This window comes from Leptidea sinapis, chromosome 5 (genome assembly GCF_905404315.1).
Source record: "Leptidea sinapis chromosome 5, ilLepSina1.1, whole genome shotgun sequence".
Taxonomy (NCBI): Eukaryota; Metazoa; Arthropoda; class Insecta; order Lepidoptera; family Pieridae; genus Leptidea; species Leptidea sinapis.
The window spans coordinates 16,553,642-16,625,730 of NC_066269.1; the positions used below are offsets into that span (position 1 = coordinate 16,553,642).

The 72,089-nt window shown below is 34.1% G+C and overlaps 1 protein-coding gene across 1 annotated transcript; it reads left to right on the forward strand.

Moving 5' to 3' along the window:
* Positions 1–7,269: 7,269 nt before the first annotated feature.
* Positions 7,270–56,886, forward strand: LOC126964741 (uncharacterized). Its single transcript, XM_050808014.1, has 11 exons — positions 7,270–7,275; positions 9,332–9,653; positions 14,625–14,900; positions 19,872–20,147; positions 25,119–25,394; positions 30,366–30,641; positions 35,612–35,887; positions 40,859–41,134; positions 46,106–46,381; positions 51,353–51,628; positions 56,600–56,886. Exons 1-11 carry the CDS (start codon positions 7,270–7,272, stop codon positions 56,884–56,886), a joined length of 2,823 nt encoding a protein of 940 aa, XP_050663971.1.
* The last annotated feature ends 15,203 nt before the right edge of the window (positions 56,887–72,089 follow it).

Consider the following 72,089-nt stretch of genomic DNA (forward strand, 5'->3'; position numbering starts at 1 on the left):
TTTATCACACCCGAAATCAATATTTAAAAGTCGTAACAGTGATACTAAAATCAGCTACACGCGCAGTAACAATTTGTTATTTTTAAAGTGATAACGCTCACTTCTGAGATTAATTACACAAATTTAATTTGAAAACAAAATTTATGATCGATGTGGGACTCGAAACCGCTACCTCTCGCGTTTCGTGTTAGCGCTCTTTCCATTGAGCCAACCTTTCGAGTGACGTATCGTTCATAAATCTTGTATGTCTTGTTCAACGCTCAGGCTGTGGCTTCATCTATAGGATCTACTCCAAGTTGAAAACCTGCTCAACCCCAATATTTGTATATAAGGAAATTGACTTAAAATGTCGCCCTTGCAAATCTAAGTAATTTATTATTTAATTAAAATTCAATAACATCTTAAGTTAATTTCCGTGCAATAACTCAAGCGCAGTAACTATCCAACCTGAAAACTACGTTTGTTTTACATTATTATTATTATTATTGCCTCTAGTTTTTTTATACTTATTGTATCTTGTTTATGTACTGTAATAATGTATACGTATTTTAAGTATTCGATATAGCCATTATTTAAGAATACTTTTAAAGAAGTTCAATTAGTTATATCGTGTTTGGTTTAAGTCGCGTTTATGAAAATATCCATAGACTGACAAAATGCTAGCGTATAGAGAGAAGAACTCCTCTAACGGAGATATGGCAAAATAGAAGAGGAAAGCAATTCTATTGTTTCTGTAATCGATTTTGGTAGACAAGTCGTAAACAGTCAGCCAAGCTTGGAATTAGCTTGTAGGTATTTTGAATACACACATACACAAAAAAATACAACACAATTGCTTAGTGCATTCACGGAGAAAATTTACGAACAACTAGATAACAAAAAAACATGTAATGGTTGTATTTCTGGACTACAGCAGCGCTTTCGACACTTTGAGGCATCAAACATTATTAAATTGCCTACAAAACTGTGGTATACGGGGTAATATGCTTCAATGGTGTAATAGCTATTTAGAAAACAGAAAATACGTTGTAAAAGTTAATGATACGTACAGTGACACAATATCTGTCTCTGAGGGCACAGCTCAGGGCTCGGTAATCGGACCATTACATTTTCTTACTTACGTAAATTGCATACCAAACTTAATAGAAAACTGTGAATTATTCCAATTCGCTGACGACACATGTGTACTAGCTTACGGCAATAATCCCAAAGATGCTATCACCAATCTTCAAATAGACTTAGATAAAATAATTAAATGGTCACACGATGTGGGATTACTATTAAACGCCAAAAAGACAAAATTAATGTTCATAAGTACAAGTCACAATAGAATAAAATACGAGCCCCGATTAATAGCACACAGCCACGATTGCTTACACACTAACATGCTTAACACAATTACACATACCAGTTGCAAACGCGAAGCCATTGAGGTTGTAAGGAAACAAAATTATCTGGGCCTTGTCATTGACAAAAGGCTGAATTGGAAAGACCACATTAATATAGTGTGTGACAAATTAAGAGCCTTACTTGCATAGTTCGCTGTGATAAAGGATAGGGTTCCGTATCAGATTCGAATACTACTGTATAAATCTTTGGCTGAATCAATTATAGGTTATGGGTTGTCAAGCTATAGAAGAACCTATAAAAGTCACCTTGACAAAATTTATACGTTGCAATTGAGGATCTTAAAAACAATTGTACCGCCTAATATTAAAAAAAAAATCTCCAATAATTACCATAAACTATTTGAATATTGCAAAATCCTACCTTGTCACGAAAAAATAAAAATGACACTACTAAAGGAAGAGTACTATAATGAGAGCCTCAAAGTATTTAAAAAGAAAGACGACAGCAATATATTATGTACTCGTAGTATGGCAGACTCTAAATTACTCTTACCAAGATTTTCAAATATTTATGTTAAGAACAGGCTCAAGTATTTGGTTCCTAACCTGATAAATGAACTGCCCAAAGTTGTAAAGCAGGACCTGACAGTAAAAAACCTGAAATATAAATTAAATTAAATACTTTCTGTCAAAACTAATCACTCTGTAGATAAAGCAACAATACTTGTAGTGTTAGTATTGAGGGTATTTGTAAGTTATTTTGTTTGTAATGTTGTTCATAAAATTTCTGAGCACCTAAATGTTTATGCCTTTGTTTTGTTTTGTTTTTCTTCTGTATAATGAATATTTGTATGTACTTTTAAGTTGTTTCATTTTCTTTAAAAATAAGTAATTTAATTTAAGTAGTTAATTAAGTATTAAACTTTAAATTTAAATAATATTATATGTCTTCCGACGACCTTATTGTACACGGTAAAACTCAAATGAGTTTATGTATGTACAATAATTGTGTTACCTATAATATGTTATTTGTTAATAAGAAATAAATAAATAAATAAATAAATAAATAAATAAATAAATAAATAAATAAATAAATAAATAAATAAATAAATAAATAAATAAATAAATAAATAAATAAATATTTAAACTAGCTAGCCAAAGACAAATCAAAATTGGTCACACATTATCGAGCTGTCAAATGGTCTATACGCTAATATATTCTAAGTCTTTTAAAATATCAAACGTAACAGATAAAATATACAGACAAATTGTCAGCAAATTTTAATACTTAATAACCGTTCAATTTTAAATAAAGATTGATGGTCTTCGAAGTTTTAGTATTTAAAAATACATTTTTCATCGGTTTGCCGACCACTCTAGATTAACTTGTAAAACGAAGGAATTGAAATCTTTAGAAGTTCAAGTCTGTTCAATTAAACGACATCCATATTCATTAGAGATATAAGACTTCCTTAATATTCTTTTAATTTCAAATTGGACATCGATTAACGAGCTCAGAGTCCCTTCAATGTAGGTTTTCTCAGATAATTTATACATCTAGATAGAGCCTTTTGGTGTTAGGCAACGCAGGAAAAAAGGCCTGGTTTATTAGTTTAGTGTGCATTTTCATGAAAATAAAGGCCTAGACGACGCCATACCTATTACAATGCAGCGCCGCTCAAGATTATTGGAAAACCCAAAAATTCTGAGCGGCACTTCAAATGCGCTCGTCACCTTGAGACATAAGATGTCAAGTCTCATTTGCCCAGTAATTTCACTAGCTACGGCGCCCTTCAGACCGAAACACAATAATGTTTGCACATTACTGCTTCACGGCAGAAATAGGCGCCGTTACGGTACCCATAATCCAGCCGGCATCCTGTACAAAGAAGCCTCCCACTGGTAAGTTTACGGATAGATTAAACCACTTATAACTGGCAACATGAATTTAATATCGTTTGGTTATGAGCTCTTTTTGTATGTCGTTCCCATAAACAAAAATCTAATTGTAATGAATATATCAAAATATACATTTTTACTGTCTGCTATTTATGGGTATCCTTAGAAGAATGATGAATAGTTTAGGCTTTTTGTTAGATAGAGGGAGTGGAAACTCTCTGAGTTGGAAAGATCGCTCGCACGGAACGCGAGATGTCGCGGGTTCGAGTCCCGCATGATTCATAAAATTTTGTTTTCAGTTTTATTTGTGTAATTAATGGCAGAAGTGAGGGTTATCACTTTAAAGACATAACAAATTGTTGAAGTTTAGTGCCATTTATATCCCATGAGATTGAATATTTTAAAATTGATTTTATTAAAATACGTGATACTCATGTTAGTATCAATAATATTATAGAGTATTTTTTTAAATACTCTATATTTTGAAGATCAATATAAAAATTCAGAAACCCAGTAACGGTGATTTAAGTGGAATTTTACATTTACCGTGCCGTTTATATGACTATATTATGATGTGCTGACATGAATGAATGCATGTTGTAAAATAACATTAAGCAAACGATCTCTGAAAGATCATTGTTTTCTTATTAGATAATTTATACGTCTAGATAGACTGTGACGGCCGTCAAAACGTCAAAAAGTTTGATGTTAACAGTAAATCTCTATTTTGAGCAATGCACGCACACTAACACAGAGTGACATACAAATCGCGAGTGTAATACGAAGCTTGTCACGCACACTAAAATAATAATCCTGGCCTGCTTTCATCGGTTGTCTATCAGCAAGAGGCTCAACTGGACGCATATAAATAATTATCTAAGATTTTCTTATAAATAAATATTCAAAAGTCCACGCCTGAGGAATTGGTGGAAATGGATTCCAACCCTGATAAGTATATTTTGTTGTCCCTATTAAATCCTATTTCGGAATCTATTTAACGTATGAATCATCAGAAGGAGGCAATCTAATGAAGCGTATCAAGTTATATTTTACATAAAAAGAAATTAATTGATAACCAAAATGGTTTTAGTAAGACTTCTAATAATTTAACTCTAATGTCTAAGGCTGCGTTGAATTATATTAGCTGTTACAGTTAAGGTTTAAGTCAAATTTAACATTTACAGTAACGCTGACTTTAACATGCGGAATGTGTTGCACCAATACGATGGTACTTGTCATTATTAAGTTAAAGTTAAATAATGAAATATCAAGTCAATAAAAAAAGTAAAAAAGCCTTTATTTCTACTACTTTTCAATTTTTACAGAAAAATCACTTAAAACTAATTTAGATATTAAATTAACTCTAAATTAATATTAATTAGTACTAAATTAACTATACCAAGTAAATTAAGTAGTAGTTGCCTTTACGACTAAGGCCTCCCCTAAGCCTTTCAATACGCTCTATCTAGGTAGCGGTAGTAGGTCAATATGGAATATTTAATTATTGAATCTTTCGGCAGGTCACTATTTAGCAATTTAAATATTAACAATAGCTTTAAACGTTGAAGCATGAACGGTTACGGTAACAGATAAAGTTATGACGTCATCTTAAATTTGTCAAATGGTGCAACTCATTTTTACCCAACCAGTACTGTAATATGTTTGTTATTGATAAATTTAGTTGGTGCAACCCTGTCTAAATAAATAGTAGTTAAAAAACTAAAAAACATGCTTTAGATAGAAAGCCAAACTAAAAATAGAAAGTTTATTTTGAAATTTAATATTTACATAAATTCCTGCCAATACGACAGATGAAAATTATCTAAATTAACAAAAATTTAAATTGAAAAATGGAATAATTTTATCAAATTAGTGTATTGTCGTCGGTCCTTAATAAATCTACGAAGTTTGAACGAAATCTGACCGTTTAAAGTGGGTCTAAATCGTGCCTAAATGAGTCGGTTACAAACAAACATACATACAAGTGAAGTTAATAAGAAGTGTGTAATTGAGTCGCCCCAAAGTACCACATTTATATAAAAACTCAAATGTGACATAAAACATTAGGAACCCGAGTTGCAAGCTCTCAGCTGGAATAACATATTATAAATTGTTGACTTATTTCCTGGAACTTTTCGCGGCGCGGATGAATACATGACCTGGGTTTTATTATTCCACTCATTTGGTTGGTCATTAGATCACACTAATGTATATTTTTGAGACACTTTGTGTTTTGTAATTGTATTATTTTACTATGAGAAAAATGTAATGATTGCATAATCATCATGATTGAGAGATAAATAGAAATAAGTGGTGACCACAGACAATGCGATTTTAATTCAATCAAAAAATTCAAATCACTGAAATGATTATTGTGCTTGTAGATGATAGAAATTTTGGAAATATATTTAAATAATTATTTAATGAACCATCATATTTTGGGACCATGTGTTCCACAGGTTCAATTAGATTAAATGTTTACTAAGTTTTATAAGATGGTTGCCTATGGTTGTCAAACATGAACCCTTACCGAAAAATTATCAAATAAAATCAATTGTCTGGAGAAACTGTCATAACCATAGTGTTAACACCAGGAACAGACATAAACTTATAATGCCTACTACTCGGCTAAGTTGAGTAAGTAAGTCTTTTGTGGGGTGATGTATACGCTTTTGCAACAAGATCCCAGAAAATGTTCAAAACAAAAGTATTACGATATTCAAAAGAATTGTTCAAAAACGTTTGTGTAGTAAAGGTTACTAAAACGTAAATGACTTTCTTAATGATAACACAGATAGGGTAATGTAATGTAATAATGGTGCGACCACCGTCAGGCTATTAAATATAAAGTTAATTTGTACGATATCACTTAAAAATTTTTATGAAAACAAAGCCCTCTGAGTTTTTTGCGCCCATTCTTCTCAGGTCTGGGGCATTTTTTGGAATGTAGTTTTTGACTTTCAATAAATAATTTTATATCCAATTTTGAATAAAAGTAATTGAATTTGACTTTCTAACAGCATAGAAAGAAGCGTAGTTGGAGTTAATAGAATAGATAAAGTAAAATTGAAATATATAAAAGTATGACGAAATTTAAAGATGAAAATTCAATATGCAGATCACTGAAATGGCGATGAAAAGAGAAAAACATGAAAAATGGACTAAAATATTAACACACTGATACCGAAGAGATTGTAGTCGTGAGTGGAGTAGAAGAAAAATGCAACAAACTAAACGTTGGGAAGATTAGTAAAAGAGTCGCTGGGCCTAAATGGATCCAAATAGCGAAAGACAGAGAGGCTATTTATTTATGTTTTTTGAGAACTCCATATTATGTGTTACGCTCATCACCTTGAGACATAAGATGTCAAGTCTCATTTGCCCAGTAATTTCACTAGCTACGGCGCCCTTCAGACCGAAACACAGTACTTCTTCACTGCAGAAATAGGCGCCGTTGTGGTACCCATAATCTAGCCGGCATGCTATGCAAAGGAGCCTCCCACTGGTAAATATTTTTATGCCAGGACAAAATTTACCTGAAATTACCGATAAGAATGCCATTTGCTTCTCGATTCGTCCTTCACATTTAAATAAATAAATATATATTTTAAGTTCCCCTTGTACCTACAGCATCGAGTTATTCATAATCACTTTAACATTAACTTAAACAGAAAACATTCATTCAAATTAACACCTTCTTTCGTGACAGTATCTTCGAAGTAAATGAACGAAAACTCTGCCTAATAGACGTGTAGGCAGAGTTTTGCTTCGGACAATTTTTGACCGTGGTTGTGAGTCAAATACTTAATGTACGTCAATGGTTTTCCCAGGTCTAGAATATCCTTAATAAGCGGTTGTACAGTCCCGTGTAAATATTTACATGCATTTAGACAATTTAGCTGTTATTTTTAGTTTAAAGACATTTATTCTCATAAGATTTAACCTAAAATCACTTACATAAGAATTTTACATATATATATGACTAAGCATGCAAAACAAGCAAAGTGAACACTTACAAAAAATGAAGGTACATAAAAAATTGCTCAACATAACAACATCAATATATTATTTTTTTATACAGAATAAGAAGGACTGGATGACGATTTATTTAACAGTTGAAGTAAACTAAAATTATGCCTACGGTTTAAACAATAGTACAAATAAAAAACTAAAAGAAAATAAGCACATGTTTATATGTGTGATTGTGCATTCGAGCATTTTTTAACCACATTAATTATTTTATTCCTAACAAATTTAATCTTAAAAACTACTTATAACTATAAAATTAACATTATTTATTAGATAGATTTACTTATAATGAACTATAATTATTACAATTATTATACAGTTTTGTTTATAATAATATATTTTTTTTAGTTATTTTTTTAAATGCTGAACTTTTAATGTATTGTATTGTATTGTGACAGCAATCAATCATCAGCACTTGTCAGATGTTACTTTTACTTTGGCTGTTGGCAGTTAATACGTAGCAGAAAAACAATTGCATTTTTTGATATAAATTATAATTTGACAGTTGACATAAGATGCAACAAACAGTTTCCATTGCGCCCATTGATTCATCATACAAGTACAAACTTATAATTATATGTTTTTAGTCAAGTATTCATTTCTCGTTACGTTAATTTACTAGCGAAAATAACTTTTGTTTTAAAAAGTAGCGTGACGTCACCAAATGGCCCAACGAAAGACCAGCGTTGGCTTTCACACCAGCAAACATGCTAAGTTGGGACCATTTTTGTAACATATAGGACTACCTATAAAATTAAGGCGCCTTTTTCTTTTTTATTAAGAATACTAATTCTTTCAGATTTTGTTTGTTCATTGTTTGTCTCCTTTATAAGTTTTATTTTAAGTTAGCTGTATATTTATGGGTACTATATGTCTCAAATTAACATTTTTCATTCATTTCATTTCAATCTTATTCAATAAGACACACTCGAGCTATTCGCAATCCTTGAGTAGAGTATAGCCTCGAACTTAGTATTAGTTATAGAACCCGCCTTCTTGAGACGAGGAAGTCTCACTCAGTTTAAACTTCGGTATTTGTCGCTAAACAATGCTTCACCTAATTCCGATACGTTTACGTACGGTTACACACTGAACGCTTCAACGGATAGTATTCAAACTAACTCGTATACCACACTGTTAGTTAGTGTTAACTGTAGGTTAAATAGATGTTGTTTCCTAGACATCGTGAATTGTCTTGTAAATCTTTTATGGTTAAACATTAGTTTTGTTATTATTTGTTCATATTTCATTTGCTGTCTAAGAACTATTTGATAAAATAATCCATTTAAAATTAATTCAACAATGTCATCGTTTCATATAATAGATATAAAGCAAGGGGGAAGGCCTGGCAGTTAGCCTGGATATAGGCCTTTGATCGTGTAAGGCACAAGGCGCTCCTCTCTTTCTGCTTTAATATCTTTTTAATTTTTTAATGTGTATAGTGAATAATATTTATTTTATAAGAAAATAAATTTATGTGAAAACATGTATTCCTCGGATAATATAATAGTATAATAATCAAAGAGTATGTAAATACTTCGTAATAAGAGGCGGGATTGGCTGAGTAAAAATTAAAATTTAGTTTAGTATGAAACGTGCAGTGATTTGACATAAGTTTAAATAAAGCGAACACTTGCTTAAAACGCAGTGGATTTCGGCTATCTCCATATTTTACAAGATCACAGCCGTCATCTGTTAATCTATCAATGACTGTACGTTTCATACAATCGAATGAATCGCTTTTTTCTTAGAGAGTTTCGCCTAGGCTGACAAATTATGTAATAATATAACTACGGATTACTACTCAAGATAAATGTACATAGTCTATTACTACGATCAATTTTTTTTTTATTTTTTTAATATATCTTGTACGGTTCAATATAATTAGAATCAAACTAACCTACGTTGACGTAATGGTAGAATTTAAATTTGTTTATCCAATAATATTAGCAACTTAGCTTACATATAAGGTATGTGTGCACACAAACTAGAAATCCTGTCTCTCGGTTTCTCACCTTGCCTATGATAATCAGTTTGTTTTAATTACTGCGAAGGCGTCGGGCAATGTGGCCAAAATACCCCAAGATCCTTTGACAGCAGATTGTGGACAATCTGTGGCCAAAATATCCCAAGATCCGTTGATAGCAGATTGTGGACAATCTATGGCCAAAATATCCCAAGATCTTTTGATGGCAGATTGTGGACAATCTATGGCCAAAACACCCCAAGATCCTTTGATAGCAAATTGTGGACAATCTATGGGCAAAATACCCCTAGATCCTTTGATAGCAGATTGTGGACAATCTGTGGCCAAAACACCCCAAGATCCTTTGATTGCAGATTGTGGACAATATAGTGCCAATGCGATAGCAGATTGTAATGTATAGTGGTGAATATTTTTTTAAATACTTATTTGTTATGCAATTATTAAAATGTTGTGCATTAATCGTATCGTTAAATGTGAACGCCAAGGCTAACCAGTTCCTCGATAACACGAACTTAGTGAGAAGACTCAAAAGAACTAAACTTTTTGAGTTAGTATAATGAAAAGCTAAAGTAATATAGTGCAGTTAATAGTGAAACTAACATGTACTATTTTTTTTAATGAAAATAAGAGGGCGAGACGTTCAGCTGATGGTAATTGATCGCCCTGCCCATTAAAATGCAATGCCGCTCAGGATTCTTGAAAAACCCAAAAATTCTGAGCGGCAATGCAATTGCTCGTCACCTTGAGACATAAGATGCTAAGTCTCATTTGCCCAGTAATATCACTAGCTATGGCGCACTTCAGACCGAAACACAGTAATGTTTACACATTACTGCTTCACGCTAGAAAGACGGCTGAAAAGAAAAATTCAAATCACTGAAATGATTATTGTGCTTGTAGATGATAGAAATTTTGGAAATATATTTAAATAATTATTTAATGAACCATCATATTTTGGGACCATGTGTTCCACAGGTTCAATTAGATTAAATGTTTACTAAGTTTTATAAGATGGTTGCCTATGGTTGTCAAACATGAACCCTTACCGAAAAATTATCAAATAAAATCAATTGTCTGGAGAAACTGTCATAACCATAGTGTTAACACCAGGAACAGACATAAACTTATAATGCCTACTACTCGGCTAAGTTGAGTAAGTAAGTCTTTTGTGGGGTGATGTATACGCTTTTGCAACAAGATCCCAGAAAATGTTCAAAACAAAAGTATTACGATATTCAAAAGAATTGTTCAAAAACGTTTGTGTAGTAAAGGTTACTAAAACGTAAATGACTTTCTTAATGATAACACAGATAGGGTAATGTAATGTAATAATGGTGCGACCACCGTCAGGCTATTAAATATAAAGTTAATTTGTACGATATCACTTAAAAATTTTTATGAAAACAAAGCCCTCTGAGTTTTTTGCGCCCATTCTTCTCAGGTCTGGGGCATTTTTTGGAATGTAGTTTTTGACTTTCAATAAATAATTTTATATCCAATTTTGAATAAAAGTAATTGAATTTGACTTTCTAACAGCATAGAAAGAAGCGTAGTTGGAGTTAATAGAATAGATAAAGTAAAATTGAAATATATAAAAGTATGACGAAATTTAAAGATGAAAATTCAATATGCAGATCACTGAAATGGCGATGAAAAGAGAAAAACATGAAAAATGGACTAAAATATTAACACACTGATACCGAAGAGATTGTAGTCGTGAGTGGAGTAGAAGAAAAATGCAACAAACTAAACGTTGGGAAGATTAGTAAAAGAGTCGCTGGGCCTAAATGAATCCAAATAGCGAAAGACAGAGAGGCTATTTATTTATGTTTTTTGAGAACTCCATATTATGTGTTACCACAACGGCGCCTATTTCTGCAGTGAAGAAGTACTGTGTTTCGGTCTGAAGGGCGCCGTAGCTAGTGAAATTACTGGGCAAATGAGACTTGACATCTTATGTCTCAAGGTGATGAGCGTAGCGCCGCTCAGAATTTTTGGAAATTTCAACAATCTTGAGCGGTACTGCATTGTAATGGCCAGAGCGTATCAATTACCATCAGCTGAAGGTCCTGGTCGCCTCGTCTCTCATTTTCATAAAAAAAATGCGTTAAACCTTACTGAACAATATTTGTACATACACTAGTTGATATCATTGTATATTATGTTTCTACCTCTTTCAGACCATTTTTTATTTGCTTTACAAAACGTTGAGCCTAAATTGTTCGTAACATTTCTACAATAAACAACTTGACCGTCAACTGCAGAACCGTTTTGGTAAATTGATTGTACTCTACGTCGACAATGTAACGGTCCTTCAAATTGAATGAAACTTTGGTCACTTTATAGTCACCACAAATAATATTTCATTTTGTTATTGTTGTATACCTTCAGTGTAATTTTTTCTAATTGTTTTGCATGTAAATCATCGAAAGTAATTTGATGGATTTTTACTCTAAGAATATTGATTTCAGCAATTTCAAACGAGCTGTCTTCTTGTAAAGAATTACTTAGGCGCTATTTTTTTATGACAGTAGGGCAAGGCGTTCAGCTGATGGTAAGTGAAACGACCTGCCCATTACAATGCACTAGTGCTCAGGATTCTTGAAACACCCAATAATTCTGAGCGGCACTACAAACCGAAATACAATAATGCTTACACAATTCTGCTTCACGGCAGAAAAAGGCGCCGTTGTGGTACCCATAATCTAGCCGGCATGCTATGCAAAGGAGCCTCCCACTGGTAAATATTTTTATGCCAGGACAAAATTTACCTGAAATTACCGATAAGAATGCCATTTGCTTCTCGATTCGTCCTTCACATTTAAATAAATAAATATATATTTTAAGTTCCCCTTGTACCTACAGCATCGAGTTATTCATAATCACTTTAACATTAACTTAAACAGAAAACATTCATTCAAATTAACACCTTCTTTCGTGACAGTATCTTCGAAGTAAATGAACGAAAACTCTGCCTAATAGACGTGTAGGCAGAGTTTTGCTTCGGACAATTTTTGACCGTGGTTGTGAGTCAAATACTTAATGTACGTCAATGGTTTTCCCAGGTCTAGAATATCCTTAATAAGCGGTTGTACAGTCCCGTGTAAATATTTACATGCATTTAGACAATTTAGCTGTTATTTTTAGTTTAAAGACATTTATTCTCATAAGATTTAACCTAAAATCACTTACATAAGAATTTTACATATATATATGACTAAGCATGCAAAACAAGCAAAGTGAACACTTACAAAAAATGAAGGTACATAAAAAATTGCTCAACATAACAACATCAATATATTATTTTTTTATACAGAATAAGAAGGACTGGATGACGATTTATTTAACAGTTGAAGTAAACTAAAATTATGCCTACGGTTTAAACAATAGTACAAATAAAAAACTAAAAGAAAATAAGCACATGTTTATATGTGTGATTGTGCATTCGAGCATTTTTTAACCACATTAATTATTTTATTCCTAACAAATTTAATCTTAAAAACTACTTATAACTATAAAATTAACATTATTTATTAGATTTACTTATAATGAACTATAATTATTACAATTATTATACAGTTTTGTTTATAATAATATATTTTTTTTAGTTATTTTTTTAAATGCTGAACTTTTAATGTATTGTATTGTATTGTGACAGCAATCAATCATCAGCACTTGTCAGATGTTACTTTTACTTTGGCTGTTGGCAGTTAATACGTAGCAGAAAAACAATTGCATTTTTTGATATAAATTATAATTTGACAGTTGACATAAGATGCAACAAACAGTTTCCATTGCGCCCATTGATTCATCATACAAGTACAAACTTATAATTATATGTTTTTAGTCAAGTATTCATTTCTCGTTACGTTAATTTACTAGCGAAAATAACTTTTGTTTTAAAAAGTAGCGTGACGTCACCAAATGGCCCAACGAAAGACCAGCGTTGGCTTTCACACCAGCAAACATGCTAAGTTGGGACCATTTTTGTAACATATAGGACTACCTATAAAATTAAGGCGCCTTTTTCTTTTTTATTAAGAATACTAATTCTTTCAGATTTTGTTTGTTCATTGTTTGTCTCCTTTATAAGTTTTATTTTAAGTTAGCTGTATATTTATGGGTACTATATGTCTCAAATTAACATTTTTCATTCATTTCATTTCAATCTTATTCAATAAGACACACTCGAGCTATTCGCAATCCTTGAGTAGAGTATAGCCTCGAACTTAGTATTAGTTATAGAACCCGCCTTCTTGAGACGAGGAAGTCTCACTCAGTTTAAACTTCGGTATTTGTCGCTAAACAATGCTTCACCTAATTCCGATACGTTTACGTACGGTTACACACTGAACGCTTCAACGGATAGTATTCAAACTAACTCGTATACCACACTGTTAGTTAGTGTTAACTGTAGGTTAAATAGATGTTGTTTCCTAGACATCGTGAATTGTCTTGTAAATCTTTTATGGTTAAACATTAGTTTTGTTATTATTTGTTCATATTTCATTTGCTGTCTAAGAACTATTTGATAAAATAATCCATTTAAAATTAATTCAACAATGTCATCGTTTCATATAATAGATATAAAGCAAGGGGGAAGGCCTGGCAGTTAGCCTGGATATAGGCCTTTGATCGTGTAAGGCACAAGGCGCTCCTCTCTTTCTGCTTTAATATCTTTTTAATTTTTTAATGTGTATAGTGAATAATATTTATTTTATAAGAAAATAAATTTATGTGAAAACATGTATTCCTCGGATAATATAATAGTATAATAATCAAAGAGTATGTAAATACTTCGTAATAAGAGGCGGGATTGGCTGAGTAAAAATTAAAATTTAGTTTAGTATGAAACGTGCAGTGATTTGAAATAAGTTTAAATAAAGCGAACACTTGCTTAAAACGCAGTGGATTTCGGCTATCTCCATATTTTACAAGATCACAGCCGTCATCTGTTAATCTATCAATGACTGTACGTTTCATACAATCGAGTGAATCGCTTTTTTCTTAGAGAGTTTCGCCTAGGCTGACAAATTATGTAATAATATAACTACGGATTACTACTCAAGATAAATGTACATAGTCTATTACTACGATCAATTTTTTTTTTATTTTTTTAATATATCTTGTACGGTTCAATATAATTAGAATCAAACTAACCTACGTTGACGTAATGGTAGAATTTAAATTTGTTTATCCAATAATATTAGCAACTTAGCTTACATATAAGGTATGTGTGCACACAAACTAGAAATCCTGTCTCTCGGTTTCTCACCTTGCCTATGATAATCAGTTTGTTTTAATTACTGCGAAGGCGTCGGGCAATGTGGCCAAAATACCCCAAGATCCTTTGACAGCAGATTGTGGACAATCTGTGGCCAAAATATCCCAAGATCCGTTGATAGCAGATTGTGGACAATCTATGGCCAAAATATCCCAAGATCTTTTGATGGCAGATTGTGGACAATCTATGGCCAAAACACCCCAAGATCCTTTGATAGCAAATTGTGGACAATCTATGGGCAAAATACCCCTAGATCCTTTGATAGCAGATTGTGGACAATCTGTGGCCAAAACACCCCAAGATCCTTTGATTGCAGATTGTGGACAATATAGTGCCAATGCGATAGCAGATTGTAATGTATAGTGGTGAATATTTTTTTAAATACTTATTTGTTATGCAATTATTAAAATGTTGTGCATTAATCGTATCGTTAAATGTGAACGCCAAGGCTAACCAGTTCCTCGATAACACGAACTTAGTGAGAAGACTCAAAAGAACTAAACTTTTTGAGTTAGTATAATGAAAAGCTAAAGTAATATAGTGCAGTTAATAGTGAAACTAACATGTACTATTTTTTTTAATGAAAATAAGAGGGCGAGACGTTCAGCTGATGGTAATTGATCGCCCTGCCCATTAAAATGCAATGCCGCTCAGGATTCTTGAAAAACCCAAAAATTCTGAGCGGCAATGCAATTGCTCGTCACCTTGAGACATAAGATGCTAAGTCTCATTTGCCCAGTAATATCACTAGCTATGGCGCACTTCAGACCGAAACACAGTAATGTTTACACATTACTGCTTCACGCTAGAAAGACGGCTGAAAAGAAAAATTCAAATCACTGAAATGATTATTGTGCTTGTAGATGATAGAAATTTTGGAAATATATTTAAATAATTATTTAATGAACCATCATATTTTAGGACCATGTGTTCCACAGGTTCAATTAGATTAAATGTTTACTAAGTTTTATAAGATGGTTGCCTATGGTTGTCAAACATGAACCCTTACCGAAAAATTATCAAATAAAATCAATTGTCTGGAGAAACTGTCATAACCATAGTGTTAACACCAGGAACAGACATAAACTTATAATGCCTACTACTCGGCTAAGTTGAGTAAGTAAGTCTTTTGTGGGGTGATGTATACGCTTTTGCAACAAGATCCCAGAAAATGTTCAAAACAAAAGTATTACGATATTCAAAAGAATTGTTCAAAAACGTTTGTGTAGTAAAGGTTACTAAAACGTAAATGACTTTCTTAATGATAACACAGATAGGGTAATGTAATGTAATAATGGTGCGACCACCGTCAGGCTATTAAATATAAAGTTAATTTGTACGATATCACTTAAAAATTTTTATGAAAACAAAGCCCTCTGAGTTTTTTGCGCCCATTCTTCTCAGGTCTGGGGCATTTTTTGGAATGTAGTTTTTGACTTTCAATAAATAATTTTATATCCAATTTTGAATAAAAGTAATTGAATTTGACTTTCTAACAGCATAGAAAGAAGCGTAGTTGGAGTTAAGAGAATAGATAAAGTAAAATTGAAATATATAAAAGTATGACGAAATTTAAAGATGAAAATTCAATATGCAGATCACTGAAATGGCGATGAAAAGAGAAAAACATGAAAAATGGACTAAAATATTAACACACTGATACCGAAGAGATTGTAGTCGTGAGTGGAGTAGAAGAAAAATGCAACAAACTAAACGTTGGGAAGATTAGTAAAAGAGTCGCTGGGCCTAAATGGATCCAAATAGCGAAAGACAGAGAGGCTATTTATTTATGTTTTTTGAGAACTCCATATTATGTGTTACCACAACGGCGCCTATTTCTGCAGTGAAGAAGTACTGTGTTTCGGTCTGAAGGGCGCCGTAGCTAGTGAAATTACTGGGCAAATGAGACTTGACATCTTATGTCTCAAGGTGATGAGCGTAGCGCCGCTCAGAATTTTTGGAAATTTCAACAATCTTGAGCGGTACTGCATTGTAATGGCCAGAGCGTATCAATTACCATCAGCTGAAGGTCCTGGTCGCCTCGTCTCTCATTTTCATAAAAAAAATGCGTTAAACCTTACTGAACAATATTTGTACATACACTAGTTGATATCATTGTATATTATGTTTCTACCTCTTTCAGACCATTTTTTATTTGCTTTACAAAACGTTGAGCCTAAATTGTTCGTAACATTTCTACAATAAACAACTTGACCGTCAACTGCAGAACCGTTTTGGTAAATTGATTGTACTCTACGTCGACAATGTAACGGTCCTTCAAATTGAATGAAACTTTGGTCACTTTATAGTCACCACAAATAATATTTCATTTTGTTATTGTTGTATACCTTCAGTGTAATTTTTTCTAATTGTTTTGCATGTAAATCATCGAAAGTAATTTGATGGATTTTTACTCTAAGAATATTGATTTCAGCAATTTCAAACGAGCTGTCTTCTTGTAAAGAATTACTTAGGCGCTATTTTTTTATGACAGTAGGGCAAGGCGTTCAGCTGATGGTAAGTGAAACGACCTGCCCATTACAATGCACTAGTGCTCAGGATTCTTGAAACACCCAATAATTCTGAGCGGCACTACAAACCGAAATACAATAATGCTTACACAATTCTGCTTCACGGCAGAAAAAGGCGCCGTTGTGGTACCCATAATCTAGCCGGCATGCTATGCAAAGGAGCCTCCCACTGGTAAATATTTTTATGCCAGGACAAAATTTACCTGAAATTACCGATAAGAATGCCATTTGCTTCTCGATTCGTCCTTCACATTTAAATAAATAAATATATATTTTAAGTTCCCCTTGTACCTACAGCATCGAGTTATTCATAATCACTTTAACATTAACTTAAACAGAAAACATTCATTCAAATTAACACCTTCTTTCGTGACAGTATCTTCGAAGTAAATGAACGAAAACTCTGCCTAATAGACGTGTAGGCAGAGTTTTGCTTCGGACAATTTTTGACCGTGGTTGTGAGTCAAATACTTAATGTACGTCAATGGTTTTCCCAGGTCTAGAATATCCTTAATAAGCGGTTGTACAGTCCCGTGTAAATATTTACATGCATTTAGACAATTTAGCTGTTATTTTTAGTTTAAAGACATTTATTCTCATAAGATTTAACCTAAAATCACTTACATAAGAATTTTACATATATATATGACTAAGCATGCAAAACAAGCAAAGTGAACACTTACAAAAAATGAAGGTACATAAAAAATTGCTCAACATAACAACATCAATATATTATTTTTTTATACAGAATAAGAAGGACTGGGTGACGATTTATTTAACAGTTGAAGTAAACTAAAATTATGCCTACGGTTTAAACAATAGTACAAATAAAAAACTAAAAGAAAATAAGCACATGTTTATATGTGTGATTGTGCATTCGAGCATTTTTTAACCACATTAATTATTTTATTCCTAACAAATTTAATCTTAAAAACTACTTATAACTATAAAATTAACATTATTTATTAGATTTACTTATAATGAACTATAATTATTACAATTATTATACAGTTTTGTTTATAATAATATATTTTTTTTAGTTATTTTTTTAAATGCTGAACTTTTAATGTATTGTATTGTATTGTGACAGCAATCAATCATCAGCACTTGTCAGATGTTACTTTTACTTTGGCTGTTGGCAGTTAATACGTAGCAGAAAAACAATTGCATTTTTTGATATAAATTATAATTTGACAGTTGACATAAGATGCAACAAACAGTTTCCATTGCGCCCATTGATTCATCATACAAGTACAAACTTATAATTATATGTTTTTAGTCAAGTATTCATTTCTCGTTACGTTAATTTACTAGCTAAAATAACTTTTGTTTTAAAAAGTAGCGTGACGTCACCAAATGGCCCAACGAAAGACCAGCGTTGGCTTTCACACCAGCAAACATGCTAAGTTGGGACCATTTTTGTAACATATAGGACTACCTATAAAATTAAGGCGCCTTTTTCTTTTTTATTAAGAATACTAATTCTTTCAGATTTTGTTTGTTCATTGTTTGTCTCCTTTATAAGTTTTATTTTAAGTTAGCTGTATATTTATGGGTACTATATGTCTCAAATTAACATTTTTCATTCATTTCATTTCAATCTTATTCAATAAGACACACTCGAGCTATTCGCAATCCTTGAGTAGAGTATAGCCTCGAACTTAGTATTAGTTATAGAACCCGCCTTCTTGAGACGAGGAAGTCTCACTCAGTTTAAACTTCGGTATTTGTCGCTAAACAATGCTTCACCTAATTCCGATACGTTTACGTACGGTTACACACTGAACGCTTCAACGGATAGTATTCAAACTAACTCGTATACCACACTGTTAGTTAGTGTTAACTGTAGGTTAAATAGATGTTGTTTCCTAGACATCGTGAATTGTCTTGTAAATCTTTTATGGTTAAACATTAGTTTTGTTATTATTTGTTCATATTTCATTTGCTGTCTAAGAACTATTTGATAAAATAATCCATTTAAAATTAATTCAACAATGTCATCGTTTCATATAATAGATATAAAGCAAGGGGGAAGGCCTGGCAGTTAGCCTGGATATAGGCCTTTGATCGTGTAAGGCACAAGGCGCTCCTCTCTTTCTGCTTTAATATCTTTTTAATTTTTTAATGTGTATAGTGAATAATATTTATTTTATAAGAAAATAAATTTATGTGAAAACATGTATTCCTCGGATAATATAATAGTATAATAATCAAAGAGTATGTAAATACTTCGTAATAAGAGGCGGGATTGGCTGAGTAAAAATTAAAATTTAGTTTAGTATGAAACGTGCAGTGATTTGACATAAGTTTAAATAAAGCGAACACTTGCTTAAAACGCAGTGGATTTCGGCTATCTCCATATTTTACAAGATCACAGCCGTCATCTGTTAATCTATCAATGACTGTACGTTTCATACAATCGAGTGAATCGCTTTTTTCTTAGAGAGTTTCGCCTAGGCTGACAAATTATGTAATAATATAACTACGGATTACTACTCAAGATAAATGTACATAGTCTATTACTACGATCAATTTTTTTTTTATTTTTTTAATATATCTTGTACGGTTCAATATAATTAGAATCAAACTAACCTACGTTGACGTAATGGTAGAATTTAAATTTGTTTATCCAATAATATTAGCAACTTAGCTTACATATAAGGTATGTGTGCACACAAACTAGAAATCCTGTCTCTCGGTTTCTCACCTTGCCTATGATAATCAGTTTGTTTTAATTACTGCGAAGGCGTCGGGCAATGTGGCCAAAATACCCCAAGATCCTTTGACAGCAGATTGTGGACAATCTGTGGCCAAAATATCCCAAGATCCGTTGATAGCAGATTGTGGACAATCTATGGCCAAAATATCCCAAGATCTTTTGATGGCAGATTGTGGACAATCTATGGCCAAAACACCCCAAGATCCTTTGATAGCAAATTGTGGACAATCTATGGGCAAAATACCCCTAGATCCTTTGATAGCAGATTGTGGACAATCTGTGGCCAAAACACCCCAAGATCCTTTGATTGCAGATTGTGGACAATATAGTGCCAATGCGATAGCAGATTGTAATGTATAGTGGTGAATATTTTTTTAAATACTTATTTGTTATGCAATTATTAAAATGTTGTGCATTAATCGTATCGTTAAATGTGAACGCCAAGGCTAACCAGTTCCTCGATAACACGAACTTAGTGAGAAGACTCAAAAGAACTAAACTTTTTGAGTTAGTATAATGAAAAGCTAAAGTAATATAGTGCAGTTAATAGTGAAACTAACATGTACTATTTTTTTTAATGAAAATAAGAGGGCGAGACGTTCAGCTGATGGTAATTGATCGCCCTGCCCATTAAAATGCAATGCCGCTCAGGATTCTTGAAAAACCCAAAAATTCTGAGCGGCAATGCAATTGCTCGTCACCTTGAGACATAAGATGCTAAGTCTCATTTGCCCAGTAATATCACTAGCTATGGCGCACTTCAGACCGAAACACAGTAATGTTTACACATTACTGCTTCACGCTAGAAAGACGGCTGAAAAGAAAAATTCAAATCACTGAAATGATTATTGTGCTTGTAGATGATAGAAATTTTGGAAATATATTTAAATAATTATTTAATGAACCATCATATTTTGGGACCATGTGTTCCACAGGTTCAATTAGATTAAATGTTTACTAAGTTTTATAAGATGGTTGCCTATGGTTGTCAAACATGAACCCTTACCGAAAAATTATCAAATAAAATCAATTGTCTGGAGAAACTGTCATAACCATAGTGTTAACACCAGGAACAGACATAAACTTATAATGCCTACTACTCGGCTAAGTTGAGTAAGTAAGTCTTTTGTGGGGTGATGTATACGCTTTTGCAACAAGATCCCAGATAATGTTCAAAACAAAAGTATTACGATATTCAAAAGAATTGTTCAAAAACGTTTGTGTAGTAAAGGTTACTAAAACGTAAATGACTTTCTTAATGATAACACAGATAGGGTAATGTAATGTAATAATGGTGCGACCACCGTCAGGCTATTAAATATAAAGTTAATTTGTACGATATCACTTAAAAATTTTTATGAAAACAAAGCCCTCTGAGTTTTTTGCGCCCATTCTTCTCAGGTCTGGGGCATTTTTTGGAATGTAGTTTTTGACTTTCAATAAATAATTTTATATCCAATTTTGAATAAAAGTAATTGAATTTGACTTTCTAACAGCATAGAAAGAAGCGTAGTTGGAGTTAATAGAATAGATAAAGTAAAATTGAAATATATAAAAGTATGACGAAATTTAAAGATGAAAATTCAATATGCAGATCACTGAAATGGCGATGAAAAGAGAAAAACATGAAAAATTGACTAAAATATTAACACACTGATACCGAAGAGATTGTAGTCGTGAGTGGAGTAGAAGAAAAATGCAACAAACTAAACGTTGGGAAGATTAGTAAAAGAGTCGCTGGGCCTAAATGGATCCAAATAGCGAAAGACAGAGAGGCTATTTATTTATGTTTTTTGAGAACTCCATATTATGTGTTACCACAACGGCGCCTATTTCTGCAGTGAAGAAGTACTGTGTTTCGGTCTGAAGGGCGCCGTAGCTAGTGAAATTACTGGGCAAATGAGACTTGACATCTTATGTCTCAAGGTGATGAGCGTAGCGCCGCTCAGAATTTTTGGAAATTTCAACAATCTTGAGCGGTACTGCATTGTAATGGCCAGAGCGTATCAATTACCATCAGCTGAAGGTCCTGGTCGCCTCGTCTCTCATTTTCATAAAAAAAATGCGTTAAACCTTACTGAACAATATTTGTACATACACTAGTTGATATCATTGTATATTATGTTTCTACCTCTTTCAGACCATTTTTTATTTGCTTTACAAAACGTTGAGCCTAAATTGTTCGTAACATTTCTACAATAAACAACTTGACCGTCAACTGCAGAACCGTTTTGGTAAATTGATTGTACTCTACGTCGACAATGTAACGGTCCTTCAAATTGAATGAAACTTTGGTCACTTTATAGTCACCACAAATAATATTTCATTTTGTTATTGTTGTATACCTTCAGTGTAATTTTTTCTAATTGTTTTGCATGTAAATCATCGAAAGTAATTTGATGGATTTTTACTCTAAGAATATTGATTTCAGCAATTTCAAACGAGCTGTCTTCTTGTAAAGAATTACTTAGGCGCTATTTTTTTATGACAGTAGGGCAAGGCGTTCAGCTGATGGTAAGTGAAACGACCTGCCCATTACAATGCACTAGTGCTCAGGATTCTTGAAACACCCAATAATTCTGAGCGGCACTACAAACCGAAATACAATAATGCTTACACAATTCTGCTTCACGGCAGAAAAAGGCGCCGTTGTGGTACCCATAATCTAGCCGGCATGCTATGCAAAGGAGCCTCCCACTGGTAAATATTTTTATGCCAGGACAAAATTTACCTGAAATTACCGATAAGAATGCCATTTGCTTCTCGATTCGTCCTTCACATTTAAATAAATAAATATATATTTTAAATTCCCCTTGTACCTACAGCATCGAGTTATTCATAATCACTTTAACATTAACTTAAACAGAAAACATTCATTCAAATTAACACCTTCTTTCGTGACAGTATCTTCGAAGTAAATGAACGAAAACTCTGCCTAATAGACGTGTAGGCAGAGTTTTGCTTCGGACAATTTTTGACCGTGGTTGTGAGTCAAATACTTAATGTACGTCAATGGTTTTCCCAGGTCTAGAATATCCTTAATAAGCGGTTGTACAGTCCCGTGTAAATATTTACATGCATTTAGACAATTTAGCTGTTATTTTTAGTTTAAAGACATTTATTCTCATAAGATTTAACCTAAAATCACTTACATAAGAATTTTACATATATATATGACTAAGCATGCAAAACAAGCAAAGTGAACACTTACAAAAAATGAAGGTACATAAAAAATTGCTCAACATAACAACATCAATATATTATTTTTTTATACAGAATAAGAAGGACTGGATGACGATTTATTTAACAGTTGAAGTAAACTAAAATTATGCCTACGGTTTAAACAATAGTACAAATAAAAAACTAAAAGAAAATAAGCACATGTTTATATGTGTGATTGTGCATTCGAGCATTTTTTAACCACATTAATTATTTTATTCCTAACAAATTTAATCTTAAAAACTACTTATAACTATAAAATTAACATTATTTATTAGATTTACTTATAATGAACTATAATTATTACAATTATTATACAGTTTTGTTTATAATAATATATTTTTTTTAGTTATTTTTTTAAATGCTGAACTTTTAATGTATTGTATTGTATTGTGACAGCAATCAATCATCAGCACTTGTCAGATGTTACTTTTACTTTGGCTGTTGGCAGTTAATACGTAGCAGAAAAACAATTGCATTTTTTGATATAAATTATAATTTGACAGTTGACATAAGATGCAACAAACAGTTTCCATTGCGCCCATTGATTCATCATACAAGTACAAACTTATAATTATATGTTTTTAGTCAAGTATTCATTTCTCGTTACGTTAATTTACTAGCTAAAATAACTTTTGTTTTAAAAAGTAGCGTGACGTCACCAAATGGCCCAACGAAAGACCAGCGTTGGCTTTCACACCAGCAAACATGCTAAGTTGGGACCATTTTTGTAACATATAGGACTACCTATAAAATTAAGGCGCCTTTTTCTTTTTTATTAAGAATACTAATTCTTTCAGATTTTGTTTGTTCATTGTTTGTCTCCTTTATAAGTTTTATTTTAAGTTAGCTGTATATTTATGGGTACTATATGTCTCAAATTAACATTTTTCATTCATTTCATTTCAATCTTATTCAATAAGACACACTCGAGCTATTCGCAATCCTTGAGTAGAGTATAGCCTCGAACTTAGTATTAGTTATAGAACCCGCCTTCTTGAGACGAGGAAGTCTCACTCAGTTTAAACTTCGGTATTTGTCGCTAAACAATGCTTCACCTAATTCCGATACGTTTACGTACGGTTACACACTGAACGCTTCAACGGATAGTATTCAAACTAACTCGTATACCACACTGTTAGTTAGTGTTAACTGTAGGTTAAATAGATGTTGTTTCCTAGACATCGTGAATTGTCTTGTAAATCTTTTATGGTTAAACATTAGTTTTGTTATTATTTGTTCATATTTCATTTGCTGTCTAAGAACTATTTGATAAAATAATCCATTTAAAATTAATTCAACAATGTCATCGTTTCATATAATAGATATAAAGCAAGGGGGAAGGCCTGGCAGTTAGCCTGGATATAGGCCTTTGATCGTGTAAGGCACAAGGCGCTCCTCTCTTTCTGCTTTAATATCTTTTTAATTTTTTAATGTGTATAGTGAATAATATTTATTTTATAAGAAAATAAATTTATGTGAAAACATGTATTCCTCGGATAATATAATAGTATAATAATCAAAGAGTATGTAAATACTTCGTAATAAGAGGCGGGATTGGCTGAGTAAAAATTAAAATTTAGTTTAGTATGAAACGTGCAGTGATTTGACATAAGTTTAAATAAAGCGAACACTTGCTTAAAACGCAGTGGATTTCGGCTATCTCCATATTTTACAAGATCACAGCCGTCATCTGTTAATCTATCAATGACTGTACGTTTCATACAATCGAGTGAATCGCTTTTTTCTTAGAGAGTTTCGCCTAGGCTGACAAATTATGTAATAATATAACTACGGATTACTACTCAAGATAAATGTACATAGTCTATTACTACGATCAATTTTTTTTTTATTTTTTTAATATATCTTGTACGGTTCAATATAATTAGAATCAAACTAACCTACGTTGACGTAATGGTAGAATTTAAATTTGTTTATCCAATAATATTAGCAACTTAGCTTACATATAAGGTATGTGTGCACACAAACTAGAAATCCTGTCTCTCGGTTTCTCACCTTGCCTATGATAATCAGTTTGTTTTAATTACTGCGAAGGCGTCGGGCAATGTGGCCAAAATACCCCAAGATCCTTTGACAGCAGATTGTGGACAATCTGTGGCCAAAATATCCCAAGATCCGTTGATAGCAGATTGTGGACAATCTATGGCCAAAATATCCCAAGATCTTTTGATGGCAGATTGTGGACAATCTATGGCCAAAACACCCCAAGATCCTTTGATAGCAAATTGTGGACAATCTATGGGCAAAATACCCCTAGATCCTTTGATAGCAGATTGTGGACAATCTGTGGCCAAAACACCCCAAGATCCTTTGATTGCAGATTGTGGACAATATAGTGCCAATGCGATAGCAGATTGTAATGTATAGTGGTGAATATTTTTTTAAATACTTATTTGTTATGCAATTATTAAAATGTTGTGCATTAATCGTATCGTTAAATGTGAACGCCAAGGCTAACCAGTTCCTCGATAACACGAACTTAGTGAGAAGACTCAAAAGAACTAAACTTTTTGAGTTAGTATAATGAAAAGCTAAAGTAATATAGTGCAGTTAATAGTGAAACTAACATGTACTATTTTTTTTAATGAAAATAAGAGGGCGAGACGTTCAGCTGATGGTAATTGATCGCCCTGCCCATTAAAATGCAATGCCGCTCAGGATTCTTGAAAAACCCAAAAATTCTGAGCGGCAATGCAATTGCTCGTCACCTTGAGACATAAGATGCTAAGTCTCATTTGCCCAGTAATATCACTAGCTATGGCGCACTTCAGACCGAAACACAGTAATGTTTACACATTACTGCTTCACGCTAGAAAGACGGCTGAAAAGAAAAATTCAAATCACTGAAATGATTATTGTGCTTGTAGATGATAGAAATTTTGGAAATATATTTAAATAATTATTTAATGAACCATCATATTTTGGGACCATGTGTTCCACAGGTTCAATTAGATTAAATGTTTACTAAGTTTTATAAGATGGTTGCCTATGGTTGTCAAACATGAACCCTTACCGAAAAATTATCAAATAAAATCAATTGTCTGGAGAAACTGTCATAACCATAGTGTTAACACCAGGAACAGACATAAACTTATAATGCCTACTACTCGGCTAAGTTGAGTAAGTAAGTCTTTTGTGGGGTGATGTATACGCTTTTGCAACAAGATCCCAGAAAATGTTCAAAACAAAAGTATTACGATATTCAAAAGAATTGTTCAAAAACGTTTGTGTAGTAAAGGTTACTAAAACGTAAATGACTTTCTTAATGATAACACAGATAGGGTAATGTAATGTAATAATGGTGCGACCACCGTCAGGCTATTAAATATAAAGTTAATTTGTACGATATCACTTAAAAATTTTTATGAAAACAAAGCCCTCTGAGTTTTTTGCGCCCATTCTTCTCAGGTCTGGGGCATTTTTTGGAATGTAGTTTTTGACTTTCAATAAATAATTTTATATCCAATTTTGAATAAAAGTAATTGAATTTGACTTTCTAACAGCATAGAAAGAAGCGTAGTTGGAGTTAATAGAATAGATAAAGTAAAATTGAAATATATAAAAGTATGACGAAATTTAAAGATGAAAATTCAATATGCAGATCACTGAAATGGCGATGAAAAGAGAAAAACATGAAAAATGGACTAAAATATTAACACACTGATACCGAAGAGATTGTAGTCGTGAGTGGAGTAGAAGAAAAATGCAACAAACTAAACGTTGGGAAGATTAGTAAAAGAGTCGCTGGGCCTAAATGGATCCAAATAGCGAAAGACAGAGAGGCTATTTATTTATGTTTTTTGAGAACTCCATATTATGTGTTACCACAACGGCGCCTATTTCTGCAGTGAAGAAGTACTGTGTTTCGGTCTGAAGGGCGCCGTAGCTAGTGAAATTACTGGGCAAATGAGACTTGACATCTTATGTCTCAAGGTGATGAGCGTAGCGCCGCTCAGAATTTTTGGAAATTTCAACAATCTTGAGCGGTACTGCATTGTAATGGCCAGAGCGTATCAATTACCATCAGCTGAAGGTCCTGGTCGCCTCGTCTCTCATTTTCATAAAAAAAATGCGTTAAACCTTACTGAACAATATTTGTACATACACTAGTTGATATCATTGTATATTATGTTTCTACCTCTTTCAGACCATTTTTTATTTGCTTTACAAAACGTTGAGCCTAAATTGTTCGTAACATTTCTACAATAAACAACTTGACCGTCAACTGCAGAACCGTTTTGGTAAATTGATTGTACTCTACGTCGACAATGTAACGGTCCTTCAAATTGAATGAAACTTTGGTCACTTTATAGTCACCACAAATAATATTTCATTTTGTTATTGTTGTATACCTTCAGTGTAATTTTTTCTAATTGTTTTGCATGTAAATCATCGAAAGTAATTTGATGGATTTTTACTCTAAGAATATTGATTTCAGCAATTTCAAACGAGCTGTCTTCTTGTAAAGAATTACTTAGGCGCTATTTTTTTATGACAGTAGGGCAAGGCGTTCAGCTGATGGTAAGTGAAACGACCTGCCCATTACAATGCACTAGTGCTCAGGATTCTTGAAACACCCAATAATTCTGAGCGGCACTACAAACCGAAATACAATAATGCTTACACAATTCTGCTTCACGGCAGAAAAAGGCGCCGTTGTGGTACCCATAATCTAGCCGGCATGCTATGCAAAGGAGCCTCCCACTGGTAAATATTTTTATGCCAGGACAAAATTTACCTGAAATTACCGATAAGAATGCCATTTGCTTCTCGATTCGTCCTTCACATTTAAATAAATAAATATATATTTTAAGTTCCCCTTGTACCTACAGCATCGAGTTATTCATAATCACTTTAACATTAACTTAAACAGAAAACATTCATTCAAATTAACACCTTCTTTCGTGACAGTATCTTCGAAGTAAATGAACGAAAACTCTGCCTAATAGACGTGTAGGCAGAGTTTTGCTTCGGACAATTTTTGACCGTGGTTGTGAGTCAAATACTTAATGTACGTCAATGGTTTTCCCAGGTCTAGAATATCCTTAATAAGCGGTTGTACAGTCCCGTGTAAATATTTACATGCATTTAGACAATTTAGCTGTTATTTTTAGTTTAAAGACATTTATTCTCATAAGATTTAACCTAAAATCACTTACATAAGAATTTTACATATATATATGACTAAGCATGCAAAACAAGCAAAGTGAACACTTACAAAAAATGAAGGTACATAAAAAATTGCTCAACATAACAACATCAATATATTATTTTTTTATACAGAATAAGAAGGACTGGATGACGATTTATTTAACAGTTGAAGTAAACTAAAATTATGCCTACGGTTTAAACAATAGTACAAATAAAAAACTAAAAGAAAATAAGCACATGTTTATATGTGTGATTGTGCATTCGAGCATTTTTTAACCACATTAATTATTTTATTCCTAACAAATTTAATCTTAAAAACTACTTATAACTATAAAATTAACATTATTTATTAGATTTACTTATAATGAACTATAATTATTACAATTATTATACAGTTTTGTTTATAATAATATATTTTTTTTAGTTATTTTTTTAAATGCTGAACTTTTAATGTATTGTATTGTATTGTGACAGCAATCAATCATCAGCACTTGTCAGATGTTACTTTTACTTTGGCTGTTGGCAGTTAATACGTAGCAGAAAAACAATTGCATTTTTTGATATAAATTATAATTTGACAGTTGACATAAGATGCAACAAACAGTTTCCATTGCGCCCATTGATTCATCATACAAGTACAAACTTATAATTATATGTTTTTAGTCAAGTATTCATTTCTCGTTACGTTAATTTACTAGCTAAAATAACTTTTGTTTTAAAAAGTAGCGTGACGTCACCAAATGGCCCAACGAAAGACCAGCGTTGGCTTTCACACCAGCAAACATGCTAAGTTGGGACCATTTTTGTAACATATAGGACTACCTATAAAATTAAGGCGCCTTTTTCTTTTTTATTAAGAATACTAATTCTTTCAGATTTTGTTTGTTCATTGTTTGTCTCCTTTATAAGTTTTATTTTAAGTTAGCTGTATATTTATGGGTACTATATGTCTCAAATTAACATTTTTCATTCATTTCATTTCAATCTTATTCAATAAGACACACTCGAGCTATTCGCAATCCTTGAGTAGAGTATAGCCTCGAACTTAGTATTAGTTATAGAACCCGCCTTCTTGAGACGAGGAAGTCTCACTCAGTTTAAACTTCGGTATTTGTCGCTAAACAATGCTTCACCTAATTCCGATACGTTTACGTACGGTTACACACTGAACGCTTCAACGGATAGTATTCAAACTAACTCGTATACCACACTGTTAGTTAGTGTTAACTGTAGGTTAAATAGATGTTGTTTCCTAGACATCGTGAATTGTCTTGTAAATCTTTTATGGTTAAACATTAGTTTTGTTATTATTTGTTCATATTTCATTTGCTGTCTAAGAACTATTTGATAAAATAATCCATTTAAAATTAATTCAACAATGTCATCGTTTCATATAATAGATATAAAGCAAGGGGGAAGGCCTGGCAGTTAGCCTGGATATAGGCCTTTGATCGTGTAAGGCACAAGGCGCTCCTCTCTTTCTGCTTTAATATCTTTTTAATTTTTTAATGTGTATAGTGAATAATATTTATTTTATAAGAAAATAAATTTATGTGAAAACATGTATTCCTCGGATAATATAATAGTATAATAATCAAAGAGTATGTAAATACTTCGTAATAAGAGGCGGGATTGGCTGAGTAAAAATTAAAATTTAGTTTAGTATGAAACGTGCAGTGATTTGACATAAGTTTAAATAAAGCGAACACTTGCTTAAAACGCAGTGGATTTCGGCTATCTCCATATTTTACAAGATCACAGCCGTCATCTGTTAATCTATCAATGACTGTACGTTTCATACAATCGAGTGAATCGCTTTTTTCTTAGAGAGTTTCGCCTAGGCTGACAAATTATGTAATAATATAACTACGGATTACTACTCAAGATAAATGTACATAGTCTATTACTACGATCAATTTTTTTTTTATTTTTTTAATATATCTTGTACGGTTCAATATAATTAGAATCAAACTAACCTACGTTGACGTAATGGTAGAATTTAAATTTGTTTATCCAATAATATTAGCAACTTAGCTTACATATAAGGTATGTGTGCACACAAACTAGAAATCCTGTCTCTCGGTTTCTCACCTTGCCTATGATAATCAGTTTGTTTTAATTACTGCGAAGGCGTCGGGCAATGTGGCCAAAATACCCCAAGATCCTTTGACAGCAGATTGTGGACAATCTGTGGCCAAAATATCCCAAGATCCGTTGATAGCAGATTGTGGACAATCTATGGCCAAAATATCCCAAGATCTTTTGATGGCAGATTGTGGACAATCTATGGCCAAAACACCCCAAGATCCTTTGATAGCAAATTGTGGACAATCTATGGGCAAAATACCCCTAGATCCTTTGATAGCAGATTGTGGACAATCTGTGGCCAAAACACCCCAAGATCCTTTGATTGCAGATTGTGGACAATATAGTGCCAATGCGATAGCAGATTGTAATGTATAGTGGTGAATATTTTTTTAAATACTTATTTGTTATGCAATTATTAAAATGTTGTGCATTAATCGTATCGTTAAATGTGAACGCCAAGGCTAACCAGTTCCTCGATAACACGAACTTAGTGAGAAGACTCAAAAGAACTAAACTTTTTGAGTTAGTATAATGAAAAGCTAAAGTAATATAGTGCAGTTAATAGTGAAACTAACATGTACTATTTTTTTTAATGAAAATAAGAGGGCGAGACGTTCAGCTGATGGTAATTGATCGCCCTGCCCATTAAAATGCAATGCCGCTCAGGATTCTTGAAAAACCCAAAAATTCTGAGCGGCAATGCAATTGCTCGTCACCTTGAGACATAAGATGCTAAGTCTCATTTGCCCAGTAATATCACTAGCTATGGCGCACTTCAGACCGAAACACAGTAATGTTTACACATTACTGCTTCACGCTAGAAAGACGGCTGAAAAGAAAAATTCAAATCACTGAAATGATTATTGTGCTTGTAGATGATAGAAATTTTGGAAATATATTTAAATAATTATTTAATGAACCATCATATTTTGGGACCATGTGTTCCACAGGTTCAATTAGATTAAATGTTTACTAAGTTTTATAAGATGGTTGCCTATGGTTGTCAAACATGAACCCTTACCGAAAAATTATCAAATAAAATCAATTGTCTGGAGAAACTGTCATAACCATAGTGTTAACACCAGGAACAGACATAAACTTATAATGCCTACTACTCGGCTAAGTTGAGTAAGTAAGTCTTTTGTGGGGTGATGTATACGCTTTTGCAACAAGATCCCAGAAAATGTTCAAAACAAAAGTATTACGATATTCAAAAGAATTGTTCAAAAACGTTTGTGTAGTAAAGGTTACTAAAACGTAAATGACTTTCTTAATGATAACACAGATAGGGTAATGTAATGTAATAATGGTGCGACCACCGTCAGGCTATTAAATATAAAGTTAATTTGTACGATATCACTTAAAAATTTTTATGAAAACAAAGCCCTCTGAGTTTTTTGCGCCCATTCTTCTCAGGTCTGGGGCATTTTTTGGAATGTAGTTTTTGACTTTCAATAAATAATTTTATATCCAATTTTGAATAAAAGTAATTGAATTTGACTTTCTAACAGCATAGAAAGAAGCGTAGTTGGAGTTAATAGAATAGATAAAGTAAAATTGAAATATATAAAAGTATGACGAAATTCAAAGATGAAAATTCAATATGCAGATCACTGAAATGGCGATGAAAAGAGAAAAACATGAAAAATGGACTAAAATATTAACACACTGATACCGAAGAGATTGTAGTCGTGAGTGGAGTAGAAGAAAAATGCAACAAACTAAACGTTGGGAAGATTAGTAAAAGAGTCGCTGGGCCTAAATGGATCCAAATAGCGAAAGACAGAGAGGCTATTTATTTATGTTTTTTGAGAACTCCATATTATGTGTTACCACAACGGCGCCTATTTCTGCAGTGAAGAAGTACTGTGTTTCGGTCTGAAGGGCGCCGTAGCTAGTGAAATTACTGGGCAAATGAGACTTGACATCTTATGTCTCAAGGTGATGAGCGTAGCGCCGCTCAGAATTTTTGGAAATTTCAACAATCTTGAGCGGTACTGCATTGTAATGGCCAGAGCGTATCAATTACCATCAGCTGAAGGTCCTGGTCGCCTCGTCTCTCATTTTCATAAAAAAAATGCGTTAAACCTTACTGAACAATATTTGTACATACACTAGTTGATATCATTGTATATTATGTTTCTACCTCTTTCAGACCATTTTTTATTTGCTTTACAAAACGTTGAGCCTAAATTGTTCGTAACATTTCTACAATAAACAACTAGACCGTCAACTGCAGAACCGTTTTGGTAAATTGATTGTACTCTACGTCGACAATGTAACGGTCCTTCAAATTGAATGAAACTTTGGTCACTTTATAGTCACCACAAATAATATTTCATTTTGTTATTGTTGTATACCTTCAGTGTAATTTTTTCTAATTGTTTTGCATGTAAATCATCGAAAGTAATTTGATGGATTTTTACTCTAAGAATATTGATTTCAGCAATTTCAAACGAGCTGTCTTCTTGTAAAGAATTACTTAGGCGCTATTTTTTTATGACAGTAGGGCAAGGCGTTCAGCTGATGGTAAGTGAAACGACCTGCCCATTACAATGCACTAGTGCTCAGGATTCTTGAAACACCCAATAATTCTGAGCGGCACTACAAACCGAAATACAATAATGCTTACACAATTCTGCTTCACGGCAGAAAAAGGCGCCGTTGTGGTACCCATAATCTAGCCGGCATGCTATGCAAAGGAGCCTCCCACTGGTAAATATTTTTATGCCAGGACAAAATTTACCTGAAATTACCGATAAGAATGCCATTTGCTTCTCGATTCGTCCTTCACATTTAAATAAATAAATATATATTTTAAATTCCCCTTGTACCTACAGCATCGAGTTATTCATAATCACTTTAACATTAACTTAAACAGAAAACATTCATTCAAATTAACACCTTCTTTCGTGACAGTATCTTCGAAGTAAATGAACGAAAACTCTGCCTAATAGACGTGTAGGCAGAGTTTTGCTTCGGACAATTTTTGACCGTGGTTGTGAGTCAAATACTTAATGTACGTCAATGGTTTTCCCAGGTCTAGAATATCCTTAATAAGCGGTTGTACAGTCCCGTGTAAATATTTACATGCATTTAGACAATTTAGCTGTTATTTTTAGTTTAAAGACATTTATTCTCATAAGATTTAACCTAAAATCACTTACATAAGAATTTTACATACATATATGACTAAGCATGCAAAACAAGCAAAGTGAACACTTACAAAAAATGAAGGTACATAAAAAATTGCTCAACATAACAACATCAATATATTATTTTTTTATACAGAATAAGAAGGACTGGATGACGATTTATTTAACAGTTGAAGTAAACTAAAATTATGCCTACGGTTTAAACAATAGTACAAATAAAAAACTAAAAGAAAATAAGCACATGTTTATATGTGTGATTGTGCATTCGAGCATTTTTTAACCACATTAATTATTTTATTCCTAACAAATTTAATCTTAAAAACTACTTATAACTATAAAATTAACATTATTTATTAGATTTACTTATAATGAACTATAATTATTACAATTATTATACAGTTTTGTTTATAATAATATATTTTTTTTAGTTATTTTTTTAAATGCTGAACTTTTAATGTATTGTATTGTATTGTGACAGCAATCAATCATCAGCACTTGTCAGATGTTACTTTTACTTTGGCTGTTGGCAGTTAATACGTAGCAGAAAAACAATTGCATTTTTTGATATAAATTATAATTTGACAGTTGACATAAGATGCAACAAACAGTTTCCATTGCGCCCATTGATTCATCATACAAGTACAAACTTATAATTATATGTTTTTAGTCAAGTATTCATTTCTCGTTACGTTAATTTACTAGCTAAAATAACTTTTGTTTTAAAAAGTAGCGTGACGTCACCAAATGGCCCAACGAAAGACCAGCGTTGGCTTTCACACCAGCAAACATGCTAAGTTGGGACCATTTTTGTAACATATAGGACTACCTATAAAATTAAGGCGCCTTTTTCTTTTTTATTAAGAATACTAATTCTTTCAGATTTTGTTTGTTCATTGTTTGTCTCCTTTATAAGTTTTATTTTGAGTTAGCTGTATATTTATGGGTACTATATGTCTCAAATTAACATTTTTCATTCATTTCATTTCAATCTTATTCAATAAGACACACTCGAGCTATTCGCAATCCTTGAGTAGAGTATAGCCTCGAACTTAGTATTAGTTATAGAACCCGCCTTCTTGAGACGAGGAAGTCTCACTCAGTTTAAACTTCGGTATTTGTCGCTAAACAATGCTTCACCTAATTCCGATACGTTTACGTACGGTTACACACTGAACGCTTCAACGGATAGTATTCAAACTAACTCGTATACCACACTGTTAGTTAGTGTTAACTGTAGGTTAAATAGATGTTGTTTCCTAGACATCGTGAATTGTCTTGTAAATCTTTTATGGTTAAACATTAGTTTTGTTATTATTTGTTCATATTTCATTTGCTGTCTAAGAACTATTTGATAAAATAATCCATTTAAAATTAATTCAACAATGTCATCGTTTCATATAATAGATATAAAGCAAGGGGGAAGGCCTGGCAGTTAGCCTGGATATAGGCCTTTGATCGTGTAAGGCACAAGGCGCTCCTCTCTTTCTGCTTTAATATCTTTTTAATTTTTTAATGTGTATAGTGAATAATATTTATTTTATAAGAAAATAAATTTATGTGAAAACATGTATTCCTCGGATAATATAATAGTATAATAATCAAAGAGTATGTAAATACTTCGTAATAAGAGGCGGGATTGGCTGAGTAAAAATTAAAATTTAGTTTAGTATGAAACGTGCAGTGATTTGACATAAGTTTAAATAAAGCGAACACTTGCTTAAAACGCAGTGGATTTCGGCTATCTCCATATTTTACAAGATCACAGCCGTCATCTGTTAATCTATCAATGACTGTACGTTTCATACAATCGAGTGAATCGCTTTTTTCTTAGAGAGTTTCGCCTAGGCTGACAAATTATGTAATAATATAACTACGGATTACTACTCAAGATAAATGTACATAGTCTATTACTACGATCAATTTTTTTTTTTTTTTTTAATATATCTTGTACGGTTCAATATAATTAGAATCAAACTAACCTACGTTGACGTAATGGTAGAATTTAAATTTGTTTATCCAATAATATTAGCAACTTAGCTTACATATAAGGTATGTGTGCACACAAACTAGAAATCCTGTCTCTCGGTTTCTCACCTTGCCTATGATAATCAGTTTGTTTTAATTACTGCGAAGGCGTCGGGCAATGTGGCCAAAATACCCCAAGATCCTTTGACAGCAGATTGTGGACAATCTGTGGCCAAAATATCCCAAGATCCGTTGATAGCAGATTGTGGACAATCTATGGCCAAAATATCCCAAGATCTTTTGATGGCAGATTGTGGACAATCTATGGCCAAAACACCCCAAGATCCTTTGATAGCAAATTATGGACAATCTATGGGCAAAATACCCCTAGATCCTTTGATAGCAGATTGTGGACAATCTGTGGCCAAAACACCCCAAGATCCTTTGATTGCAGATTGTGGACAATATAGTGCCGATGCGATAGCAGATTGTAATGTATAGTGGTGAATATTTTTTTAAATACTTATTTGTTATGCAATTATTAAAATGTTGTGCATTAATCGTATCGTTAAATGTGAACGCCAAGGCTAACCAGTTCCTCGATAACACGAACTTAGTGAGAAGACTCAAAAGAACTAAACTTTTTGAGTTAGTATAATGAAAAGCTAAAGTAATATAGTGCAGTTAATAGTGAAACTAACATGTACTATTTTTTTTAATGAAAATAAGAGGGCGAGACGTTCAGCTGATGGTAATTGATCGCCCTGCCCATTAAAATGCAATGCCGCTCAGGATTCTTGAAAAACCCAAAAATTCTGAGCGGCAATGCAATTGCTCGTCACCTTGAGACATAAGATGCTAAGTCTCATTTGCCCAGTAATATCACTAGCTGTGGCGCACTTCAGACCGAAACACAGTAATGTTTACACATTACTGCTTCACGCTAGAAAGACGGCTGAAAAGAAAAATTCAAATCACTGAAATGATTATTGTGCTTGTAGATGATAGAAATTTTGGAAATATATTTAAATAATTATTTAATGAACCATCATATTTTGGGACCATGTGTTCCACAGGTTCAATTAGATTAAATGTTTACTAAGTTTTATAAGATGGTTGCCTATGGTTGTCAAACATGAACCCTTACCGAAAAATTATCAAATAAAATCAATTGTCTGGAAAAACTGTCATAACCATAGTGTTAACACCAGGAACAGACATAAACTTATAATGCCTACTACTCGGCTAAGTTGAGTAAGTAAGTCTTTTGTGGGGTGATGTATACGCTTTTGCAACAAGATCCCAGAAAATGTTCAAAACAAAAGTATTACGATATTCAAAAGAATTGTTCAAAAACGTTTGTGTAGTAAAGGTTACTAAAACGTAAATGACTTTCTTAATGATAACACAGATAGGGTAATGTAATGTAATAATGGTGCGACCACCGTCAGGCTATTAAATATAAAGTTAATTTGTACGATATCACTTAAAAATTTTTATGAAAACAAAGCCCTCTGAGTTTTTTGCGCCCATTCTTCTCAGGTCTGGGGCATTTTTTGGAATGTAGTTTTTGACTTTCAATAAATAATTTTATATCCAATTTTGAATAAAAGTAATTGAATTTGACTTTCTAACAGCATAGAAAGAAGCGTAGTTGGAGTTAATAGAATAGATAAAGTAAAATTGAAATATATAAAAGTATGACGAAATTTAAAGATGAAAATTCAATATGCAGATCACTGAAATGGCGATGAAAAGAGAAAAACATGAAAAATGGACTAAAATATTAACACACTGATACCGAAGAGATTGTAGTCGTGAGTGGAGTAGAAGAAAAATGCAACAAACTAAACGTTGGGAAGATTAGTAAAAGAGTCGCTGGGCCTAAATGGATCCAAATAGCGAAAGACAGAGAGGCTATTTATTTATGTTTTTTGAGAACTCCATATTATGTGTTACCACAACGGCACCTATTTCTGCAGTGAAGAAGTACTGTGTTTCGGTCTGAAGGGCGCCGTAGCTAGTGAAATTACTGGGCAAATGAGACTTGACATCTTATGTCTCAAGGTGATGAGCGTAGCGCCGCTCAGAATTTTTGGAAATTTCAACAATCTTGAGCGGTACTGCATTGTAATGGCCAGAGCGTATCAATTACCATCAGCTGAAGGTCCTGGTCGCCTCGTCTCTCATTTTCATAAAAAAAATGCGTTAAACCTTACTGAACAATATTTGTACATACACTAGTTGATATCATTGTATATTATGTTTCTACCTCTTTCAGACCATTTTTTATTTGCTTTACAAAACGTTGAGCCTAAATTGTTCGTAACATTTCTACAATAAACAACTTGACCGTCAACTGCAGAACCGTTTTGGTAAATTGATTGTACTCTACGTCGACAATGTAACGGTCCTTCAAATTGAATGAAACTTTGGTCACTTTATAGTCACCACAAATAATATTTCATTTTGTTATTGTTGTATACCTTCAGTGTAATTTTTTCTAATTGTTTTGCATGTAAATCATCGAAAGTAATTTGATGGATTTTTACTCTAAGAATATTGATTTCAGCAATTTCAAACGAGCTGTCTTCTTGTAAAGAATTACTTAGGCGCTATTTTTTTATGACAGTAGGGCAAGGCGTTCAGCTGATGGTAAGTGAAACGACCTGCCCATTACAATGCACTAGTGCTCAGGATTCTTGAAACACCCAATAATTCTGAGCGGCACTACAAACCGAAATACAATAATGCTTACACAATTCTGCTTCACGGCAGAAAAAGGCGCCGTTGTGGTACCCATAATCTAGCCGGCATGCTATGCAAAGGAGCCTCCCACTGGTAAATATTTTTATGCCAGGACAAAATTTACCTGAAATTACCGATAAGAATGCCATTTGCTTCTCGATTCGTCCTTCACATTTAAATAAATAAATATATATTTTAAGTTCCCCTTGTACCTACAGCATCGAGTTATTCATAATCACTTTAACATTAACTTAAACAGAAAACATTCATTCAAATTAACACCTTCTTTCGTGACAGTATCTTCGAAGTAAATGAACGAAAACTCTGCCTAATAGACGTGTAGGCAGAGTTTTGCTTCGGACAATTTTTGACCGTGGTTGTGAGTCAAATACTTAATGTACGTCAATGGTTTTCCCAGGTCTAGAATATCCTTAATAAGCGGTTGTACAGTCCCGTGTAAATATTTACATGCATTTAGACAATTTAGCTGTTATTTTTAGTTTAAAGACATTTATTCTCATAAGATTTAACCTAAAATCACTTACATAAGAATTTTACATATATATATGACTAAGCATGCAAAACAAGCAAAGTGAACACTTACAAAAAATGAAGGTACATAAAAAATTGCTCAACATAACAACATCAATATATTATTTTTTTATACAGAATAAGAAGGACTGGATGACGATTTATTTAACAGTTGAAGTAAACTAAAATTATGCCTACGGTTTAAACAATAGTACAAATAAAAAACTAAAAGAAAATAAGCACATGTTTATATGTGTGATTGTGCATTCGAGCATTTTTTAACCACATTAATTATTTTATTCCTAACAAATTTAATCTTAAAAACTACTTATAACTATAAAATTAACATTATTTATTAGATTTACTTATAATGAACTATAATTATTACAATTATTATACAGTTTTGTTTATAATAATATATTTTTTTTAGTTATTTTTTTAAATGCTGAACTTTTAATGTATTGTATTGTATTGTGACAGCAATCAATCATCAGCACTTGTCAGATGTTACTTTTACTTTGGCTGTTGGCAGTTAATACGTAGCAGAAAAACAATTGCATTTTTTGATATAAATTATAATTTGACAGTTGACATAAGATGCAACAAACAGTTTCCATTGCGCCCATTGATTCATCATACAAGTACAAACTTATAATTATATGTTTTTAGTCAAGTATTCATTTCTCGTTACGTTAATTTACTAGCTAAAATAACTTTTGTTTCAAAAAGTAGCGTGACGTCACCAAATGGCCCAACGAAAGACCAGCGTTGGCTTTCACACCAGCAAACATGCTAAGTTGGGACCATTTTTGTAACATATAGGACTACCTATAAAATTAAGGCGCCTTTTTCTTTTTTATTAAGAATACTAATTCTTTCAGATTTTGTTTGTTCATTGTTTGTCTCCTTTATAAGTTTTATTTTAAGTTAGCTGTATATTTATGGGTACTATATGTCTCAAATTAACATTTTTCATTCATTTCATTTCAATCTTATTCAATAAGACACACTCGAGCTATTCGCAATCCTTGAGTAGAGTATAGCCTCGAACTTAGTATTAGTTATAGAACCCGCCTTCTTGAGACGAGGAAGTCTCACTCAGTTTAAACTTCGGTATTTGTCGCTAAACAATGCTTCACCTAATTCCGATACGTTTACGTACGGTTACACACTGAACGCTTCAACGGATAGTATTCAAACTAACTCGTATACCACACTGTTAGTTAGTGTTAACTGTAGGTTAAATAGATGTTGTTTCCTAGACATCGTGAATTGTCTTGTAAATCTTTTATGGTTAAACATTAGTTTTGTTATTATTTGTTCATATTTCATTTGCTGTCTAAGAACTATTTGATAAAATAATCCATTTAAAATTAATTCAACAATGTCATCGTTTCATATAATAGATATAAAGCAAGGGGGAAGGCCTGGCAGTTAGCCTGGATATAGGCCTTTGATCGTGTAAGGCACAAGGCGCTCCTCTCTTTCTGCTTTAATATCTTTTTAATTTTTTAATGTGTATAGTGAATAATATTTATTTTATAAGAAAATAAATTTATGTGAAAACATGTATTCCTCGGATAATATAATAGTATAATAATCAAAGAGTATGTAAATACTTCGTAATAAGAGGCGGGATTGGCTGAGTAAAAATTAAAATTTAGTTTAGTATGAAACGTGCAGTGATTTGACATAAGTTTAAATAAAGCGAACACTTGCTTAAAACGCAGTGGATTTCGGCTATCTCCATATTTTACAAGATCACAGCCGTCATCTGTTAATCTATCAATGACTGTACGTTTCATACAATCGAGTGAATCGCTTTTTTCTTAGAGAGTTTCGCCTAGGCTGACAAATTATGTAATAATATAACTACGGATTACTACTCAAGATAAATGTACATAGTCTATTACTACGATCAATTTTTTTTTTATTTTTTTAATATATCTTGTACGGTTCAATATAATTAGAATCAAACTAACCTACGTTGACGTAATGGTAGAATTTAAATTTGTTTATCCAATAATATTAGCAACTTAGCTTACATATAAGGTATGTGTGCACACAAACTAGAAATCCTGTCTCTCGGTTTCTCACCTTGCCTATGATAATCAGTTTGTTTTAATTACTGCGAAGGCGTCGGGCAATGTGGCCAAAATACCCCAAGATCCTTTGACAGCAGATTGTGGACAATCTGTGGCCAAAATATCCCAAGATCCGTTGATAGCAGATTGTGGACAATCTATGGCCAAAATATCCCAAGATCTTTTGATGGCAGATTGTGGACAATCTATGGCCAAAACACCCCAAGATCCTTTGATAGCAAATTGTGGACAATCTATGGGCAAAATACCCCTAGATCCTTTGATAGCAGATTGTGGACAATCTGTGGCCAAAACACCCCAAGATCCTTTGATTGCAGATTGTGGACAATATAGTGCCAATGCGATAGCAGATTGTAATGTATAGTGGTGAATATTTTTTTAAATACTTATTTGTTATGCAATTATTAAAATGTTGTGCATTAATCGTATCGTTAAATGTGAACGCCAAGGCTAACCAGTTCCTCGATAACACGAACTTAGTGAGAAGACTCAAAAGAACTAAACTTTTTGAGTTAGTATAATGAAAAGCTAAAGTAATATAGTGCAGTTAATAGTGAAACTAACATGTACTATTTTTTTTAATGAAAATAAGAGGGCGAGACGTTCAGCTGATGGTAATTGATCGCCCTGCCCATTAAAATGCAATGCCGCTCAGGATTCTTGAAAAACCCAAAAATTCTGAGCGGCAATGCAATTGCTCGTCACCTTGAGACATAAGATGCTAAGTCTCATTTGCCCAGTAATATCACTAGCTATGGCGCACTTCAGACCGAAACACAGTAATGTTTACACATTACTGCTTCACGCTAGAAAGACGGCTGAAAAGAAAAATTCAAATCACTGAAATGATTATTGTGCTTGTAGATGATAGAAATTTTGGAAATATATTTAAATAATTATTTAATGAACCATCATATTTTGGGACCATGTGTTCCACAGGTTCAATTAGATTAAATGTTTACTAAGTTTTATAAGATGGTTGCCTATGGTTGTCAAACATGAACCCTTACCGAAAAATTATCAAATAAAATCAATTGTCTGGAGAAACTGTCATAACCATAGTGTTAACACCAGGAACAGACATAAACTTATAATGCCTACTACTCGGCTAAGTTGAGTAAGTAAGTCTTTTGTGGGGTGATGTATACGCTTTTGCAACAAGATCCCAGAAAATGTTCAAAACAAAAGTATTACGATATTCAAAAGAATTGTTCAAAAACGTTTGTGTAGTAAAGGTTACTAAAACGTAAATGACTTTCTTAATGATAACACAGATAGGGTAATGTAATGTAATAATGGTGCGACCACCGTCAGGCTATTAAATATAAAGTTAATTTGTACGATATCACTTAAAAATTTTTATGAAAACAAAGCCCTCTGAGTTTTTTGCGCCCATTCTTCTCAGGTCTGGGGCATTTTTTGGAATGTAGTTTTTGACTTTCAATAAATAATTTTATATCCAATTTTGAATAAAAGTAATTGAATTTGACTTTCTAACAGCATAGAAAGAAGCGTAGTTGGAGTTAATAGAATAGATAAAGTAAAATTGAAATATATAAAAGTATGACGAAATTTAAAGATGAAAATTCAATATGCAGATCACTGAAATGGCGATGAAAAGAGAAAAACATGAAAAATGGACTAAAATATTAACACACTGATACCGAAGAGATTGTAGTCGTGAGTGGAGTAGAAGAAAAATGCAACAAACTAAACGTTGGGAAGATTAGTAAAAGAGTCGCTGGGCCTAAATGGATCCAAATAGCGAAAGACAGAGAGGCTATTTATTTATGTTTTTTGAGAACTCCATATTATGTGTTACCACAACGGCGCCTATTTCTGCAGTGAAGAAGTACTGTGTTTCGGTCTGAAGGGCGCCGTAGCTAGTGAAATTACTGGGCAAATGAGACTTGACATCTTATGTCTCAAGGTGATGAGCGTAGCGCCGCTCAGAATTTTTGGAAATTTCAACAATCTTGAGCGGTACTGCATTGTAATGGCCAGAGCGTATCAATTACCATCAGCTGAAGGTCCTGGTCGCCTCGTCTCTCATTTTCATAAAAAAAATGCGTTAAACCTTACTGAACAATATTTGTACATACACTAGTTGATATCATTGTATATTATGTTTCTACCTCTTTCAGACCATTTTTTATTTGCTTTACAAAACGTTGAGCCTAAATTGTTCGTAACATTTCTACAATAAACAACTTGACCGTCAACTGCAGAACCGTTTTGGTAAATTGATTGTACTCTACGTCGACAATGTAACGGTCCTTCAAATTGAATGAAACTTTGGTCACTTTATAGTCACCACAAATAATATTTCATTTTGTTATTGTTGTATACCTTCAGTGTAATTTTTTCTAATTGTTTTGCATGTAAATCATCGAAAGTAATTTGATGGATTTTTACTCTAAGAATATTGATTTCAGCAATTTCAAACGAGCTGTCTTCTTGTAAAGAATTACTTAGGCGCTATTTTTTTATGACAGTAGGGCAAGGCGTTCAGCTGATGGTAAGTGAAACGACCTGCCCATTACAATGCACTAGTGCTCAGGATTCTTGAAACACCCAATAATTCTGAGCGGCACTACAAACCGAAATACAATAATGCTTACACAATTCTGCTTCACGGCAGAAAAAGGCGCCGTTGTGGTACCCATAATCTAGCCGGCATGCTATGCAAAGGAGCCTCCCACTGGTAAATATTTTTATGCCAGGACAAAATTTACCTGAAATTACCGATAAGAATGCCATTTGCTTCTCGATTCGTCCTTCACATTTAAATAAATAAATATATATTTTAAGTTCCCCTTGTACCTACAGCATCGAGTTATTCATAATCACTTTAACATTAACTTAAACAGAAAACATTCATTCAAATTAACACCTTCTTTCGTGACAGTATCTTCGAAGTAAATGAACGAAAACTCTGCCTAATAGACGTGTAGGCAGAGTTTTGCTTCGGACAATTTTTGACCGTGGTTGTGAGTCAAATACTTAATGTACGTCAATGGTTTTCCCAGGTCTAGAATATCCTTAATAAGCGGTTGTACAGTCCCGTGTAAATATTTACATGCATTTAGACAATTTAGCTGTTATTTTTAGTTTAAAGACATTTATTCTCATAAGATTTAACCTAAAATCACTTACATAAGAATTTTACATATATATATGACTAAGCATGCAAAACAAGCAAAGTGAACACTTACAAAAAATGAAGGTACATAAAAAATTGCTCAACATAACAACATCAATATATTATTTTTTTATACAGAATAAGAAGGACTGGATGACGATTTATTTAACAGTTGAAGTAAACTAAAATTATGCCTACGGTTTAAACAATAGTACAAATAAAAAACTAAAAGAAAATAAGCACATGTTTATATGTGTGATTGTGCATTCGAGCATTTTTTAACCACATTAATTATTTTATTCCTAACAAATTTAATCTTAAAAACTACTTATAACTATAAAATTAACATTATTTATTAGATTTACTTATAATGAACTATAATTATTACAATTATTATACAGTTTTGTTTATAATAATATATTTTTTTTAGTTATTTTTTTAAATGCTGAACTTTTAATGTATTGTATTGTATTGTGACAGCAATCAATCATCAGCACTTGTCAGATGTTACTTTTACTTTGGCTGTTGGCAGTTAATACGTAGCAGAAAAACAATTGCATTTTTTGATATAAATTATAATTTGACAGTTGACATAAGATGCAACAAACAGTTTCCATTGCGCCCATTGATTCATCATACAAGTACAAACTTATAATTATATGTTTTTAGTCAAGTATTCATTTCTCGTTACGTTAATTTACTAGCTAAAATAACTTTTGTTTTAAAAAGTAGCGTGACGTCACCAAATGGCCCAACGAAAGACCAGCGTTGGCTTTCACACCAGCAAACATGCTAAGTTGGGACCATTTTTGTAACATATAGGACTACCTATAAAATTAAGGCGCCTTTTTCTTTTTTATTAAGAGTACTAATTCTTTCAGATTTTGTTTGTTCATTGTTTGTCTCCTTTATAAGTTTTATTTTAAGTTAGCTGTATATTTATGGGTACTATATGTCTCAAATTAACATTTTTCATTCATTTCATTTCAATCTTATTCAATAAGATACACTCGAGCTATTCGCAATCCTTGAGTAGAGTATAGCCTCGAACTTAGTATTAGTTATAGAACCCGCCTTCTTGAGACGAGGAAGTCTCACTCAGTTTAAACTTCGGTATTTGTCGCTAAACAATGCTTCACCTAATTCCGATACGTTTACGTACGGTTACACACTGAACGCTTCAACGGATAGTATTCAAACTAACTCGTATACCACACTGTTAGTTAGTGTTAACTGTAGGTTAAATAGATGTTGTTTCCTAGACATCGTGAATTGTCTTGTAAATCTTTTATGGTTAAACATTAGTTTTGTTATTATTTGTTCATATTTCATTTGCTGTCTAAGAACTATTTGATAAAATAATCCATTTAAAATTAATTCAACAATGTCATCGTTTCATATAATAGATATAAAGCAAGGGGGAAGGCCTGGCAGTTAGCCTGGATATAGGCCTTTGATCGTGTAAGGCACAAGGCGCTCCTCTCTTTCTGCTTTAATATCTTTTTAATTTTTTAATGTGTATAGTGAATAATATTTATTTTATAAGAAAATAAATTTATGTGAAAACATGTATTCCTCGGATAATATAATAGTATAATAATCAAAGAGTATGTAAATACTTCGTAATAAGAGGCGGGATTGGCTGAGTAAAAATTAAAATTTAGTTTAGTATGAAACGTGCAGTGATTTGACATAAGTTTAAATAAAGCGAACACTTGCTTAAAACGCAGTGGATTTCGGCTATCTCCATATTTTACAAGATCACAGCCGTCATCTGTTAATCTATCAATGACTGTACGTTTCATACAATCGAGTGAATCGCTTTTTTCTTAGAGAGTTTCGCCTAGGCTGACAAATTATGTAATAATATAACTACGGATTACTACTCAAGATAAATGTACATAGTCTATTACTACGATCAATTTTTTTTTTATTTTTTTAATATATCTTGTACGGTTCAATATAATTAGAATCAAACTAACCTACGTTGACGTAATGGTAGAATTTAAATTTGTTTATCCAATAATATTAGCAACTTAGCTTACATATAAGGTATGTGTGCACACAAACTAGAAATCCTGTCTCTCGGTTTCTCACCTTGCCTATGATAATCAGTTTGTTTTAATTACTGCGAAGGCGTCGGGCAATGTGGCCAAAATACCCCAAGATCCTTTGACAGCAGATTGTGGACAATCTGTGGCCAAAATATCCCAAGATCCGTTGATAGCAGATTGTGGACAATCTATGGCCAAAATATCCCAAGATCTTTTGATGGCAGATTGTGGACAATCTATGGCCAAAACACCCCAAGATCCTTTGATAGCAAATTGTGGACAATCTATGGGCAAAATACCCCTAGATCCTTTGATAGCAGATTGTGGACAATCTGTGGCCAAAACACCCCAAGATCCTTTGATTGCAGATTGTGGACAATATAGTGCCAATGCGATAGCAGATTGTAATGTATAGTGGTGAATATTTTTTTAAATACTTATTTGTTATGCAATTATTAAAATGTTGTGCATTAATCGTATCGTTAAATGTGAACGCCAAGGCTAACCAGTTCCTCGATAACACGAACTTAGTGAGAAGACTCAAAAGAACTAAACTTTTTGAGTTAGTATAATGAAAAGCTAAAGTAATATAGTGCAGTTAATAGTGAAACTAACATGTACTATTTTTTTTAATGAAAATAAGAGGGCGAGACGTTCAGCTGATGGTAATTGATCGCCCTGCCCATTAAAATGCAATGCCGCTCAGGATTCTTGAAAAACCCAAAAATTCTGAGCGGCAATGCAATTGCTCGTCACCTTGAGACATAAGATGCTAAGTCTCATTTGCCCAGTAATATCACTAGCTATGGCGCACTTCAGACCGAAACACAGTAATGTTTACACATTACTGCTTCACGCTAGAAAGACGGCTGAAAAGAAAAATTCAAATCACTGAAATGATTATTGTGCTTGTAGATGATAGAAATTTTGGAAATATATTTAAATAATTATTTAATGAACCATCATATTTTGGGACCATGTGTTCCACAGGTTCAATTAGATTAAATGTTTACTAAGTTTTATAAGATGGTTGCCTATGGTTGTCAAACATGAACCCTTACCGAAAAATTATCAAATAAAATCAATTGTCTGGAGAAACTGTCATAACCATAGTGTTAACACCAGGAACAGACATAAACTTATAATGCCTACTACTCGGCTAAGTTGAGTAAGTAAGTCTTTTGTGGGGTGATGTATACGCTTTTGCAACAAGATCCCAGAAAATGTTCAAAACAAAAGTATTACGATATTCAAAAGAATTGTTCAAAAACGTTTGTGTAGTAAAGGTTACTAAAACGTAAATGACTTTCTTAATGATAACACAGATAGGGTAATGTAATGTAATAATGGTGCGACCACCGTCAGGCTATTAAATATAAAGTTAATTTGTACGAAATCACTTAAAAATTTTTATGAAAACAAAGCCCTCTGAGTTTTTTGCGCCCATTCTTCTCAGGCCTGGGGCATTTTTTGGAATGTAGTTTTTGACTTTCAATAAATAATTTTATATCCAATTTTGAATAAAAGTAATTGAATTTGACTTTCTAACAGCATAGAAAGAAGCGTAGTTGGAGTTAATAGAATAGATAAAGTAAAATTGAAATATATAAAAGTATGACGAAATTTAAAGATGAAAATTCAATATGCAGATCACTGAAATGGCGATGAAAAGAGAAAAACATGAAAAATGGACTAAAATATTAACACACTGATACCGAAGAGATTGTAGTCGTGAGTGGAGTAGAAGAAAAATGCAACAAACTAAACGTTGGGAAGATTAGTAAAAGAGTCGCTGGGCCTAAATGGATCCAAATAGCGAAAGACAGAGAGGCTATTTATTTATGTTTTTTGAGAACTCCATATTATGTGTTACCACAACGGCGCCTATTTCTGCAGTGAAGAAGTACTGTGTTTCGGTCTGAAGGGCGCCGTAGCTAGTGAAATTACTGGGCAAATGAGACTTGACATCTTATGTCTCAAGGTGATGAGCGTAGCGCCGCTCAGAATTTTTGGAAATTTCAACAATCTTGAGCGGTACTGCATTGTAATGGCCAGAGCGTATCAATTACCATCAGCTGAAGGTCCTGGTCGCCTCGTCTCTCATTTTCATAAAAAAAATGCGTTAAACCTTACTGAACAATATTTGTACATACACTAGTTGATATCATTGTATATTATGTTTCTACCTCTTTCAGACCATTTTTTATTTGCTTTACAAAACGTTGAGCCTAAATTGTTCGTAACATTTCTACAATAAACAACTTGACCGTCAACTGCAGAACCGTTTTGGTAAATTGATTGTACTCTACGTCGACAATGTAACGGTCCTTCAAATTGAATGAAACTTTGGTCACTTTATAGTCACCACAAATAATATTTCATTTTGTTATTGTTGTATACCTTCAGTGTAATTTTTTCTAATTGTTTTGCATGTAAATCATCGAAAGTAATTTGATGGATTTTTACTCTAAGAATATTGATTTCAGCAATTTCAAACGAGCTGTCTTCTTGTAAAGAATTACTTAGGCGCTATTTTTTTATGACAGTAGGGCAAGGCGTTCAGCTGATGGTAAGTGAAACGACCTGCCCATTACAATGCACTAGTGCTCAGGATTCTTGAAACACCCAATAATTCTGAGCGGCACTACAAACCGAAATACAATAATGCTTACACAATTCTGCTTCACGGCAGAAAAAGGCGCCGTTGTGGTACCCATAATCTAGCCGGCATGCTATGCAAAGGAGCCTCCCACTGGTAAATATTTTTATGCCAGGACAAAATTTACCTGAAATTACCGATAAGAATGCCATTTGCTTCTCGATTCGTCCTTCACATTTAAATAAATAAATATATATTTTAAATTCCCCTTGTACCTACAGCATCGAGTTATTCATAATCACTTTAACATTAACTTAAACAGAAAACATTCATTCAAATTAACACCTTCTTTCGTGACAGTATCTTCGAAGTAAATGAACGAAAACTCTGCCTAATAGACGTGTAGGCAGAGTTTTGCTTCGGACAATTTTTGACCGTGGTTGTGAGTCAAATACTTAATGTACGTCAATGGTTTTCCCAGGTCTAGAATATCCTTAATAAGCGGTTGTACAGTCCCGTGTAAATATTTACATGCATTTAGACAATTTAGCTGTTATTTTTAGTTTAAAGACATTTATTCTCATAAGATTTAACCTAAAATCACTTACATAAGAATTTTACATATATATATGACTAAGCATGCAAAACAAGCAAAGTGAACACTTACAAAAAATGAAGGTACATAAAAAATTGCTCAACATAACAACATCAATATATTATTTTTTTATACAGAATAAGAAGGACTGGATGACGATTTATTTAACAGTTGAAGTAAACTAAAATTATGCCTACGGTTTAAACAATAGTACAAATAAAAAACTAAAAGAAAATAAGCACATGTTTATATGTGTGATTGTGCATTCGAGCATTTTTTAACCACATTAATTATTTTATTCCTAACAAATTTAATCTTAAAAACTACTTATAACTATAAAATTAACATTATTTATTAGATTTACTTATAATGAACTATAATTATTACAATTATTATACAGTTTTGTTTATAATAATATATTTTTTTTAGTTATTTTTTTAAATGCTGAACTTTTAATGTATTGTATTGTATTGTGACAGCAATCAATCATCAGCACTTGTCAGATGTTACTTTTACTTTGGCTGTTGGCAGTTAATACGTAGCAGAAAAACAATTGCATTTTTTGATATAAATTATAATTTGACAGTTGACATAAGATGCAACAAACAGTTTCCATTGCGCCCATTGATTCATCATACAAGTACAAACTTATAATTATATGTTTTTAGTCAAGTATTCATTTCTCGTTACGTTAATTTACTAGCTAAAATAACTTTTGTTTTAAAAAGTAGCGTGACGTCACCAAATGGCCCAACGAAAGACCAGCGTTGGCTTTCACACCAGCAAACATGCTAAGTTGGGACCATTTTTGTAACATATAGGACTACCTATAAAATTAAGGCGCCTTTTTCTTTTTTATTAAGAATACTAATTCTTTCAGATTTTGTTTGTTCATTGTTTGTCTCCTTTATAAGTTTTATTTTAAGTTAGCTGTATATTTATGGGTACTATATGTCTCAAATTAACATTTTTCATTCATTTCATTTCAATCTTATTCAATAAGACACACTCGAGCTATTCGCAATCCTTGAGTAGAGTATAGCCTCGAACTTAGTATTAGTTATAGAACCCGCCTTCTTGAGACGAGGAAGTCTCACTCAGTTTAAACTTCGGTATTTGTCGCTAAACAATGCTTCACCTAATTCCGATACGTTTACGTACGGTTACACACTGAACGCTTCAACGGATAGTATTCAAACTAACTCGTATACCACACTGTTAGTTAGTGTTAACTGTAGGTTAAATAGATGTTGTTTCCTAGACATCGTGAATTGTCTTGTAAATCTTTTATGGTTAAACATTAGTTTTGTTATTATTTGTTCATATTTCATTTGCTGTCTAAGAACTATTTGATAAAATAATCCATTTAAAATTAATTCAACAATGTCATCGTTTCATATAATAGATATAAAGCAAGGGGGAAGGCCTGGCAGTTAGCCTGGATATAGGCCTTTGATCGTGTAAGGCACAAGGCGCTCCTCTCTTTCTGCTTTAATATCTTTTTAATTTTTTAATGTGTATAGTGAATAATATTTATTTTATAAGAAAATAAATTTATGTGAAAACATGTATTCCTCGGATAATATAATAGTATAATAATCAAAGAGTATGTAAATACTTCGTAATAAGAGGCGGGATTGGCTGAGTAAAAATTAAAATTTAGTTTAGTATGAAACGTGCAGTGATTTGACATAAGTTTAAATAAAGCGAACACTTGCTTAAAACGCAGTGGATTTCGGCTATCTCCATATTTTACAAGATCACAGCCGTCATCTGTTAATCTATCAATGACTGTACGTTTCATACAATCGAGTGAATCGCTTTTTTCTTAGAGAGTTTCGCCTAGGCTGACAAATTATGTAATAATATAACTACGGATTACTACTCAAGATAAATGTACATAGTCTATTACTACGATCAATTTTTTTTTTATTTTTTTAATATATCTTGTACGGTTCAATATAATTAGAATCAAACTAACCTACGTTGACGTAATGGTAGAATTTAAATTTGTTTATCCAATAATATTAGCAACTTAGCTTACATATAAGGTATGTGTGCACACAAACTAGAAATCCTGTCTCTCGGTTTCTCACCTTGCCTATGATAATCAGTTTGTTTTAATTACTGCGAAGGCGTCGGGCAATGTGGCCAAAATACCCCAAGATCCTTTGACAGCAGATTGTGGACAATCTGTGGCCAAAATATCCCAAGATCCGTTGATAGCAGATTGTGGACAATCTATGGCCAAAATATCCCAAGATCTTTTGATGGCAGATTGTGGACAATCTATGGCCAAAACACCCCAAGATCCTTTGATAGCAAATTGTGGACAATCTATGGGCAAAATACCCCTAGATCCTTTGATAGCAGATTGTGGACAATCTGTGGCCAAAACACCCCAAGATCCTTTGATTGCAGATTGTGGACAATATAGTGCCAATGCGATAGCAGATTGTAATGTATAGTGGTGAATATTTTTTTAAATACTTATTTGTTATGCAATTATTAAAATGTTGTGCATTAATCGTATCGTTAAATGTGAACGCCAAGGCTAACCAGTTCCTCGATAACACGAACTTAGTGAGAAGACTCAAAAGAACTAAACTTTTTGAGTTAGTATAATGAAAAGCTAAAGTAATATAGTGCAGTTAATAGTGAAACTAACATGTACTATTTTTTTTAATGAAAATAAGAGGGCGAGACGTTCAGCTGATGGTAATTGATCGCCCTGCCCATTAAAATGCAATGCCGCTCAGGATTCTTGAAAAACCCAAAAATTCTGAGCGGCAATGCAATTGCTCGTCACCTTGAGACATAAGATGCTAAGTCTCATTTGCCCAGTAATATCACTAGCTATGGCGCACTTCAGACCGAAACACAGTAATGTTTACACATTACTGCTTCACGCTAGAAAGACGGCTGAAAAGAAAAATTCAAATCACTGAAATGATTATTGTGCTTGTAGATGATAGAAATTTTGGAAATATATTTAAATAATTATTTAATGAACCATCATATTTTGGGACCATGTGTTCCACAGGTTCAATTAGATTAAATGTTTACTAAGTTTTATAAGATGGTTGCCTATGGTTGTCAAACATGAACCCTTACCGAAAAATTATCAAATAAAATCAATTGTCTGGAGAAACTGTCATAACCATAGTGTTAACACCAGGAACAGACATAAACTTATAATGCCTACTACTCGGCTAAGTTGAGTAAGTAAGTCTTTTGTGGGGTGATGTATACGCTTTTGCAACAAGATCCCAGAAAATGTTCAAAACAAAAGTATTACGATATTCAAAAGAATTGTTCAAAAACGTTTGTGTAGTAAAGGTTACTAAAACGTAAATGACTTTCTTAATGATAACACAGATAGGGTAATGTAATGTAATAATGGTGCGACCACCGTCAGGCTATTAAATATAAAGTTAATTTGTACGATATCACTTAAAAATTTTTATGAAAACAAAGCCCTCTGAGTTTTTTGCGCCCATTCTTCTCAGGTCTGGGGCATTTTTTGGAATGTAGTTTTTGACTTTCAATAAATAATTTTATATCCAATTTTGAATAAAAGTAATTGAATTTGACTTTCTAACAGCATAGAAAGAAGCGTAGTTGGAGTTAATAGAATAGATAAAGTAAAATTGAAATATATAAAAGTATGACGAAATTTAAAGATGAAAATTCAATATGCAGATCACTGAAATGGCGATGAAAAGAGAAAAACATGAAAAATGGACTAAAATATTAACACACTGATACCGAAGAGATTGTAGTCGTGAGTGGAGTAGAAGAAAAATGCAACAAACTAAACGTTGGGAAGATTAGTAAAAGAGTCGCTGGGCCTAAATGGATCCAAATAGCGAAAGACAGAGAGGCTATTTATTTATGTTTTTTGAGAACTCCATATTATGTGTTACCACAACGGCGCCTATTTCTGCAGTGAAGAAGTACTGTGTTTCGGTCTGAAGGGCGCCGTAGCTAGTGAAATTACTGGGCAAATGAGACTTGACATCTTATGTCTCAAGGTGATGAGCGTAGCGCCGCTCAGAATTTTTGGAAATTTCAACAATCTTGAGCGGTACTGCATTGTAATGGCCAGAGCGTATCAATTACCATCAGCTGAAGGTCCTGGTCGCCTCGTCTCTCATTTTCATAAAAAAAATGCGTTAAACCTTACTGAACAATATTTGTACATACACTAGTTGATATCATTGTATATTATGTTTCTACCTCTTTCAGACCATTTTTTATTTGCTTTACAAAACGTTGAGCCTAAATTGTTCGTAACATTTCTACAATAAACAACTTGACCGTCAACTGCAGAACCGTTTTGGTAAATTGATTGTACTCTACGTCGACAATGTAACGGTCCTTCAAATTGAATGAAACTTTGGTCACTTTATAGTCACCACAAATAATATTTCATTTTGTTATTGTTGTATACCTTCAGTGTAATTTTTTCTAATTGTTTTGCATGTAAATCATCGAAAGTAATTTGATGGATTTTTACTCTAAGAATATTGATTTCAGCAATTTCAAACGAGCTGTCTTCTTGTAAAGAATTACTTAGGCGCTATTTTTTTATGACAGTAGGGCAAGGCGTTCAGCTGATGGTAAGTGAAACGACCTGCCCATTACAATGCACTAGTGCTCAGGATTCTTGAAACACCCAATAATTCTGAGCGGCACTACAAACCGAAATACAATAATGCTTACACAATTCTGCTTCACGGCAGAAAAAGGCGCCGTTGTGGTACCCATAATCTAGCCGGCATGCTATGCAAAGGAGCCTCCCACTGGTAAATATTTTTATGCCAGGACAAAATTTACCTGAAATTACCGATAAGAATGCCATTTGCTTCTCGATTCGTCCTTCACATTTAAATAAATAAATATATATTTTAAATTCCCCTTGTACCTACAGCATCGAGTTATTCATAATCACTTTAACATTAACTTAAACAGAAAACATTCATTCAAATTAACACCTTCTTTCGTGACAGTATCTTCGAAGTAAATGAACGAAAACTCTGCCTAATAGACGTGTAGGCAGAGTTTTGCTTCGGACAATTTTTGACCGTGGTTGTGAGTCAAATACTTAATGTACGTCAATGGTTTTCCCAGGTCTAGAATATCCTTAATAAGCGGTTGTACAGTCCCGTGTAAATATTTACATGCATTTAGACAATTTAGCTGTTATTTTTAGTTTAAAGACATTTATTCTCATAAGATTTAACCTAAAATCACTTACATAAGAATTTTACATATATATATGACTAAGCATGCAAAACAAGCAAAGTGAACACTTACAAAAAATGAAGGTACATAAAAAATTGCTCAACATAACAACATCAATATATTATTTTTTTATACAGAATAAGAAGGACTGGATGACGATTTATTTAACAGTTGAAGTAAACTAAAATTATGCCTACGGTTTAAACAATAGTACAAATAAAAAACTAAAAGAAAATAAGCACATGTTTATATGTGTGATTGTGCATTCGAGCATTTTTTAACCACATTAATTATTTTATTCCTAACAAATTTAATCTTAAAAACTACTTATAACTATAAAATTAACATTATTTATTAGATTTACTTATAATGAACTATAATTATTACAATTATTATACAGTTTTGTTTATAATAATATATTTTTTTTAGTTATTTTTTTAAATGCTGAACTTTTAATGTATTGTATTGTATTGTGACAGCAATCAATCATCAGCACTTGTCAGATGTTACTTTTACTTTGGCTGTTGGCAGTTAATACGTAGCAGAAAAACAATTGCATTTTTTGATATAAATTATAATTTGACAGTTGACATAAGATGCAACAAACAGTTTCCATTGCGCCCATTGATTCATCATACAAGTACAAACTTATAATTATATGTTTTTAGTCAAGTATTCATTTCTCGTTACGTTAATTTACTAGCTAAAATAACTTTTGTTTTAAAAAGTAGCGTGACGTCACCAAATGGCCCAACGAAAGACCAGCGTTGGCTTTCACACCAGCAAACATGCTAAGTTGGGACCATTTTTGTAACATATAGGACTACCTATAAAATTAAGGCGCCTTTTTCTTTTTTATTAAGAATACTAATTCTTTCAGATTTTGTTTGTTCATTGTTTGTCTCCTTTATAAGTTTTATTTTAAGTTAGCTGTATATTTATGGGTACTATATGTCTCAAATTAACATTTTTCATTCATTTCATTTCAATCTTATTCAATAAGACACACTCGAGCTATTCGCAATCCTTGAGTAGAGTATAGCCTCGAACTTAGTATTAGTTATAGAACCCGCCTTCTTGAGACGAGGAAGTCTCACTCAGTTTAAACTTCGGTATTTGTCGCTAAACAATGCTTCACCTAATTCCGATACGTTTACGTACGGTTACACACTGAACGCTTCAACGGATAGTATTCAAACTAACTCGTATACCACACTGTTAGTTAGTGTTAACTGTAGGTTAAATAGATGTTGTTTCCTAGACATCGTGAATTGTCTTGTAAATCTTTTATGGTTAAACATTAGTTTTGTTATTATTTGTTCATATTTCATTTGCTGTCTAAGAACTATTTGATAAAATAATCCATTTAAAATTAATTCAACAATGTCATCGTTTCATATAATAGATATAAAGCAAGGGGGAAGGCCTGGCAGTTAGCCTGGATATAGGCCTTTGATCGTGTAAGGCACAAGGCGCTCCTCTCTTTCTGCTTTAATATCTTTTTAATTTTTTAATGTGTATAGTGAATAATATTTATTTTATAAGAAAATAAATTTATGTGAAAACATGTATTCCTCGGATAATATAATAGTATAATAATCAAAGAGTATGTAAATACTTCGTAATAAGAGGCGGGATTGGCTGAGTAAAAATTAAAATTTAGTTTAGTATGAAACGTGCAGTGATTTGACATAAGTTTAAATAAAGCGAACACTTGCTTAAAACGCAGTGGATTTCGGCTATCTCCATATTTTACAAGATCACAGCCGTCATCTGTTAATCTATCAATGACTGTACGTTTCATACAATCGAGTGAATCGCTTTTTTCTTAGAGAGTTTCGCCTAGGCTGACAAATTATGTAATAATATAACTACGGATTACTACTCAAGATAAATGTACATAGTCTATTACTACGATCAATTTTTTTTTTATTTTTTTAATATATCTTGTACGGTTCAATATAATTAGAATCAAACTAACCTACGTTGACGTAATGGTAGAATTTAAATTTGTTTATCCAATAATATTAGCAACTTAGCTTACATATAAGGTATGTGTGCACACAAACTAGAAATCCTGTCTCTCGGTTTCTCACCTTGCCTATGATAATCAGTTTGTTTTAATTACTGCGAAGGCGTCGGGCAATGTGGCCAAAATACCCCAAGATCCTTTGACAGCAGATTGTGGACAATCTGTGGCCAAAATATCCCAAGATCCGTTGATAGCAGATTGTGGACAATCTATGGCCAAAATATCCCAAGATCTTTTGATGGCAGATTGTGGACAATCTATGGCCAAAACACCCCAAGATCCTTTGATAGCAAATTGTGGACAATCTATGGGCAAAATACCCCTAGATCCTTTGATAGCAGATTGTGGACAATCTGTGGCCAAAACACCCCAAGATCCTTTGATTGCAGATTGTGGACAATATAGTGCCAATGCGATAGCAGATTGTAATGTATAGTGGTGAATATTTTTTTAAATACTTATTTGTTATGCAATTATTAAAATGTTGTGCATTAATCGTATCGTTAAATGTGAACGCCAAGGCTAACCAGTTCCTCGATAACACGAACTTAGTGAGAAGACTCAAAAGAACTAAACTTTTTGAGTTAGTATAATGAAAAGCTAAAGTAATATAGTGCAGTTAATAGTGAAACTAACATGTACTATTTTTTTTAATGAAAATAAGAGGGCGAGACGTTCAGCTGATGGTAATTGATCGCCCTGCCCATTAAAATGCAATGCCGCTCAGGATTCTTGAAAAACCCAAAAATTCTGAGCGGCAATGCAATTGCTCGTCACCTTGAGACATAAGATGCTAAGTCTCATTTGCCCAGTAATATCACTAGCTATGGCGCACTTCAGACCGAAACACAGTAATGTTTACACATTACTGCTTCACGCTAGAAAGACGGCTGTGGTATTATAAATAATAAACAAATTTCTTATAAATTGTTGTATATTTATTTTACGTTAATAAACTTGAACATGCAGGACATCCAATTTATCAAGGTTAACCCACTTTCCTTGCGGATAAGGAAATCCCTCTATTTACTTATAGAAAGGATATCATGATTCTATTTTATCATCTAAGTATCTTATTAAGCTACGAAAATTGCAGACTTTTGTCTTATATTTTCTTAAGTTTCGTACATTTAACCTGTTAAAAATATAATTGTCATCAATCTATTTTTGTAATATTTTACGTGGTCTCTTTTTAATCCTTAGATTTTAAGCCACATAATCTAAATCGGAACATAAGAAAATATTCATTTATTCATGATAACTAACAGCTAACAAAATGGAAAGAGTATATTAAAAATAAAACAGAATAGATACGCCAATTAAAAGAAATACTAATATAATAATAATCTTAGTCTCATAGCTTCTTATTTCATTCAATAGCTTTCTTATTATATTTATATATTATATTATAATTATAATATTCAAATCATCATAATTATAAACAATCTATTAATACACGTAAAATAATACACATTGACAGGCCGCTGCACGCGGGCCAATGTCACACCGATCTAAGACATACCAGGGCGCAGGGGCACTTGCCGATTAGTAAGATATGCCGGAAGGTTAATAGGTGATTGAGAATCTAGTTGTTTATGTACGTCGATGCCCACGGCGCAAATATTAATAGCACATCACATTATATTTATATCATTAATGAATTTTAGACAACATTAAAAAGCATTATCATCCTATGTTACGTGTTAAAATATACTCTTCAGTAGAGTGAGAGTAAGGAACCTGTTTACAATGAGTTAATCGAGAATCGATATTAGATTTCACAGACGCTTGTTGGTTTACGTCGGACAAATACACAACACGCCTGTGGTCAACGTACATGGAAATCAAATTAGATCAATCCCCGATCTGCTGTCTGATTCATATATCAGATTGTGTTCCTTAATCCAATAATGATTATAGTTCATACAAACATTAACTACAATGTACTATTGTGATGTTCTTTAAGGTATATTTTTGCTATATTCATTGTATTTGATATAAATATTAATAACTTACATAAATCTGTATAACATTTACTGAGCTGGAAGTCCCGAGTTAAAATCCCGGTAGGTGCAAACACTTATAACATACAACGTGCAATTATGATGAGTATGTATGTTTGTAATATGTATTTATATATGTTTATGTAAGTATATTGTATTAAATATATCGTTGTCTATTTATTGAAGTACGCGTAACTTTGCGGAAATCCTTAATTATCCAAATGTTTTGAGTTTTCTGTTGTGTTAATTCCGCCAATATTCACTACTCAGTCTCGTGCCAGATTTTGGCGAATCAACATGTCCTGAGGATACCTCGTGTAGAGGCTAGAACTAGATACCGCACTACCTAAGAACAATAGCTTTTTTATTACGGTGTAATTAATAGATGCTCGTGTGCGTGGCACCTTGACACTAACCCCCTTATTCATAATGGTCCGCTAACTTAAAACAGCCGCTTAGGAGTGATTTTTCTCATTCTGACTTAGGTCAATAGAAGAAGACAGAGTGAGAATTAGCAATGCTTTCAGTTAGCAGACTATTATGAATAAGGGGGTAAATGGCATCTTTAAAATTTTGTAACTCAAAGCGTATCTTTGTGTTATTTTACATTGAAATTAATAAAATACAAAATACTTACTGATGATATGTGATCCCAGTGTCTTTCTAATTTATTTTTGTATTATTTTTTACAAAGTTTTAGTACGCAACCCGGCATTTAGTTTCAATTATTAGCAAAGTTTACTAGAACATGTCGCACGTCAACGCCACACGTTGTTCAAGACTGGCTTGACGGCCACTTGTCAGGAGTATTAGTTGACGCACTTTGCGACTACGCCTGCGGTATCTAGTTAGAGCGCAGCGGAGATCAATCCTTAATCTAAGAGTTTACGTTACTGTACTGAAGGGTATTGAACTAGAGTGTGTTGGGTAATGAAAAGATTTCTTGCAGCTTTATTTAGTTCAGAGACAAACTAGAGTCGGCCCCAACTGTCATATCGTTCGATATCTTACTCAAAGAGAATTTAAACACGTAAGTAAGACGTGCAACATTTGTCAAATTTGTTTGCAAATTGACATTTCATTTCGAAATAAATGTCATCTCGAGTGATATTAGAATAGAAGTCAAATCAAATTTCTTTTTTTATTCACAGATGTTCGAAATTTGAATAAAATAATATTAACGAAATCAATGTTATTATTAAGCAATTATAACATTTTACAGAAAATAATTTTGTTCTAACAAAACAGTTTATATTTATAGTACTCATAATGTGCGGTTCTAGAACGCATCATTTTTTTTATGAAAATAAGGGACGAGACCAGCAGGACGTTCATCTGATGGTAATTGTCCCTGTCCATTAAATTCAGTGCCGCTCAGGAGTCTTGAAAAACCCAAAATTTCTGAACGGCACTACAATTGCGCTCGTAACCTTGAGACATAAGATGTTAAGTCTCATTTTCCCAGTAATTTCACTAGCTACGGCGCCCTTCACACCGAAACACGGTAATGCTTACAAATTACTGCTTCACGGCAGAAATAGACGCCGTTGTGGTACTCATGATCCAGCAGGCATCCTGTGAAAAGGAGCGTCCCACATGGAGGGTTAGTGATATTAATTACGTATATAAACGTATTTTATATTTTAGCATACATAAAACCACGGAGTCATCCCTTTTTATTATGTGACTAGAAAGTATTCCAATATGAATATAATATATATATATATATATATATATATATCATACGATCAGAACTCTCCTTGCATTCGGCACGTTTTATAGGATCGTTTCCCGAAGCAGTTTCCTGCAAAAAGGGTCCGAATATATCACTCAAATATCACAACAAGATTGAATCTGACAAGAAATGATACTTATATGTTGGGACGTGAATCGGTTGCTCAATTCAATACGTCGTTGTTGTTAATATCTTTCTGTTGACACAAGTATCATAACCGCGCTGAATGTGTTTTACTTATGAATTATTCATAGCAGAGGCGATTTATTGCAAGCAGCTGGTATGATCAGAGATGGTTTTAATAAAGTTGTTATCGAGCTCTTCTCTGATCCAAATTCATGTCAAGTTAAGAATAAGTGACGAATTGTCTCAGGTCTAAGACCCCTCTTAACCTTATTATTTACGAAGTTTTCAAAAATTTTGTGTGTGTGTGTGTTTTTTTTAATAAACAATTCAAATACCATGATCGGCTACCTTACCAGTTATCATCACCTATCACGCAAGCCTCATCCCCGTTTGCCCCGTGTTATTATATATCCTTAAATGAGCAATTCTTGTATTTATATAATATGAATCTCGGAAACAGCTCCTAGGATACAGGTAGTTTTGGGGACGAGAAATCGATCTAGCTTCAAATTCAAAAAAATTTAGTTTTATCCATGTTTTAATGACAAACAGCTACTATAACATTAGAATACAAAGGTAAATTTCGACACTATATACAAGACTAGCTCAGTCAGGGTCATTGGATCCGGAAAGCATAAGGCCCCGGTTAAAATCCAGATGTCCTTTTGTTCTTTTTTTGTTCAAGTTTTGTACATTCTTAAAAACCCGAGCAAGGCTCATTCGTCCGGATATTATTTAAAAAGAAAAGAACCTTTATTTTTAAATTTCCCTACAAATAATGATTCATTTTCCCCCAGCGGCCGGTTGTAATTTGACATGCGATAGATACCCGGGGTCATGACGTGGACTTACAACACTTTCTTTCGTTAACCCATACCGTGCGGAACTTCGTTCCAAAAACACGGGATATCAACGAATGTCGATTCTAATGTTCTAAGTTTAAGGCTACTTGAATAAGGAATATTTGTTTCAATTTGAATAAAAATATCGAACGCATTATGATAAAAAAATCTGTTGTTTCCATTTGTTATATTTTAACGATTTAGCGCAAATAATTTAAACATTTAAAATTAACGTTAATCGCTATTTCACTACTTGAATTCAAACAAAATAAAAATAAAAAACTTGAGAGTCTGTGTAATACGCTAGCAGCATTTTGCAAACTAGATGCTATGAGCTGCATTTAAGAGTGCCTGCATACGTAATGTAATAACATTTTATTTCAGAAATGTATGATGTATAAATATTTCATGCATTAAATGTATCTCAGTTAGTGATATTTTGAAAGATAGAAGGTTAGGCAACCATTTAATACAAATTGTTATGTCGAAGGCTTATAACAGTATTAATGATTACGTAAACGCTATATATATATCTACAAAAGCTTACTTTATATATATATATATATATCGCTATCGAAGATAATTAATCTAACTAGTTAAAAAAGTTTTTAGTTGTGACCATTAACCAAATTTATATACAAAACAGATAGATTTTTATAATAGTTGCTTTTAATTGTTTTTTAAAACTGTAAGGGGAAATAACCAAAAATATTTATGGGTATCTCAACATAAATTTTCTAGTGTTTTGTTGTCATATATATGTTAACATATAATAGTATATAGAATGTCATTGAACGTAATTTTTTTTTTATGGAATAGGAGGACAAACGAGCCTTCGGGTCACCTGGTGTTAAGTGATCACCGGCGCCCACATTCTCTTGCAACACCAGAGAAATCAAAAGAGCGTTGCCGGCCTTTAACGAACGTGTACGCGCTTTTTTTGAAGGTACCCATGTCGTATTGTCCCGGAAACACCGCACAAGGAAGCTCATTCCATAGCTTTGTAGTACGAGGGAGAAAGCTCTTTGAAAATCGCACTGTGGAGGACTGCCACACATCCAGATGGTGGGGATGAAATCCTAACTTGTGGCGTGTCGTGCGAAGGTGGAATTCGGCTGCAGGAATCAGGTTAAACAGCTCTTCGGAACACTCCCCGTGATAAATGCGGTAGAAGACACACAATGAAGCGACGTCTCTACGCAACGCCAAGAGATCCAGCCGTTCACAGAGCACTGAGCCCCCACAATTCGAGCTGCTCTACGTTGCACGTGGACAAATGGATCGAGCAGATACTGGGGTGCGCCAGACCAGAGATGACAGCAATACTCCATGTGTGGCTGGACCTGCGCTTTGTAGAGCGCTAGAATGTGGGCCGGCTTGAAGTATTGCCGTGCTCTATTGGTGACGCCCAGCTTCTTCGAAGCCAATTTGGCTTTGCCCTCCAGATGGCCACGGAATTGGCAATCGCTCGAGATTTCGAGACCCAGTATTCCGATACTAGGCGAGGCTTTAAGGGAAGTGTTCTCGAAGAGCGGTGATACGGCAAATGGGGTTTTTTTTGTGGTAAACGCGCAAACTTGAGTCTTCTAGGGGTTAAATAGGACAAGGTTCAACTTACCCCATTCCGCGACCTTCTCGAGAGAGGACTCGATAGAAGACACAAGTTTCTCCCGGCACTGGTCGACGTTTTCCCGAGAGAGACCTGCATGGCCCGTGTATACGGCATCACCAGTGCTGTCGTCTGCATAGCAATGCATGTTGGCGGTGTCTAACATATCATTGATATGCAGAAGAAACAGCGTGGAAGATAGCACACAGCCTTGGGGCACTCCAGCGCTCACGGGCTTAGGATTCAAGCAATAACCGTCGACAACGACCTGTATGCTGCTCCCAGTGAGGAAGCTGGAGGTCCACTTGCTGAGCTCTCGGGAAGCCCAAATGATGGAAGTTTTGCGAGGAGCGCCTTGTGCCATACAAGATCAAAGGCCTTCGCTATATCCAGGCTAACTGCCAGGCCTTCCCCCTTGGTTTCAATAGCCGCCGCCCATCTATGTGTTAGGTATACCAGAAGATCACCTGCCGACCGTCCATCGCGAAAGCCGTACTGTTGGTCGTTGATCAACTGGTGACCCTCTAGGTACACTAAAAGCTGGCGGCTAATTATGCTCTCCATGATTTTAGAGAGCAGGGAGGAAATAGCAATAGGCCTGTAGTTCGCCGGATCCGAACTGTCTCCTCTTTTTTGGATCGGATGGACAAGGGCTGACTTCCATGAGTCAGGGACTACGCCTTTGGAATAAGAGTGCCGGAATAAACGCGGGCCGAATATTCTGGGACGGTACGACATGGGTACCTTCAAAAAAGCGTGTACAGCCTCCTTATAGGACGGCAACGCTCCTGTGATTCCTCTGGTTTGCAAGGAATGTGGGTGGCGCTGATTAGTTAACACCAGGTAACCCGTACAATCGATTGTCCTTCTTTTCCATAAAAAAGTATAGCATTATCTTAATTAATATGTTATATGTAACATATTAATTAAGAATAATTAATTAAGAATAATTAATATGTTACATATAACATATTTATTAAGATAATGCTACAATTTCAGGCCTGAGTCATCTAGAACAAAAAGAAAAATTGGCTTAAGAATTTGTAATGTTATTAATTTAATCCATATTTGCCCCATTATAAAGTATCATTACTGAAATAAAGTATTATAATATCCAACTCTGTGCGTAAGATACGTGTTAACGCACCATTTACAAGTATTTTGTTGTTACAACCTTCCTTAGTGGGCTATTACGAACAAAATGTAATTATTTTAATGGTTACTTCAATGAATTATTATAATATTGTAGCTATATCTTTACGTTTGCATCAAATAATATATCGGACTCAGAGCTGTGTATATTCACAGAGATAAGGAGTATACATATACAAAATCTATTAAGTTTTAATTAAACAAAATCATTTTTTATGAAAATAAGGGCGACGAGCAGGACATTCAGCTAATGGTAATTGATACGCCCTGTTGTTTACAATGCAGTGTCGCTAAGGATTCTTGAAAAACACAAAAATTCTAAGCGGCACTACAATTGCATTCATCACCTTGAGACATAAGATGTGAAGTTTTAAATTCATAAAATTGATATTTTTATAAATGACGTGGAAGCAAGTATTCCCAATTATATTTTTAACCTTTGCTCGAGACGTTTCTCGCGGTAACGACTGCATATTATTTGCCATTGATACTTTCTGCTCAAAAAGATCTAGTGAATATGCAAGAATATTTTAAACAAGTTTGAATATAATTTTTATATAAAAGATTTTCGATGTGGCTCTAGCATATAATTATTACATGTAAAGTAAAATAGATTGCCTTTTTTATCAATTTTATTCTGGTGTATTACAATATCATCATTCATAATGCTGTAAAGTCTTTTTTCCTGTTCTAGCATAATTGGGGATTCTAGACTAATTTGGGCGCGATTTTGACCCACTTTAAACGGCCACATTTTGTTCAAACTTTTTAGATTTATCGAAGACTGATGTACATTAATTTGTTAAAATTATTCCATTATTCCAAGATTTTTGTTAATTTCAAATAATTTTCATATGTCGTCTACATAGCAGGAATTGATGTTAATTTTAAATTTCAACCATTATCTTTAACCGATTTATCTATTTATATACACACACCAAAAAGGCTTAGCAACATGTACTAATTTAAATTTAAGGATGGTTTTTCACATTATAACGTTGTATTTTATTTTTAAAATAATATTTTTAGGGTCATATGATGTAAAAATAACAGCTGTTGTCTTTATAAGTTCTTTTAATAACAGAAATTAACAATATTAGAATATACCTACTGCAAAAACTAAGGTACATAAGCAACTAAATATTTTTAACAAAATGAAATTACTTAAGGAAATGAGTTTATTGTGAAAGAATAGGATAATTAAATGCAAAGTATGGCCTCCTCTGCTATTCAGAACTTGTCGGCAACTATTATTCATTGAATTAATGAGACTGTTTATGTCATCTTGCGGTATTCGCTCCCAATGGAATTGTATCTATCCTTGAATTCTATCCTTCAGCTGTTGGGTTGTTGTCACTCCGTCCAAGTCCTTCAAAACACGTCTCTGGAGCATGTGCCATGCGTGCTCGATGGGGTTGAGGTCTGGCGATTGTGCAGGCCAGGGCAATACCCGGACGTTCTTCGTTGCCAAGTATTGACTGGTTCGCCGAGCTGTATGTGAACGTGCATTGTCATGCATTAACGTAAAATCGGAGCCAAAGGTTTGTGCAAATGGATGGACATTAGGTCTGAGAATATCCTCAACGTAATTTTCAGCGTTCATGTTTTCATTTAAAAAACGAGCTCAATTCGCCTGTTCTTCATAATACCCGCCCATACCATAACTGTTGAGCCGCTGTATGGATGAACTTCCTGAATGCACCTGAGCCTTACAGTATTTCCCGGCCGACGGTACACTCGCACCCTTCTTGTATCAGGCCTAAACCCAAATCACAACTCATCGGTAAACATAATGGCACAAGACAACAATACATTTAACACATTATACTTATAAACATACATGACTCGGAAAGAAACATTCATATTCATCATATAAATGTTTGCACCTACTGGTATTCGATCCAGGGGCCTCTATCTCAGTAGGCAGGCTTACTAACTACAGTACTATAAGAGTCGTCTGTTGTAGAGTTAAATGATATTCAAAAAATACCTCGCAAGGAAATAACATTTTGGTCACGTCACTAGTTCTTAATAATTTGAGATAAATTACTTTTGAGCTGCAGAGATTAAACTGTTTTCACGGCAAAAAAACGCCTGTGAACGTGAAAAAAAAAATGTAACTTTTATGAATAAATATATTACATACATACATACTACAACTCTAATTTCCTCAACCTCATTTCGGTTCACAAAAATTATATACAAATCTAAAGCAACCAAGAAATTTTTTGATTCACTCACGCCTGAAACCCTTAACAAAATATCGTAGGCTTGACGACAGGTGTATCGCATTAACCTTTCCCAAACTGTATTGAGGGCTATTAGACCCTGGAGCACAAAAAACAATAGCGCCTTTATAATATACATATCTTTATCCTATATCGAATAAGAATACTTTTCGTTTCTGATTCGATCATCAGAAAAAAACAAATGTACCTAAAATCATGAAAATATATAGTCTCACGTTACTTATTTTTTTATGACAATAAGGGTCAAGACGAGTTCAACGTTCAGCTGATGGTAGTTGATAGGACCTGCCCATTACAATGCAGTGCCGCTCAGGATTCTTGAAAACCCAATTATTCTGAGCGGCACTAAAACTGCGATCGCCACCTTGAGACATAAGATGTTAAGTCTCATTTACCCAGTAATTTCACTAGCTAGGGCGCCCTTCAGACTGAAACACAGTAATGTTTAAACATTATTAAAGAAGAAAATTAAAGAATAATAAAGTAATAAAATTAAAGAATTTGAAGCGCGTGTTAGAAACGCCTACGATATATTGATAGCAAACTTGTCTTCTTGTTTCACTCAATTTTATTGTTTAATTATACTTTCTATAATAACTATATTATTTAATTTAACGTGTAATAATATTTATTGTTCATGTTATTTTATCAGTATCCTATAGAGCCAGTGTAAATTAATCATTAATATGATTATAATATTACTTTACATTTATTACTTAATTGAAATGATTTGTAAAACGATGAAAATGTAAATGTTGATTTAAAAGATTGGCAATGAGTTTCTTGTCACTTCTTCTCATTTACTCAACCCTTTACGAAGTAGCGGTAAATTCAATAAGAAACGATTTTTTTTTCAAGAAGTGTCATTTCCGTGACCTACATGAATGAACTGATTTTAATTTGATTTGATTATTTTATTAATATTCAAAAATTAAACCTATATTTGTAAATTTTAATTAATTATAACTGTGCAATGTTTTATGTGCGGTTTTAGAATTATTTCAATTTTTTAGACGTCATTTTAAGTTCATCGAGCAGGCGTACGTATTTCTAATTAACAGTAGGAGAAATCTTATCTAATTTATAATGTTTATTTACTTATTTACAACAAAAAGAATTTGGAGGCGCCGGGTATTGATCCCGGTACCTCTCGCATGCTAAGCGAGCGCTCTACCATCTGAGCTACGCCCCGTAGTGAAAGGGATTCAAAAGCTCGTATATACAAATGAATGGCTAAAACTCATTTCAAATTGCACAGTAACAAGAGTGATTGTAAACTGGATTACGAGTCAATATTTGATGCAAGTAAGAAGAAGGACCTGAGAGATAGAGCTCTGCTTGGTTTAAAGCTAGCAAAAGTGTTTTCCCAGAAATAAGACTCGCATAGTCTTCGGTTTTTTGCTCGCGAAAAGTATTTCATCAGAGCTACTAGCTATTAATTTATAACTTTATTAGTAACTCCTTTTATTTTTTTATAACCGACTTCAAAAACTGAAAAGTGTAAAATAACTAAATAAAAATTTAATTTAATACACATCTACATCTACATACAACAAACATTTTCATAAAAATTGTTCATGAAATGAAAACTACTGGGCCAAACTATGTAACCGTGAGACCATCATCTTCATTTCAGCCGAAAGTCGTCCACTGCTGGACAAAGGCCTACCCCAAAGATCTCCACGACGATCAGTCCTGCGCTGCCCTCATCCAACCTACTCCGCAATACAACCATGGGACCAAATGGCATCTATTCCGCATGGAACTAAAGAAGAAATACGTAAGTCGGATCATAAATCTCAGCGTAATCGGTGTACATACATAAAAAAATACCGATCGAATTGAGAACCTCCTCCTTTTTGAAGTCGGTTAAAACCAGACTAAATAAAATCTTTACGTTATTATTATTCTTTATGTATATGACGAGGAAAGAACCTCCGTATTGTATTGAAAAGGTACTGTTAACATCACAATAATTGCTATCTTGCTGAAGGTCACTCATTGGTTCTTCTAAAGAAAACTACACGAGTAGGTATTTTACTACTTTCGTTTATTCAAAGGGCAGCATTACGACATCACAAAGAGGCGTACCGTACGACAGCCCGAGCACGACTGACCCAAGTGCCGTCGAGTTTTCTGCTCACCCCCTGTGTGAGGGCGGAAGGAGAGTATCAGGGCGGGGCCCTATACCCTGGCACTTCTTCTCCCAAGACCTTGGGAGTGTCAGTTGGTTATAGTTGGAGTCGTCGCTACTTGCTTGGGGCACAACGTTTTTTTTTTTATTGTTTTTTTTTTTTTGTGCCTTAGCTCGTAGCTTAGTCGGTCAGTCTGTGAGTTTTCGCCTTTTCCGGGGTCTTGTGGAGTTTTCATCCTCCTCTTCATTTACGCAGTCCCTTAAGTACGCCTTCATTTTTCGTCTACCCTCCTCGTCTGGGGGTCTTGCATGTAGCGGGGCAATTCCCACCAGATGAGGGTGTGACGAGGCGTCTGTTCGCCGGAACATGTCTGTTGTAATCCTTCTTACGAAGGCGTCTAAATATTCAATTTTCAAGTCTTTGGAGATTGTTGCGTTTCGTACGTATCGCAGTGCCCCCACTATGGCACGCAACGCGAGGTTTTCTTGTGCTTGCAGGCGATCCCGGTTCCACGCTGTGAGATACGGGTACCAAGCTGCTGCTGCATAGGTCAGTCTGGACCGTATGTATGTTTTGTATATCATCAATTTGGTTCCTAGTGGCAGCTTGGACCGCAGGATGGGCTGGAGCTTGGCGCGAGCACCCCTCGCCATCCCGATGGTGTTGTCAATGTGCTTCTTGAAGATGAGTCTCCGGTCAATGGTAACTCCCAGGTATTTAACGCCCGGCCTCCATGGGAGTTCCTCCGACATCAGCTTCAAGGGTGAGGGTAGTTTTGTATTTCCGGTGATGATCGCCTGCGTTTTCGTTACGTTCACAACTAATCGCCATTTCTTCAACCATTCTGGTAGCGCTTCTAGTGTTGGTTGGAGTCTTTTCACTGTAGACTCAGGTCTGTAGGAGAATGCGTAGAAAGCTGCATCATCCGTGTATAGTGCTAGCTTAGCCTGCCCAACGACCGGGAGTATATATATCGTCAGTATACCAGGCATAGCAGTGCGGAGAGAGACAGCTTCCTTGAGGTACTCCGGCTCTCACTGGCCTAACACTCGATTGGCAATCCTCCACACAGACAAGGAATCTTCTGTTTGTGAGAAATGCAGCTAATATTTTGATTATTTGCACTGGCATCTCAGTTTTGATCATCTTGTACAGCAACCCCTCGTGCCATACGCGATCGAAGGCCTTCTTCATATCTAGCAGTACGGCTGCGACATATTCCTTCTTGTTGTGGCTCACGGCCATCTCGTTTACCATTCGTGTGATTTGCAAGGTGATGGAGTGTTCCGCTCTAAACCCGAATTGCTCCTCTCTCGGTTTTGTGTATGGCGTCACATGTTTCAGTAACACTCTCTCAAACAGTTTGGAGAGAGTGCTTAGCAATGTGATGGGTCTGTAACTTTCCGGTTTGCGGGCGTCCTTCCCTGGTTTTAGAAGCATCACCACCTTGCCTGTTTTCCAGGCGTCTGGAAAATGGCCGGAGCGGAATATGCCGTTAAAGATGCGAGTGAGCGCGACCACACTCTTCCCTGGCATGTTCCTCAGTGCTTCATTGGTAATTTGGTCCAGACCAGGTGCTTTTCTTGTAGGTAGGCGTTTGATAAGCCTCGACACCTGGCCTGGAGTCACGAACAGCTGGTCTTGGTCGTTTGTGGTCTCTCTTCCTGCTAGATATGCCTCCACAAGTTCCTCCACCCTTCTGGTGTGCTGGGGATCCAAGTCTGGATTTGGTGCGAACTGTCGCTCCAGACTGTCGGCCAGGATTTCCGCCCTGTCTGCCGCTGCGAACTTCAGAAGGCCTTCGCGATCCAAAAGTGGTTGGACTGGTTTGGGGCTGCTGGAGAGCTGTTTGCATAGCTTGTGGACTGAGGGTACTTCGTCATTTATTTTTAAAATGTGTCTTTCCCACCCCTCGGCTGCGTACTCGTCCAAAGCTATGCGTACTTGCTCTATGAGATGGTTGAGGCGGCGTTTGATTGTAGGACATCTTGTGTTTTGCCACAGTTTCCTTGTCTCTCTCTTATCGTTTATTGCTTTTTCCCCGGCTTAGAGGTGCGCGTTGCTGACTTGAGAGAGAGCTGGATGGCGTTCGTGAGTGCCTCGGTTTCATTTTCTACGTCTTTCCTTGTAGTTACAGGCCCTGTTATGCTTCTTGTATGCAATTCGTTTCGGAACACTTCCCAGTTGATTTTCCGTCTCGCAGGGGGATGTGAGACCCTACTGGGAAGGAATTCCAGTGTGAGCAGTGCGCAGTGCAGCGCTCAACTCTGGAATTGCGGTGTCGAGTCCTTTGTGTAGCACCAGGTCGATCACGTCACCGCTTCCATCAGGCATATAGTGGGTCCACGATGTAGGGCCTGCGACTTCATAGCGCTCCTCAACCATCTCCTTGTACAGAATGCGCCCCGTCGTGCATATCTTGCTTGAGTGCCAGGTGGTGTGTTTGGAGTTAAGGTCGCCTACCACTATCGTTGGAATGTTCCCGTCGAATAATGACCTTAACTCCATCTTATCTAGGCTTGTTCCGGGTGGCCTGTAAATTGAATGAATACGCATTATTTTACCCGCCACATTGATAAGAATTCCCAATGCTTGGAATATTCCGTATTCTGTGGCGGGTATCAACTAGTGTATCACCCTCCGTTGCACTAATACTGCTAGTCCTCGGTACACCTGTCCCGACGGCGATACCTCATCTTTTCTGTATATTTGATAGTTCGGTATTTTAAATATATCACTAGACCGCAGGTGTGTTTCGCTGACTAGCAGTATGTCAGCTCGATAATATTGTAAAAATGCATTCACCCGTCGCGCTTTACCTCTGAGGGTACTTGCGTTCCAATATATTATTTTTAGTTTACCCTCCATTTTTATTTCATTCAATCAGCTGGCTCAAGCTCTTAAGGGTGTTCCTGTCCTCGTCTGTTAGCGACTGGAGCAGCTTCATCATGTTTTTCAAGACATTGACGTTCTGCCCCATCTCCGCCGATTTTGCTGGTAACTCTGCGTTTGGTTTTGACTTTGTCTTTTTGCCCCACCTTCTTCTTATCAACTGAGCCCCCGTATGGATTTGCTGGGGCCATTAGGGAGGTCGGAGCCGTTTCTTCCACCGTCGATAGCACGGTCAGTACAGTGCCCTTTCTCCCCCGAGGTTGACTTGTTTCGGGTACCGTACCGCCGTGCATGTTTTTCATCTCTTTTACAAATACCGGGCAGGCTATATAGTTTGCCGGGTGCGGTCCGCCACAGTTCCTGCACGTGGCGGCCTCGTCCTTTGGTCGAGGGCATTCGCTGGCCCTGTGAGGCTCTCCACAGCGCACACACGCCTGCTGTCGGTGGCAATTGTGGGAGCTGTGGCGAAACTTTTGGCATCTGTGACATTGCGAAAGGCCCTTCTTGCCTCGCCAAGCTTCAATGATGATCCCCAGCATATTTAGTAATTAAGTCACCCCGTATATCGATTGTATATTTTGTGTCTTTCTAAGTGACACTTAAAATATACTGCCGGGACGTCCTTGTCTGCCTTTAATGTTCTTAATAATATGCTCAACGTCAAACTGCTTTGCATTTAAGGCTTCAGTGATCTCTTCGGTAGAAGTCCTTTACATTTCTCTCTTCGGGTGGTGAGTATGAATGCCACTCCAGCCCTGTCTCTTTCTCGACATCCAAGAAATAGGCCTGCAGCATTCTGTACTCAGTCTCGTCGTCCGGCAGGAATCTGAATCTGTTTTTATACGGGCGGCCGTTTGGCGGTGGATTCAGTTTTCCCGCTAGTATCTTGAAGTGGC

Bases quoted from the DNA above. Each gene is read 5' to 3' on its own strand.
- LOC126964741 (XM_050808014.1), top strand. The intron at 30,642-35,611 runs GTAATGTATAGT...CTTTGACAGCAG, and splicing joins TGCCAATGCGATAGCAGATT to ATTGTGGACAATCTGTGGCC. The intron at 41,135-46,105 runs GTAATGTATAGT...CTTTGACAGCAG, and splicing joins TGCCAATGCGATAGCAGATT to ATTGTGGACAATCTGTGGCC.